Below are 60,195 nucleotides of genomic sequence, written 5' to 3'. Positions count from 1 at the left end.
GCTGCTTAGGCCAATGAATGGAAATCTGTACCAAAACTGTTTGCAATGCCGCTTGTGCTTCTGGAGTTAGTCTCCTAGGAGAGGTTAAATCTGAGTCTCCTGTAAGTATTTGGAATGGTGGAGAAAGCAATTCAGTAGAGAGGCCTAGAACTGGGTGTACCCAGTTGACAGCTCCCAGCAATTTCTGCACATCGTTTAAGGTAAACACTGTTTGAGGGATTTTTAACTTCTGCGGCGCAATTGTTCTTTCCGTAATTTGCCAGCCGAGATACTCCTAGGGACATACCTTTTGAATTTTTTCTTGAGCAATAACCAATTTAAATCAGGATAATGCACCGGTGATATCATTAAGAGCTCTGTCCACCGGAGAATCATTGGGTGCCGCAATTAAGATATCATTCATATAATGATAAATGAGGCGATTCTTATGCAAGCGCCTTACTGGTGCTATGGCCTGTGCGATGTACCATTGGCAGATGGTTGGACTATTTTTCATACCTTGCGGAAGTACCGTCCAGTGATATCGCTGAATGGATTCTCCCATATTGATTGAAGGCACAGAAAATGCGACTCGTGGAGCATCCTCAGGATGTAAAGGTATAGTGAAAAAACAGTCTTTTAAATCAATAACGATAATATTCCAGTCTCGAGGTATAATGGAAGGAGATGGTAACCGCTGTTGCAAAGGTCCCATGTCCTCAATTACCGAATTTACTGCCCTTAAATCCTGTAAGAGTCGCCATTCACCTGATTTTTTCTGTATTACAAACCCAGGTGTATTCCAGGAACTGTCTGTTGGCTGTATGTGTCCAAGTTGTAATTGCTCGTCAACTAACTCATTCAAATGTTGCAGCCTTTCTCTTGCTAAAGGCCACTGGTCGACTCAGATGGGAGTATCTGTTAACCATGTCCGTTTTTGGGTAAGCTGCCCCCACCCCACCGGATGAGCGGGGCCCCTGGCAGCGGCCGTGGCCCCGGGCACATAAGAAGAAGGAAAAAAAAGGCCTGAGGTGTGAGACAAGAACAGGGAGAGATCCTTACAGCTACCGTTACAGGCAAAACAAACTCGACCTGGGGAAACTTATTCATTTATTACTAAAACCAAAGCAGGATAATGAGAAAGAGAACAAGATAACCTCTCCCCACCCCTCCCTCTTCCCAGGCTTCACACTATCTCCACCTCCTTCCCCCGCCTCGCGCGGGACAGGGCGGGGGGGGCACGAAGAGGGAATGGGGGTTACGGTCAGTTCATCACATGTCGCTAGGACACCTACAATAATAACGAAATATAAGAATATATAGAAAATGAACAATGTACAATTTCTCACCGCTCGGTGTCCAAATGACCAATACTCTGTCTGTCTTTGGCCCAGCTTCCTGCACCTGCACGTGAACGAGACTTGGAAAGCCAGACAGTGTCCTTGGTCTCATTAACAACAACTCTGATCATCAGAGCGTTTTTATCAACGTTCTTCACATACAAAACCCAAAGCTACTGAGAGGAAAATTAACTCCATCCCTGCTAAAACCAAGACAGTACTCACCCCTTATTTCCTACCATTTACTGCATGCTTATATGCACACACACACAGACTGCTTATACCTGTCTAGGAAAGTTTTTACTTTCCTCCAGACTGTAATCTGTTTATTTCTCTGTTTGCACTGCCTGTCCGTTTCCACTTAAAGATCTTACAACTTAACGCTGCGCCTTGCACGCAACAATATCAACCTGGATGTATCACTTGTTCTAACGGGGTCGGCCTGCGACACCGCACACACCAGGACACTCAGCTATAGCACACATACCGATCAGCTGGAATAAGCTTACGTCCAGACCAGCACTGAGCAGTAACAAAAATATGACACCGTTGACACAAAGGACACACAAACACACACAACAAAGCACGACACCGTCGGCACAAAGGACACACACACAAACACGCCACCTCTACAACGACGAAGCTCCAAAGACTGAAGGCTCCTTTTCGGGATCTATGGGACCTGGATCAAAGGGATTTTCCAGCTCGCTGTTAGTCTTTGTTTCCACAGGCGGAGGAGCGGACGGGGTAACGGGTGCTGTTGGATCCCCTTTCTGCACGTGATTCTTTAAGGCTTCAAACATTACACGCCACGCCGGTAATAACCTTTGAGCAGCAGGGTCACCCCACGTTGCACAGTCCCATAGTTCAAGACTTATGGTGTCCCAGGTGCCCACCGTCTATCTGTTAGAGGTGTTAGCGTCTGATACGTGAGCGGACACCCAAACCAACAAACTCTTCAGGTCAGTGTTACTAACAGCACAGTTCTGTTCCTCTAACACTTTTGTTAGAATCATTAAAATTGATTTGTGTTCCTTTGAAGCAGTGCTTCTCGTCATTCCTAGCCGCATTACCTCCCTTAGTCGAGGTAACGGATACTGCGCAGACTTCCCCGGTTCGGCTAGGTCTCTTTTTGCAGCAGCGCTCCCCCTCATTCCCGGCTGCTTACCTCCCTTCCACGAGGTAACGAATTCGCTGCGCAGCCTTCCTACCAATCGGCCGGGCGTTCCCACTGGAATCACAGTCTTCTAATCTTCACTGCTTCTAACAAGTCCCTGTTTGGGCTCCATTTGTGTGGGAACGTAGTCACGGACTCCCGCTGCATGCTAAGCGAAAATCATTTATTGTTACAGCTTATGTGCTTCTATACCCTGCGATCGTCCAACCACCACCAGGTGTCCTTTATCTTGTTTTCCTGCTCTCGGAAAGTCCCTTGTTTCTCATTCCCGTGGCTTCTTGTTTCTCATTCTCATGGCTTCTGATACTCAAGAAGATATGAGAAAAATTATATTACACCCCCTACACACAGACAGAAATTATATCCATCTTCCAAACTTGGAACAAACAATAAATTCAAAAGATTCCTTCGTAGAGGGGAGGATAAAAGCATTCCTGTTCCCTCTTACAATCTTCAAGGAAACCAGAGTTCAGTGAGTCATGCACTAGAAATGAGCTCAGTGAAATTCATGGAGGGAAAAATCTCAGGCAAATACTTGGTGATGACAGAATTAAAACCAGAGTCATTAATGATATATGCCTTTCAATGGAGCCAGAGCAATGAGATAAAAGGGATCTTTTTTGGTGAAGCTTTTCCTACATGGGGAATCATAAATACATACATGCAGTGTGGGTCGGTAGCTACTTTGTTCACTGTCCAGTCATCTAGGAAGATGAATTGAAAATTGTTTTTTTTCCCTTCAGTCAAATGTTAAAAACTTCAGTCTCTCTAAATTCACCAGGACAATACAGAAATGGTTGTTGCAGGCAAATGTTCAGCCCAGTATTAACTCATGCAGGCTAATGGCATTACAAGTTCTCCCCACGCTCCATAATTGTAATTGTCCAGGTGCGTGTAGGATCAGTCAGGCAGCTTTAGGAATCTGAATAGCCAGGGTAGGACCTGTGTGTCACCTGGGAGAGCAGGCAAACACCCAAGGAGAGGCTTTACTGGGAGGCAGCGCATTCACTCTGCAGCACAGGGACTAACGCACTTCTGCAGCTATGGTTTAGCAGCCATCATGGGGAGGATGGGACTCACCAGAGTCAGGAAAGTCCCCACTCTAATTCAGGCACAGCTGAAACAGCAATCTGAGCTTAGCTTAGAGTGCCAGGAAAGGAAGGAGCAAAACTTGCTTTTTGGGCAGCAGAAACAGGGGAATGCAGAAAGCATCAGGAGGCAAGTACAGATTGTGTGCTGGAGCTGGGGTCCAAGGCAGCTCCTGGGGTGGGGAGTCCTTCCAGTCTGCTGAGCTCTGTTCCTCCTGCGTTTGAAATTACATGTCCTGTCTTAAGTAGTTGTGATCTCTCCAGCAAAGATGAGATTCAAAACCAAGAAGTGGCCGTGGTTCGTCTCCTTTCCTCCAGCAAAGCCTTCATATTGAATGTCTTTAGGGCATGGCAAGAACCTCGGGGCAAAGTGTAATGCACGATTAGCTGTTGAAGGGAGAGAGAAAAAAAGCCAAAACCAAAAAAAAACCAAGAACAACGCTCCTATGACTTCAAATTTGAGGCACTTGCAACCAGGAGGCTGAGCATTCACCTGGGTAGCAAACACCGGAATGTGGAGATCCACCTGCCCAAAGAAGGGTCCAGACGAAGCCGGAGGCCAGCCCAGGGGAGGTCAGGAAGTGACAGAACAACGAATCTGGCTGCCAAGGCTGGAAATCTGATTTTTTTCCCAGGAGACGGCACTAAAGGACAGTTGCCTTTCCACCGGCATCGTGCCATGCAGCGGACGCTTCGCCGGGGGCCGGGCTGCTCCTCAGGCAGCCTGCGCTGCCATCTCCGCACGTCGCTCCCGGTTACCAGAAGCAAAGCGTTACTCTCAGCAAGGGTGAGGGTATCTGTCTTTTACCTCGCCACGCCGTGGGTAAATACAAGCTTTCTGCTCAGGATGGCAGAATCCCACTCACAGCCTCAGAGAGTCGCCCATGAAGTCCTTGCTCCGGCCTCCTGCGCACAGCAGGGTCAAGGCTGAATTCCCAGCAGGTTGCTCTGCGCTTTGCGCAGTCATGCCCTGAAAGCCTCCAGGGACAGACACTCCCCAGCCTCCTGAGGCAACCTCTTCTCATGCTTAATTATCATACCAGTGATTTTTTTCCCCTGGCTGGAAACTCCCGAGTTTCAGTTTATGACCATTGCCCCTGGCTGTCTGGCTGTGGATCTCAGTAGCCTGACTCCATCTTGTTGCCAACTCCTTCTTAGGTATTGAAAAGCTGCTACTGAGTCCCTCCAAAGTCTTCCCTCCTCCAGCTGAACCAGCCCACAACTGTGAGCCTCTCCTCGTTGGTCACGCAGGATTCAGGAAGGAGCACCACCCTCTCCGAGCTCAGCCTAGTCTTTACCCCAGAAACGGCCTCACAGACTGATACTACCTCCTACAAGGAGAAGGAAGGGGAGAATTTGATTCCTTTGCTTTCTTTTAATTCAATTATCTCCATTCATCTACAAGCTCTTTAGGCTCTCTACTGCTCCTTGAAGAAAAAGGATTTCCAAAGCACACTCTGTACAGGTAACTGCAGCAACTTGGTTCACATTTTGGGACCAATTTTGTTCTGAGAAGAAGCTCTACTAGAGCTTTATACTTTTGTGGGTCTGATGTGCCAGGCCATTTAATCCATACAGTCCAATAAACTCTGTTGTCCCTCTCCTCCGCCTGGCTGGAGGCAGGGCCCCTCTAGTCCTGTTTATAATATTTTCTATTCACTTTCTGTGAATATGAATCAGAAGTTCCTTCCATAGGATCAGAGGTGAGATCAGCCCTTCTGCGCTGTCTGGGGAGCTGCCCACTGGAGACTGGAGCAGCAAATTGCCTGGAAGAACCTCCCTTTGTGATTGTTTTACCTTGCAACTCACGTACCCGTGCCTCTAGGGCCGAGGTAGGCTTTCCATCCCACTTCCTCATATCCTCTCCTTGGTCACGCAAGGTAAACCATAGGTCATCTCGTCGGGTGGACCGTCTCCCTTGAGCAGGAGGAGGATGAGGTCTTCTTCTAATAGCTGAGATATTGGTCCGTGCAGGTGGGGAGCAAGAATCTTCGAGTTTCTGACACACCTCAGACAGTTTTTTCTAACAGTTTTTCAAACTGGCTTTCAGATTTCCCAGTCAGTCTTTCTATAGCCCGCATCGGGGAAGAGAGATTGTCTTCATATTGTCGGAGCTGGTTAGCCACTGCACGTACTGGTGGCATCTCACCATCTTTCCAACTCATGGCTGCCAATGAGTTGGCATACGATGATGGTGCACTCTGTACAAATTTCCACCACGTGGGTCAGGTGCATTCAGTTTCATCTGGATCTACGGATGTTCGTGGGTCATCCAGGTTATGATAAATCAGCTCCCGAACAGCTAATTCCCTCAGAAACTGTATACCTCCCTCCATTTGCTTGGGTGCATACAATATCTTCCTTAAAGAAATACCTGTCCCTCACACCTGACAGGAGTTGCCTCCAGAGGCTGCAGGCTGCTGACTCTCTTCCAATCGCCCTGTCAATGGCTGCTTCCCTAGACAAGGATCCCAGCTGCCTGGCTTCCCTGCCTTCTAATTCCAGGCTACTGGCCCACTGTCCCAGCATCAGAGCAAGCAGGTGACAAGTTACTCACCTTGATTAAGGCTGAAATCTTTTCGCATATCTCGCAGCTCACTCAGGGATAGGGATCAGGTGACTACCTCTCCTTCTGCCTCTCCCTGTTCATGTGACGGCCCTGGTTCATCATCCTCTTTCACCTTGCAAACTGATTTTTTGGTGTATTTCTTATGTACAGGGACAACTGATACTGGTGTGGATTGGTTTTTTGGTTTCTCTTTGGTACTGCTTGCCGAGGTTTGAGTAGCCACAGTGTCTGGCATGGGGGCCGAAGCAATCACAGTGCCCGTAGCAGGGGCTGGGGTAGCTGCGGTGCCTGCCGTAGCAGCTGAAGTAGCTGCAGCATTTGTAGCAGGAGTTTGAGTAGCCACAGTGTCTGTTGCAGGGGTTGGAGGAGCCATAATACTTTTTAAAAATTGTTTAAACTTAATCAATATCAAGATCTGAGATAGCTGCAAGAGACTTGTCACCATGAACACGGTGGTAGGGGTATCAAAAGGGTATTCAGCATTCTCAAAAGCTGTTGAAATTAGCTTGGCAAGGTGGGGAAAGCTGTAAACAGATGTTCCCCTACGGCCTGGCTTCCTGGAACAAAACAGCAGGTATAGTTCCAAACAACACCCACAAGATGGCTCCCGAAATACCCGGGTGGAGCTGCTTCTGCCTCCTCACTCTGCACACTGCCCGCTGCCATTCAGTACAGATAGGAAAATGGTCCTGTTACCAGCAATCTCACTAAACAAATCAGTGCCGCATAGCACAGCAGAACAATGCCTTTGATCCAACACACATCATTGATAAAGCGTGCACAAACACCGACAAACAGAAAATACGGCAAGTAGGGTGCTATCCAATACAGCTCTAAAAACAACTGCGAGAACAAATAAAACAACATTGTGACCAACGATGACCAAACCAGCTTAATGAACACTCGTAACAAATCTGTTTTCAACACACTGTGTACAAACCTGTCCTTATCTCAACCCTTTGGGACTGACCGGGGCTTGAACCTTGGATCCTCAGACTAAGGTCTGATGATCTCACGACTGATCTAGTGAGGCCCCTTCGAGCCCCACGCTGAGCGCCAAAAAGACTGTCGTAGTTCAGCCCCGATCGGGACCAGACTACGCAGTCTCTCTCTCGCTCCCCCCACGCTCTGGGAGAACAGAGGGAGATAATATAAGAAAAATGGGTCAAGGTTTGAGATAAGGACAGGGAGAAATCCTTAAAGTTACCGTCACGGGCAAAACAGACTCGACTTGGGGAAAAATACTCATTTATTTCTAAAACTAGCAGGAGAATGAGACAGGGAACAAGATAACCTCCCCCCACCCCTCCCTCTTCCCGGGCTTAACATTATCTCTACTACCTTCCCCCCCGCGAGCCGACACAGAGGGGAGAGGGAATGGGGGTTGCGGTCAGTTCATCACACGTTGTTTTACGCCGCTGCGTCATCGTCGGGGGAAGAACTCCTCGCATTCCTCCCCTGCTCCAGCTTGGGGTCCTTCCCATGGGCCACAGTCCTTCATGAAACTGCTCCGGCGTGGGTCATCTCTTCCATGGGGTGCAGTCCCTCCAGAACAGCTGCTCCAGTGGGCCCTCCACAGGTCACAGCCTCCTTCAGGCCTCCACCTGCTCCAACGTGGAGTCCTCCACAGTCTGCAGGTGGATCTCTGCCTCTCCGTGGACCTCCATGGGCTGCAGGGGGACAACCTGCTCCACCATGGTCTTCACCACAGGTTGCAGGGGAATCTCGGCCAGGAGCCGCATTTCTCCTCCCCCTCCTTCTTCACTAACCTTGGCATCTGCAGCTGTTCCTCACAACAGGCTGGCAGATGCCTCTCAGGATCCTTTTTACGTCTTATTCACTTCTCATCTCCTCTCCACTTCTTGCGGCCAGGCCGGGCCGAGTTGGGCCCAGTCGGCTGCCCGGCAGGAGGCCAGAGGGTGAGGCCTGCAAGGCCCATGAGGCCTGCACCTCCCCTCTCTACCCCTGCTCAGCTGCTTCACATCTTCTCTCCTTCCCTCTTTTTTTTTTTCTGTTTTCCCCTTCTTCAATACGTTATCGCAGAGGCGTTATCACAGGACATTCTGCTACCGATTGGCTCGGCCTTGGCCAGCAGCAGGTCCGCCCTAGGCCCAGTCGAGTCCACTGAACAAAGGAGAGCGACTTCTAGCAGGTTCCTACAGAAGCTGCCACCTTAGGACCCCCTCACCCAACAAAACCAGAACATAGATAAGAAAGTTACTGGAGTTGTTATGTCTGTAATAGTAGAAGAATGAGGTAGTAGAAAATTACTAGAAGGTAGTGAAACTTAGTTTTGCTTAGCAATCATGAATATGTGTAATGTGTGATCAGTAATTTTATTGGCTAAGCATGTGTGTGGCATAACTGGGTGGTTGCTATCCTTGGTCAAAATCGGAATTGTGATTATACTAGGCATTATACTAGGTATAACCATTATCATTCCACACTTGGTCACCTGCCTACAAAAAAAATGATACAGCGAATGCTACATCAGGTATTGATAGCAGAAAACCAAAAAGGGGGAAATGTGGAGGCAGAAAGTGCAACGCAGCTGTTTGACATTGACAAATTTAGGCTATGTCCTTGAACTCCGCCTGCTCAATAACAAAAAGCAGCAACTAGAACAAGACGAGGAAATACCTAAGGCAAAAATAGTAAAGACAACCCAAAAACTATAACCAATCCAAATGAAGCATAAGGCGCGCGAACAGTATATTGCTACCAATCAAATTAGATAATTACGTGTGTGCGCTTCGCGTGTAACTTGGAGTATAAAAGACTATTGCTGACTAACAATAAAGGTCTCTGGAACACCATCCACGGAGTCTGTGTTTTTACTGCCACAAATATACTTTTTCCCTCACTGTGTGTGCATGTTTGTTTCTTGAGTTTTTCTGAGCTGAGTCTTGCATATTATCCTGTTTCAGTGGAGTAGGTTGCTTTGGTTTGGGTTTTTTGTTCTTTTTTAATAACAAGATTTCTGTTGTGCATTCCAAATCTAGTATGCATTTCAGTGCTAATAAGAAATTATGAAAAGAAACATGTGTGCCTAGATTCAGTCTCTTTAATTCCCTCTCCAAAGCACTTTTTCATGTTTCTAAGAGATATTAGAAATAAGAGTAGATAGTGCTGTACTAATGTTTTGATTGACACCAGAGGTGCTTTAGTAATTGTAGTACAATGCAACGCGTATATGTGGCAAGAGTAAGCTGTGGTTTTTTGGAGATGCGAGTTTTACCTGGAAGAGGAGTGAATCCCCTTCTTCTAGCAGTAGCTGATGGATCAGACGCTATCATTTTGTGTGGTTCAGAGTTGCACCATGCTTCATACCTGCAAAGCTGGTCCTCTGGGTGCTCTTGATATGTGATGCAGAACAAGCTGATCTGAACATTTCTGTTGGTTTCTACATTGAGGTTTACCAAGATATTTCAAGAAGTTGGACTCTTCTAGTTTAGTTTGATTGTTGCTTCGGCAAAAGAAAAAGGCTTGTTTGAAGGGGTTTGCTAGAAGCTCCTAAGTCCTACAGGAATAGTTATGGACAGCAAGCAGTCAAAACATGAAAACAGCTGGACATCCAGGAAAACACTGCTCATCTCTCTTCCCTTTCCTTCCCCGGTATTGTGAATCAAAGCTGTTGCCGATCAGATCCCTTTTATGAGACGGTCTTCTAAACCCTTCAGACTCCCTCTGTCTGTGCTAGCTATTTTGAGTGCCTTGCAAAATATTGCAGCTGTTACAAATGCTCATGTGTATGGCACACGCTTGAAAATGCTTGGAGTTATGAATCTAAAAATTGGCTGCAAGAAACTGAAGTTCAGAACAGGAGATAGTGAGGAAGTGTGGTGTGCCTTTTCTACCAGCACATGTGTGCACTTTGCTTCCATGGGTGCAGGGTGCATGCGTACCAGGGAATTTGTCTTGCGGTGATTCAAGGAGGGGAAAATTCAGGACTAAGACATTTGTTTAATCAAGTGAGGTGTATGCGTAGGCAGATCAATGTGTGGAAGCTACCTCGTTACTCAGAAGGAGTATAGAGGCCTTCAGGGTTGTTTGATTGAGGAAGACTGTGTGGTTTGGTGGCCAGCATGGTTTGGGGGACTTCTTAAGACTTAGCTGTAAAAGCAGTTAATATATGTGATGATGTAAGTTTAGTTACAGTGTATAATCAGTAAAAATACTACTCCAGTGGCTAGCTAAATGGCTAAAGGATGCTGAGTAAGTAAAGTAGTGGAGCACGCACTTTGTATCTACTTGGTGGGGTTAGTTCTTCTGCACTTTCTCCAAGGTAACGTGTCTGAGCATCGGATCATCTTGCTTTTGCAAAGCTGCCTTGGGTAAACAAGGAAAATGATAGCTTTGAGTCTTGGGGAAGCAATGGGTCAGGTTAACTTTCGTGTGATTTTAGTGCCATTGACTTTCTGTAATAACTCAAATGTGTCGGAAACAAGCCAAGTTAGGAGTAATTAGTGTTATTTGAGCTCTCTTCAGTCACAATCTAAAATTGAACGCTAGAATTGCTTTATTGAGATTTCTGAAAAAGGTGGAGGATTTTGTTTGGTATGGGTTTTTTTTCTTGAGTTTTTAAAAAATGCTTGACTAATGTGTGAAATACCTAAATGGCTTCTCTAATACGTTGTTTCAGCTCTGAACTCTTAATACTGCACCTTTTTTCTTTAAAATTGTGTGTTATTTTAAGAAACATCTAACTTTATGAGTTGATTTCTAGATATTTTATTTAGTACTGACATAAACTGAACATACAGGGAGTCATGTTTATGATGTACTAGCAAGGTAGTGTTTCCCTCTACATTATATATATATATACTAAGATATATTATCAAGGTATCTAGAGAAATATCAGAATCCCTAATTAAAATCTTGTCTAGGAAATGCAGGTTGTTAGCTGGAATTGTTTTTAGATAGCAGTGAACTTCAAGGAGAGTGTTGGTTTTTACAGCCTGATTGTTTTCAGCACCCTGGAAAATTTCTCATAGTTTAGAGATTGTTCTTCCGAAAAGGCATTTTAAAATAGCCACGTAGTAGCTGATGCATAATGAACGAATGTACTGTAATGGACCAGAAGGATCTTAAAACTACATAGTCTGATTTTCTAGACAGTGTGGATATTGCATGCTTCTGTGGAATTTAGCTTTAGCATTGTTTGCAAATGCTCTCTGAGATACCATTATTTAACCTAACTTGACTTTATTTTTCCCCCAACATCTTAATCTTGCTATGTTTCGATTTCATTGAATGCTGCTTTCTAGAAGTTGATGAGTTTCTAGTTTAAATTCCTCTGTGTTTTCGAACAATAGCACAGTGTTTATGTGCAAAAGAGAGGCCTATTACAAGACTTAAGAAAAATAATTTGAATTTCATTCAGTGCTGTTCAAATTTAGAAATTATATATGTGTATATGTGGCTCACAAACTAAGACACTTGACCTTCTTTATGCATGCTTTCTGTCATCCTTGGGCATAGCTAGGGAGAATGGTTGACTCTGAAGAAAATCTAAATGAGAATAATTAAGAAACTCTCTGGAGGGGCTTAGTTTTTCTGTCACAAAAAGACCAACATGCAGAATCGTCATGATTGTGAACCTTGTTACTTTTTTTTTCTTCTTCTTCAGATTTGCTTCTGTGTTACATTGTCATGATGATGAAATGACTGCTTTCCCCGACAAATCTGCATTGAAATGATCTATCCTGTGAAGCCATCTTTGGCTCTGTCTATGGCACTGGTTTTGCTTGCCTGTCCAGTCGCCGAGGCGACAGCTTCGGAGTCGCACGATCCGCAGCGGCGCAGCGCAGCGAGGGGATTCCCGAACCGGGGAAGCTCGGTGGGCAGCCGAGCGAGGCGCCAGGAGCCCGCAGGTCGCGCGAGAGCGGCTGAGGAGCCCTGGGCGGAGCCAGGGGGCACGGGCGTTCCGGCCTCTGTGCAGGCATAAAGCAAACAGGGCGTGGCGCGTCGGCAAGGGTGTGGCGCGGCAGCTCGCGAGGCAGTTCGCGAGGCAGCTCGCGAGGACAGGGCGCGTCAGAGAGGGTGCCAACCCAGGGCATTTGCCGTTCCCTGTTGCTGACTCTCAGGGCAACATGGGAAACATCTGCCTGAGAGCAGAGCCTGTAGCTCCGTCCGGGAGGCCGGCACCGGCTACCCCGGCGCTGGTCGATGCCTCCGTGCAGACGGAGGAGCCCAAGGGAGAGGCTGCGGTGCAGACCTCGGGCTACAGCCAGTGCCTGGCCCCTACTCCTGGGGCAGGGGCAGGCGGCAGCCCTGGCTGCAGGTGTGCCCAGCTGGAGGAGCTCCTGCAGCAGGTGGCTGAGCTGCAGGAGGAGGTCAAGCGGCTGAAGGTGATCAGGGAGGCTGAGAGAGAGCTGGCTACTTGGTTCCAGGCGGAGTCTGCACTGGAACCACAGCAGGCAGTCACCCAGCCAGAAACCCCCCCAGTGACACGCGAGGTAAGTAAGTAGGCAGAAGATGCCAATGAATGGAAAGTTGCAAGGGCAAAGGCGCAGCAGGAGGAAGAAGCAGCTTCCCCCGAACCCCGAGGTGCCCCTGCAGAACCGCTTTGCCGCTCTGCAGGCTGAAGAAGTAAGACCTAGCACCTCGGGGGAGGCACTGGAGCCATGCAAGGTAGCACGACCGGCTCGCGTGATAACTAGTGCTACCAAGAAAAAGAGACGCGTGGTAGTAGTGGGTGACTCCCTCCTGAGAGGTACGGAGGCACCCATCTGCCGACCTGATGTGCTCTCTCGGGAGGTAAGCTGTCTCCCGGGGGCTCAGATCAGGGATGTCACCAGAGAATAACAAGCCTCATATGGCCCACGACTACTATCCCTTCCTGGGTGCCAGCGACACAGCTGGCAGCAGCCTGAGGAACATCAGAAGGGATTCCAGGGCCCTGGGTACAGCAGTCAGAGACTCTGGGGCGCGGGTGGTATTCTCGTCAGTCCTCCCGGTCGAAGGGAAAGGGCCTGAAAGGTCCAGGCGTATCTGGCAGGTCAACTCGTGGCTCAAGGAGTGGTGCTTAGAGCCAGGGCTTTGTGTATCTAGACCATGGGGCGTGCTTTGAGAAGCCTGGTCTACTAGGGGCAGATGGCGTGCACGTAACTGAGAAGGGGAAGAGTGTGCTTGGACAAAGGCTTGCCAGGCTCGTCCGGAGGGCTTTAAACTAGTGTTGCTGGGGGAGGGGGAGCACAGTCCAGCCCACTGCTGTCAGCACGGCGCCAGTGCCAGCACCGAGTGTCCAGAAGCCGAGGAAGGATCGCAGATAAGTGCGAGTGAACTTAAACTGCGGTCCAAAAGAACTCCTGTTGCTCCAGCCAGCAAGTCGGCTTTGTCAGGGGCCCAGCTGAAGTGTCTCTATACCAATGCACGCAGCATGGGGAATAAACAGGAAGAGCTGGAGATGCGCGCACACGAGCAGGGCTACGACCTTGTTGGCATCACGGAGACGTGGTGGGACGTCTCGTATGACTGGAGCATCAGCATGGAGGGGTATAGGCTTTTTAGGAAGGACAGGAAAGGGAGACGAGGAGGGGGTGTCGCTCTCTATGTCAGCCACCAGCTGGAGTGCGTGAGCTCTGCCTGGGGATGCAGGAGGAGCTGACAGAGAGCTTATGGGTCAGGATTAGAGGAAGGGGAGGGACAGGAGACGTTATGCTGGGTGTCTGTTACAGGCTGCCTCGCCAGCAGGACAGAGCAGATGAGGCCCTCTATAGGCAGATAGGAGCAGCCTTGCGGTCGCAAGCCCTGGTCCTCATGGGGGACTTCAACCACCCTGACATCTGTTGGAGAGACAACACGGCAGGGCACAGGCAGTCCAGGAGGTTCCTGGAACGCGTGGATGACAACTTCCTCCTGCAGGCGATAGAGGAGCTGACAAGGAAGGGTGCCATGCTCGACCTCGTGCTCACCAACAGGAAGGGACTGGTGGGGGACGTGGAACTGAAGGACAGCCGTGGCTACAGCGACCACGACACGGTGGAGTTCAAGATCCACGGGGCAGCGAGGAAACTACACAGCAAGCTCTCTACCCTGCACTTCAGGAGGGCAGACTTTGGCCTCTTCAGGGACCTGATGAGCAAAGTGCCATGGGAGGCAGCCCTGGAGGGAAGAGGGGCCCAGGAAAGTTGGTCCATATTGAAGGAGCACCTTCTCCAAGCTCAGCAGAGGTGCATCCCAATGAAGAGCAAGTCAGGCAAAAAGGCCAGGAGGTCTGCGTGGATGAGCTCCTGGACCAACTGAAAGTAAAGAAGGAAGCCTATAGAGGGTGGAAGCGGAGACAGGTAGCCTGGGAGGACTACAAAGAGGCTGTGCTAGTGGCCAGGGATCAGGTGAGGAAGGCTAAAGCCCTGGCGGAATTGAATCTGGCCAGGGATGTCAAAAACAACAAGAAAGGTTTCTATAGGTATGTAGGGGACCAAAGAAAGTCCAAGGAGAATGCAGGCCCCCTCCGGAAGGAAACCAGTGTCCTGGTTACCCAGAAGATGGAGAAGGCTGAGGTACTCAATGACTTTTTTGTCTCAGTCTTCACCGATAAGGGCTCTTGTCTCGCCACCCAAGCTGTGGAAGGCACAAGCATGGACTGGGAGGATGAAGAACCGCCCACTGTACTGGAAGAGCAGGTTCGGGAACACCTGAGGAACCTGAAGGTGCACAAGTCCATGGGACCTGATGAGATCCATCCGCGGGTCCTCAGGGAACTGGCGGATGAAGTTGCCGAGCAGCTGGCCATCGTATTTGAGAAGTCGTGGCAGTCTGGTGAGGTCCCCAATGACTGGAAGAGAGGGAACATAACCCCCATTATTAAAAAGGGGAACAAGGAAGACCCAGGCAACTACAGGCCGGTCAGCCTCACCTGTGTGCCTGGCAAGGTCATGGAGCAGATTGTCCTGGAAACCATGCTAAGGCACATGGAGAGCAAGGAGGTGGTTGGTGACAGCCAACATGGCTTCACCAAGGGCAGATCGTGCCTGACCAATTTGGTGGCCTTCTACGACGTGGTGACAGCATCGGTGGACAAGGGACAAGCAAAAGATATCATCTACCTGGACTTGTGCAAGTACCTTGACACTGTCCCACACGACATCCTTCCCTCTAAACTAGAGAGACATGGGTTTGATGGACAGACCACTCGGTGGATAAGGAGTTGTCTGGATGGCCGCACTCAGAGAGTGGTGGTCAACGGCTCGATGTCCAAGTGGAGACCGGTCACGAGCGGTGTTCCTCAGGGGTCCGTGTTGGGCCCAGCCCTGTTCAACATCTTTGTTGGCGACATGGACAGTGGGATAGAGTGTACCCTCAGCAAGGTCGCAGATGACACCAGGCTGTGTGGTGTCTATGACACTTTGGAAGGGGGGGATGCCATCCAGAGGGACCTTGACAGGCTGGAGAGGTGGGCCCGTGCCAACCTCATGAAGTTCAACCAGGCCAAGTGCAAGGTCCTGCACCTGGGTCGTGGCAATCCCAGGCACAAATACAGGCTGGGTGGAGAATGGATCGAGACCAGCCCTGAGGAGAAGGACTTGGGAGTGCTGGTGGACGAGAAGCTCAACATGAGCAGGCAATGCGCCCTTGCGGCCCAGAAGGCCAACCGCATCCTGGGCTGCATCAAGAGGAGCATAACCAGCAGGTCAAGGGAGGTGATTCTCCCCCTCTACTCTGCCCTGGTGAGACCCCACCTGGAGTACTGTGTCCAGTTCTGGAGCCCCCAACATAAGAAGGACATGGACCAGTTGGAGAGGGTCCAGAGGAGGGCCACAAAGATGATCAGGGGGCTGGAGCACCTTTCCTATGAAGACAGACTGAGAGAGTTGGGGCTGTTCAGCCTAGAGAAGAGGAGGCTCCAGGGAGACCTGATAGCGGTCTTCCAGTACCTCAAGGGGGCCTACAGGAAAGATGGGGAGAGACTGTTCAGCAGGGCCTGTTGTGATAGGACGAGGGGTAATGGTTTTAAAATAAAGGGAGGTAGATTTAGATTAGATATTAGGAAAAAATATTTTACAATGAGGGTTGTAGAACACTGGAACAGGTTGCCCAGAGAGGTGGTGGATGCCCTATCCCTTGAAATGTTCAAGGCCAGGCTGGATGAGGCTCTGAGCAACCTGATCTAGTCGGGGCTGTCCCTGCTCCTTGCAGGGGTTTTGTACTAGATGACCTTTGAAGGTCCCTTCCAACCCTAACCATTCCATGATTCTATGATTCTATGACCGTTCTCCTGCCCATAGTGAATAATTCATAATGCTGGAGGTGATGTAGGCAGAGCTGTGCTACATTTGGGAAGAACCTTCTGGTTGTGATATACTCCTTGTTTTTTCCGGTTGCGTTGCAGCTGTTTGCTAGTTTCCCCAATTCTACTAGTGCTTATGTCGTGAAATAACTCCGCTCGGCTCAGTGGGTCTATTTGTAAGCCTGAGTTTTTACAGGAGGGGACTGAGTTCGGTCTATAGTAACTGCACACTGAAGTTGAAAGTGCTGCCTTAAATTCCATTTTGTATAAGAAAATAATTGCTTACATAAGGAATTACGAGTGAGATGAGCATGGAGCGTTGGGTTGCGTGTTGGGAGAAACAGCGAAATCTCCCACTGCCTTCTGTCTCTGCTTTCAGCTTAAGGTCAAAGATCTAGGAACCACTGTGCTGTAAGGAAACAGGCTCAGTTCGTGCTCTGGACAAAGAGAACGAGATACTCACTTTTTGATGGAAGCAGTCAATAATGGGAAAATATTAACGTATCTTTTGAGTTTTGTTGGTGCTTTATGCTTAGCAGGAACGGAGTGAGCTGGGAGTAAGCATGCCTTCCTGTTACAAAATCTAAAAACTAGTCTGAGAAGACACTGTTTCTACCTACAGTGTTTGGCTGCCTTAAAATCTGTAACTTAAAAGGTTAGAGGCTAAAGTTTACCTGTTGAACGTTTGCACATACCTGCCACTAATGTTAGAAAGCATTTTAATGACTGAAACTCTTAGCACCCCTTTGACATCTTCTGTTACTTTGGTTTCTCTTTGGAGCATTTCCAAGCCCCATCTGTATCTTGCCCCTTATATACTTGGAAGTTAAAGAGTACAGCAGCACTGCACATTTCGGTGACTAACACTTCATGTGGGATGATCTGTTGGCATGCATTAAAAATAACATCCTTTTAGTTCTTCAGGCTTTTTGAGATCTAAAACATATTTATGAGATATCATCGAGTTTTCTTTTAAAGACTAGGTTATTCTTTTTAAATAAAGATGTAGATTGAATGAGAACTTCTGTAACTTACAAAAAGATGCAAACAGATTTAGTTAAGAAAAAGTTAAGAAAGTAAAGAAAAAACCAGAGTGAAACCTTGTTTCCAAATATGCTAAAGTACAATTTTTTTGTAGTGTGTACTTTTAAAAGACTAAATTTGGTCATGATTAGGCAAGTTTACTTGCAGCATAGCGGTGTAGTGTATAGTTTGGTATAGTTTCATATTTTAAAAAGTCTCTCATGGTTTGTTGATTACTGCCAAGGTGTCTCTAGTTTTGCTTTTGGAGCTGGTAAGTAAAGAGTCTGCAGAAAGAGTTTGAGATGGGCATCGAAGCCTGCCCAAAGACAGCATGTTCTGCTTAGGCTACCATTGAAAGTTATCCATTATATTGTCAAAGTAAATGAATGACTCCCTTCTACACCTTTGTATGCTTTTAGTCTGTTCTCCTACAACTATCCAAAATCCAAGTAGTGAAATTCCCAACCATTTTGTCTGCCTTCCAGCATACCTCTGTGGATGGATGCACTGAACAACACGTCCAGCCTATCAAGTCAAGTAGCAGACAAAACATCCCCCGATGCAGAAACTCCATTACATCTACCAATGAAGAGCATGCTCACATTGGAAATTATCGCTTACTGAAAACAATAGGAAAAGGAAATTTTGGCAAAGTGAATCTGGCAAGGCATGTGCTTACTGGAAGAGAGGTAAGTGTGTTTTATGTTCTTTTTGGCTGTCTTTATAATAAGTATTTCTACTATTCTTTTACCTTTCTCTTATGAATAAAAAAATATACTTTTTTTTTTTTGTCAACGTAAAGGAAGATGCAAAGAGGCTGTTTCAGGATATAGGAAAAGTTTTGAGGTGCCCAAGTTTTCTCCCTCTGACCACTTGCCCTTTTTAAAAAATAGAACTTCTTGGTGAAGAGATCAAAAAGTCTGTTGCACATGGAGGGTTGTTTTGGGGCTGGGAGGGCGTCTGTTCGTCCTCAAGCATTTCCAAAACTGAAGAGAAATCTATTGATAGATACATTTCATTGACATTGATAATCTGTTGGCAGATAGATAGATCCTTGATATTGAAATCTATTGATAGATAGGTCTTGTGTTTGGAGGGCCTGATTTTGCAGTGGGCAGGATAACCTTGTTCTGTCAAAGCAATGACAGAAGTATAAAACTGATTCCTTAGTGGAACCATTTGGTGGCAAAGTTTTGAGCTCCTGCTGGTAGATCCTAATTGGTAAGGAAATTTTGCTTGATGAAATGCATAAAAGCAGACATCTCTGCTTTTGCTTACAGAGGTGTGGTATATTTTTGTTCAAATATTTTTCTGAGTTTAATAATCTCTGGTTGTTTATTTTCTCCCAAGGTTGCTGTGAAAATAATAGAAAAAACCCAGCTAGATCCTACTAGTCTGCAAAAGGTAAGAATATACCATAACATCTGAAAGTATATAAACAGTTGAACTGTGATCTTTTATTTACTTGACAAAAATATTTGGCCCCTTTATCTTGCTGAACAAACATTTTTGTGTACGTATGACCCTGGGCCACAGTGGTATCCTACTGTCTTTGCTGGAATGTGCATGTGCTATTTGTCTGAGGGCAGTTGCTCTATGTGGTTCCTATCTAAGCATTGCTTCTCTGCTCTTCCTTCCTTCTCCAGCTTTCCTCTTTGCTGACAGTAACATTTCTATCTAATTAAATACACAAGTAGTTTGTCTGGGTACTGAATCAAGATGTAATGCTCTAAAGGATAGCATTTTTCTTGGATTTTTCTGTAATGTAGTAATCGTTTTCTGCGGACTTATGAGAGTGCCAGTTTTTATGGGTATAATAGTTGTTTGGGTTTTTTTTACCTTTTTTAAATATTCTTTCAGCTTTAATTTGTTAACATTTTTATTTGTTAAACTCAAGGGACCTTTGGCAATTACGTTCTGTGTATAGAATTGACAAAATAACTGGGCGTAATCAGGACATTCTTGTTTGTTTGTGCCTGTAGATAGAAATGCAGAAGTCCTTCGTAAACATTGTGATAAGTGTTTTAAGAAAACCCTGGAGTTTTGTGTTTGGTTTGGGGTTTTTTTGCTCCTTGACTATACATATGTTTGGTTTTGGCTGAAGCACGGAATTGTTCTATTGTTCTACTGGAGGCTGCCCATTAGAAAAATTTGGGACATTTTTTGTTTACAAATACTAGACTGCTGCTGTCTGTAGCTGTAGAATGAGAGAAGGAGGCTAGAGCTTATTGCTGGTCTTTCTTCTTTGGCTGCCATTACATGGATTTTATTGGGTAACTTTGGTTATGGGGAGTTATAAACAACTTGGCTTTAATTTCTTTTTTTCTTTTATTTCTTTTAATTCTTTGATTTATTTGCTTTAATTTCTCTTCTGTACTATTTTTGTTTGGGAGAAAGCGTTTAGTTTGTTCTTAGCCACTCTCCAATGTTATTTATGCCATGTAGGATGGACAGGGTACTTTGCAGGCATCCTTGTTTTAACTTAGACCATCAGATGTTGGAAGATGACACAAGTAAGCTGATCTTGTGAATTTTTAATTTTGCATCCTTATGCATGCAATGTGATAGGCTTAAGATATATTACACTTCTTACTTCAGAACCTCTACCTCTTCAAATAGATAAACAATGTTGAATTAAGGGCTCAGCCTTTTATTTTGTTTACAATCTGTTCAGTATGTAGTTCTCATCTTACTTAGTGAGCACCTGTTTAGAAGACAGAGCTGTCTTTTTTTTGTGAACTTGCTGTCTTGATAGTAACACACTAGTACAGCTTAGCTTTTTCCACTGTCGGGATCGTAATTTGCTCCCAAATGTAAGTATTTGGATTTCGTCGTAACTAGAGTTTATATCAAAATAGCAGTTCTATTTTCTGCATATCTGCTACATCGAAAGTGTCGTCTTGTACTGGCTTCACTAAGGATGTTTCTGCAATAGCATTCTGTTGCTCTTCTGGGAACTGCTAGTGGAGCAAAAGGTGTTGGTTTTTTTTTTCTTAATAGATTTGATCAGCAAGTGGCATTTTGGATATTCCCTTTTTAGGGGTCAGCTGGCTTCTTTTCAATCTTTAAATATGTGTAAAGCTTCAGACCTAGGTTCTTTCTGTTGTTGAGAAGAGCAGAACAGAAGTAAAGAAGTAGTGGAAGGTTTGGAAGAATTTCAGTTGATTGAAAACGATGCTTTTTTTGCAACATCCCTTCTCAGTAATGATGTACAAACTAGAGAAGCATTCAAGCACATCTTTCAAAGCAAGAGCGAGCCTTGGTTAACTGAAGATTTTCAGTTTGGTTGTAGTGACTTAAAATAGTAAATCTTCAATGTAGATGTCAGCCTGGCAGCAAGTAGAAGTGTTAGCAATGGTGTGGCAGAGGATCTTTGTACTTTCTGCAGTCTGTGCCCTGCAAAACGAAACTGGGAAAGCAGAAGTCAAATTTTCAAGCCTTGTGCTTCTGCCATAGGTACAGGTTTTTCAGATTGGTGCTGGCTAAAGTGAAGCTAGTGAGGCTACAACCAGTATGCAATAAGGAGATTCTTGTTTGTGAGCTTTTTTGAACAATAGCACTTTGTTAAGAATGAAGAGTTGGAGAAGGTCCAGAGGAGGGCCACGAAGATGATAAAAGGGCTGGAGCACCTCTCTTATGAGGACAGGCTGAGAGAGTTGGGGCTGTTGAGCCTGGAGAAGAGGAGGCTCTGGGGAGACCTGATAGCGGTGTTCCAGTACCTCAAGGGGGCCTACAAGAAAGATGGGGAAAGGCTGTTTAGTAGGGCCTGTTGCAATAGGACGAGAAGTAATGGTTTTAAAATAGAGGGACGTAGATTTAGATTGGATGTTCCCAAAAAAATTTTTTACGATGCGAGTTAAAGAACACTGGAACAGGTTGCCCAGAGAGGTGGTGGATGCCCCATCCCTGGAAACGTTCAAGGCCAGGCTGGATGAGGCTCTGAGCAACCTGACCTAGTCAGGGATGTCCCTGCTCCTTGCAGGGGGGTTGGACTAGATGACCTTTGAAGGTGCCTTCCAACCATAACCATTCTATGATTCTATGATTCTAAGAGCGGTCCTATAAATATGTGGTGGGGTAGGGGAAGAGAAGTCGAGGAGCACTTACACCTTATAAGAGAGCAGCACGCTGCTGGTCAAGAAAATAGAGGTGTCTGTGAATTCTGAAGGCGCTATTTTTTATCAGTAAAGTAGATCATTATATAATCCTACAGCTCACCTTGTCATGAAAGGAGAACTAATTTCACTGTCTGTCTAGATTTCTATAAAATTAACAAACTTGGCTTTGTAGGAAATAACTATGGTCTGTTGCTTTAATACGTTTCTTCCTTTGTGCATAGTGGTATCCTGGGTGTTACTGAGTGGGGTACAGGCTATTCTTTGAAGATATCTCTGTTTCTAAATACATAGTTATTGACATAACTAGTGTTAATGACCAGCATGCTTCTGCAAGGGGAAAGTCAGGGTGGGGAGAAGATTGATGCCAAAGTAGTGCTCCATGGAATGAGGAGTTGCAATGTAATGTAATACTTGGATACTGTTAACGCTTGGATTCAAGTGTTATCAAGTGTTCAATGTGCATTTCTACTGGACCAAATACAATCCTGAATATACACCAGGATTCCAGAGAACAGTTTGTTTGCCTAATTTCCATCCTGCTCCCGCTCTGCCATTTTGACCATCTGTATTGAAATAAGGTTCCCTGCTCTTTCTCTCCACTCCACATTTGAGACACCCTTACACATGCCTTTGGGCTGTATGGGCCAGGAATCACAAGGTGTCGTGTGGCTGTGTTTGCGGTCTCTACACAGTGCTGTTCCATTATTTCAGTTCTTTCAGCCTTTCAAATAATTTTTCTCTCCTTGCGTTGGAAGCTGTCACTCCAAGCAGCTTTAGCAAAGCTGCTTGACTTGGTTACGTAGCAGTATTATGGAATACGTAAGTGACATCTGCCTAATTTGCAAGATGCCTATACCTGAGTTACTTCAGAAAAAGATCTGAAAATGTTGGTTTCCAGGTAAACAACTGCTGGAAACTTGTCAGAAGCCGATTACAAGTGCAAAACACTAACTCTGAGGAATGTGTGTCTCCCCATGAAGAAGACAACCTTGTGTGCTGTAGTTTCAGTAGCGGGCAGGCAGTTGGGAGGGAGTTTTGCATGGAATACAATCACTTAGGGATTCTTAATATTTTTCTGAGCAAGCAATTTAGTCAGCAAGTATCTGCAGGTAGATTCCAAGATTTCAACGATTCTTTCAATTCTTACTCTGCAGATTTCTCTCTTTCTCTGTTTTCATGTGTTAGTAAGAAGGCTGACACCATCGCTTCTGTAAAATAAAATAGCCAGCTTCCAGTCAGCTTAACATGATTTGTGTGGATGAGCATCACCGAAGCTGCTTCCGTCATGTCCAGTTCTTGCTCTAAGCATGCAATCACATTTCAACCAACATTAAAAGTGCCTTTGATTAAAAATCCCCAAACAAGCAAGAAGGGCATCTCAGAGCCACTAGCCAGTAAGAAAATAGCCAGATTCATCTTGTGACTTTCGGTTCATTTAGAATTTGCCTTAGAATAGCTGCTTGCTTTCAAAAGATTGAAACTAACTACTTCCTCTTGATACACTCACGGTGACTACCAGGACTGTGTACCTGCTTGTAGATGAGAACATATGCTTCAGTTTTCTGAAAAATATCTATTTATCAGGATATAGAATACAAGATGATTTAAAACTCTTTATTGGCATCCGTATGGAATAAACCTAAGCCCATACTTTGTGTCTTCCTGGTATCTTCTCTTCAGAACCCCATCAAGTAAATGTTTATTTCATGTAACAAAGTATCTGCATCAGGCTGGAGGTCAGTAATGTTCTGTCTGGAGGAAAATAGACTTTTCTGTTTCCTAATCGGCTTTTTCCTTTATAGAAGAAAAAATGACATGTGGAACAAAATGTCATGTCACTGTGAAATCAATTTGACTCTTAAACCAATTAGTAAACTCCTAAATCCTGTGAGAATATTGAATAGAATAATGCAAATTTTTTTTAACAATATCTATGTGCTTCACATTACATGTAAAATTGTGTTTCGTAATGATTTTTTTTTCTATAAAGGAAATAATTTGAAATCTAGAAGTCTAGTGTTTTAATCCTGCTTATGAAGACATGCGTTCATTGCTGTAACTTTTGCACCAGCATTAATACTGTTAAGTTATGAAATATCTTTCCAATCTTCTGGCAGGAATTGCAAATTTCCACATAGCTGCTTAGAAGTTCTTCTGAAGCTGTACCATCTATTGGTTTAGCTTTGTTAGCTTCTGACTAACTGATACTGATCTAGCTGAGAAACTTTCTTGTGCAACAAATTCGAATACTTCAAAAAACAAACAAACCAACCAAACCAAAAAAAAGGCAAAAATAACAGCCTGGTATGATTTTTTTTCATAGGAGTAACTGACTTTAGCAAATGTTCTTGTTTCCTTATGAAGCTAATTCTAGTGCATAGTATTTCATACCCATGTGTTACATCTTGAACACAAGCAAACTGCATCACACTGGTCATGATTTCTCAGAGAAATGCTTTTATAGTCTTTGCTTCCTTCTGAAATTGTTTGAATGGCAATTTTAAGGCAAGTGGATAGTAACTAGCTTGAAATACTTAAATAACGTAAATACAGAACTGCAGTAATGTGACTTGATCAAAAGCTGAATTTCAAAAAGATGTTGCTCTGTAATTTTAACTTGCAGAATAAATGCAGAATTTTAGAAATGTTATGACTAAATTGCACAAACGGAGTAAAAAAAAAATCAGTGTTGTCTAAGCAAAATAATTTTAATTTCTGTTCTCTTGTAGCCTCAGCCATCATAAAAGAAAAAGTAAAGTGCTACTCTTTCAGGAGGTGTTTGGTCTCTGGCTTGCATAGTTGTGCCCTCTTGCAAAGGCAGTACCTGAACAAACGGGACTAATTTTGAAAATGGAGGGAGAGATGTCCTCTGAGACATCGGACAAGCGTAACAGCAACAATGCACTTCTGCATTGAGCCAAGATTCTCTATAAGGAGGATGGTAGCGCTAAGATGTTTCCGAAGTGTCTAAGCATTACGTTGAAGCCAGTGAGCTTTTCTTCCTTCACTTCAGCATCCTAATTCAGCCCAATACGGGACTAAAGTAAATAGATTTGACAAGGGGGAGATGCTGTTCACTTGAAGTGAAACAGGGCAAGCTTATTAGTCTTGACAGCCTGAAGCAGACTAACAGAACTATGTAGTCATTTTGGATTCCTTTCCTTTGCCTTCTTCCCTTTGAGCCCCTACGTTCGTCTTGCTTTGCCTCGTACACTTAATCAATAAACCCATGAACGCTAGACATTTCAGAGTGGAGATCTCTTGTTTCTGATTTAAAAAAAAACCGGTAAACGCACCATTGTCTTAAGGATGTGCACTTAGTGCTATAAGTTTGTCCAGTTGTTTTTAATCGTGTGACTCAGGATCGTAGAGTAGACTTTAATCAATCATAAACCTTCAGACCTTGCTGCGGGGAGAGCAGACATCACTTTTCTCACAGCTCCCAAATTTTACACTGGGTCACAAACAGCAAACTGACCTGCTTCCCCTCTGTGGAGCGGCAGGACTGGGGGATGTCAGGACTCCTTGTGTCTAATTCCATTTTAACATCTGTGTGTTCCACTTTCTGTGGTACTACACCTTGTATTTGCACCCACAGTTCTGTTTGTTTTCAGGGTAGTTAGATGAGCTTGCCAGCACCAAAGAAACCAGAGCAAAGCGATAACAAAAACTTGTGTGAACAATCTGCTGGTTTTGGTCAATATGAAACTCCAGAAAGGGCTGTAAAACGTCTCTGTGTCTGTTTGTATAAAGCTTAAAAATTAGTCTGGTTTTGATATGTAGTCGGTAGTGGTTATTTTTATACAATCTGTGAGGCGTATATTTTCTGGAATTTACTGTACTCTATTTATCTATAGTTTATGCTAATGCTATTTTCTGTGGCTTATGCTGCCGCTTTTTGCCATCTAAAATTGGATATCTTGCCTAATAAACGCACTCTAAGAAAATTGTCTTGCTTCCTTGACAGTTGGTTCGAGAAGTAAGAATAATGAAGACACTGAATCATCCCAATATTGGTAGGAGCCCTGCATTTCTGCAAACTTCTTTTTTTTTTTTTTATTATACTGTTTACATTTTGCTGTCTTTAGCTTTATTTGAGTGTACTTTACTGCTATGCTTTTGTTCATTAAACTTTTTTGAGATAATAGGAGAGAGAACATTCAGTAAATGCTTCATTGTCTCACCTCCTTTATTGACTCTACTTGAAATGAGAGTTTTCCTCTGAGGAGATAAACTGCTCGGTCCAAGAAAGCCTTAACACAAAGTAGGAGATGCTGAGCGCTCCGATCTGTTGGGGGTCCCAACTTGCCTCTTCCATTGAAATTGCTCTTGAGGCCAAAAAGCATGAGTTTCCTAGGTGAAAGTCTAGCAAGCCCATTAGTTCAGTCTAGGAAAGACTCCTGCTGACTGATATTTCCAGAAAATTAGAATTACAAAGGATGTCATTTTCCCTTTCTGCTTTAGTTCTTTCACCTCCCCCACAGCTTCAGGGCCCTACTTTGTGATGACAATTCTTCTGGCTGAGGAGGGCTGGACAGTCTTGTTCCAGAGACAGTTTATGGTCCTGAATCGGCCAGAGGGCTTGTTGCACACGAGGTATGGATGAGGTGTACAAGTTATTAGATGCTAGGCACTCCCTTCTCATCCCTTGACCTGTTTGTTGCCTTTCCAGCATTCTTAGCTTCTGCTGGTTTTTGTTTTCTTGGGGGTGGTGGTGGGGGTGTGTTTGTTTTAAATGAGTGGTTACTATTACAATCTGAGGAAAGTCTTTCAGAGACAATGTTTCTGGTATCCACTCGGTTTTTAGTGGGTTGGAATCTCAAATTTCCGACCGGGAGCAGTTTAGTAGTGAAACAGGGAAGGTTTGTATGATCTTAAAGATGTCTGTGTCAAATTAAACACTAATTTCAGCATGAACTTGTTTGTACAGTGTGCATCAACTTCTGAGGAAATTGTGAATTAATGTGCTTTATTATCGACTGTGATTTAGAAATTATTTTTGCTTTTTTTTCCCTTCAAAAGAATGCTAACCTGCTGCAATCTCTCTCTCATTCATTTTTCTTGCAGTAAAATTATTTGAAGTTATTGAAACTGAAAAGACATTGTATTTGGTAATGGAATATGCCAGTGGGGGTAAGTGGATTCTCAATTCTGCTTTAAGGATAAACTGAAATACGGAAAGCCATGCAGGTTCCATGCCTAGGAACGATTCAAGGATTTTATGGTTCACGGATTATTCCAATCTGGCCTTCACAACAGTCCTAACGGACCTCCCAGGGCAGACTTTCTTGCTTGCATCACATTCTGTAGAGAAACCGCTTAGGTTTGTGCTTAAGGGTAGTTACTGATTTGAGGTTTCTGCTGGAATATCAGGAGATAATCTGGTGCTGATTCTGTAACAGCTTGACTCAGTATTTATCTGCTCTATTTAGGCAAGCACTGGTGCCTCATTTTATCTTGAGGATGTGGGCCAAAGCACTTAGGGAGGCAGGTCCAGGGGATGGGAATAAGGAACACGGGAAAAGGGACCAGCAGGATCCTAAGAGTGAGAAGGAGAGTGGGTGCCTGCTTGAGAAACTGCTTAGCATCTGAATAGGAAATGTTTGTGGGAAGAGATTCCAGCACAGGGCTAGTGACAGCTAGGAAAGGCTGCTTGTCAGACAGTGCAAAGGCGAGGATCTGAAAGGCAGCTTTATTAGAAAGAGAACAAGAAGGGAAAAACAGAACTAATACAGATACTGTTAAGTGAAGCCACTAGAGATGCGCGAAACAAACCTGGTACATAAGTAGTTACGTGTTTCCCGGTGTGTCTTCTATGCAATATGAATGTTTTTTTACGACTGAAGTAATTTTTTTTGTTTATTTCACAACATTTTAAGTAAATTTATTTTTGAAAATGAAGAAGCCTTTGTATGAAGGGTACAAGTTTTGTATTTCTTGACTATTACATGTCTAAAAATGAACTCCAATGCAAACAGTAAAAGGGAATTTTTCCTTTCCCTTCCAGGTGGGGGGTGGGGGGTGTTGTTCTCAAACATTATGTAATTGTGCATGACAGTCAAAAATAAAACCTGGGCAATAAGAGTGATGTTTTGTCCTTGTCGTGGCCAGGACCATTATTTGACTACCTCGTTGCACATGGAAGAGTGAAAGAGAAAGAGGCTCGTGCAAAATTCAGGCAGGTATGAAATGAACATTCACTCTTTCTTTTGTTTCTATTTATGGTGTTTTCAGATAGACATGAGTGTGAAGATACTTCCTTTACTTTAAAAAAAAATATTCGTTGTTGTGATAATGTTTATTAGGGATACAGTGGAAAAAATCCCTGAAGAGAAAACTATCTGCTTCCTACATCCTATCTAAAAATAGTAAGACTGTTTTACATTCTTTTTTAGTGGATGTTCCTAAGAGCTACATTTTTTATTGTGACTCACTTGAGATTTTAATCCTTTTCTGAATATTTTAGAATTTAACAGATGTTCTGTCTAGAGATGTTGGTATGATGGCATGCATTGCAGTGTCATGTCACACTGTTTTGTCTGAAGGGTATTCTGGGACAGGTTTTTATATTCTTATTGCAAACCTTCTCATCTTAATCTTTTTCTTAATCTATTTTTAGTGATTATTTTGTGAAAAGCTTTAATTAGATAAATAAACCAAATTTGGTATTTTTCAGAATGAATGTATGTAAGTAACATGTAAAGAAACTGCTTTTAACTTGCTGTTTCGGACTTGGTTTTTGTTCTACATATGTGAAAGATGTATATGAAAATGTTGAATGAACTATTATGTGAGGGATGAATTGCAGAGGTATGCTGCAAGTATTTCAGAAGATAAAATCTGGGATGGTACACCCGGCTCTTGGCTTGGGGGGTGGAATCATTTCCTTTTACAGTTGTTGCTATAACTGTAGCAATAGTTCTATTACGTAGCGATCTGCCTTTAAAAGAGATGTTTTGCCTGTTACCTTGAGAAATATTTTTTAAAACTGTTTTAGTAAGAAAATGAGCTGCTTTTAGAGACTTTTTAGTTTTAGTATTTGAGCTTGAATGAAACCTAGATTAATATTTTCTAGAATGAAAGCTTTATTTATTAATTTATTATGTTCTACTGAATCATATCAGGAGTCCAAATTACTAAATTATATACAAAAACTTATACTGAGATTTGAAATGAAATATTTATCTGGTCACCTTGCTGTTTCAGATTGTATCTGCTGTGCAGTACTGTCATCAGAAATGCATAGTTCATCGGGATCTTAAGGTAGGCTGTTACTTATTTTTAATTTTGCTGTTGACAGTATAGACTTAATTCTATATACTTGTCCTTGTCACTGTCTCTGAATGCCTCAAACACGTGAATGAGGGAACTATCACTTGTATTTTATTCTCAGTTTTCTGAAGCGCAATAATAATGGAGCTTGTCTGTTGGAACAAGGAAGAGACAAGAATAGAACATGTGTTAGTTTCATAAGAAATATGTTGGGTTTTTAATCCATTTGAACTTCTGGTTTATACTGTGATTAATTCAGGCAGAAAAATAAATCGAAGGTGAGCAGAAATTAGTCTGAATTCCTTGTTTTGATGCTTGCTAGTAATCTATCTATCTAAACATACCAAACCCTGTTAAAGAGTTCAGCAATTGCAGGTACAACCTAAGCCTTCGGTCTGAAGTTGTCTTCACGCCACGTTTAGGTATCATAGGACTTGGACACAAGATCTTCACCCGCTTAAAAGTTGGCTTGTGCTCTGGCTGCTGATGTCTTTGTACATTTACAAGGAAAACATTGGTGTAGGTTACTAATCTACCTAAATACTCGTGAAAAGCTGAAGGCTGAATAATTCCTAAGGGCTCTTTTTTAACCAGTATCTTTTGTCTTAACTTTCTTATAATACACTGCAGCATGCTCTCAGCCTCTTTCTTTCAAATCTGTTCCCTAATACCGGTCGATCTGCCAGGTCCTGCATGTGCATGTGGTGCTGGATAATACATGCTTTTCTGCTGAGTCCTCCCTGCCCCGGGACCATTCTCTTCTGATGATGGAGGTGCCTGGCCAGCACTCTGAAGTCAGAATGCAAGGAAGGAAAGGGCTGGATCTCATTGAAATCTTGACTAAAAAAAAATTCCTCCCCGTCTTTTGGGGTGGTTTGGAGCCCATGAATGTTTTGTCAAGCTCCCTGGAGCTTACTGCAGCCACTGTTGTTGAGCTTTCCAGAAGGCTGCACCTAGGGACCTATTGGCTTTGCTGGACAAGCTGTGTTCACAGGTTGTCTTTGCCCTGTACTTGGCTGGGAGTAGGGAGCCACCCACCTTCTTGTGCTTAGCTGGCACTGGCTTGCTCAGCCCAGCTATATTACTGAGTCTCGCTGCACGAACCCCTGCAGTTCTTCAGCAGCCTGCATCTTGCTCTTTGTCCCAGAGCCCATTACAGTCACCACCACTCATTCATTTCCTAGTTCCTTAGCGCACATACAGCTCACTGCATGGCTCAAATGGCTATCCAGAACTGCTTTGCAGTGTTTGCACGGGATGCCTTTTACCATCTGTCACAAGTACTCTGCTGCTGATCTCCGTCCTATTTGCAAGACAGGCAGGCAAGCTCCAAAATAACTTGTTTGCTTTTCTCTCTCCATCTTCTTTTGGAAGGAGTTGTGCTAGACTCATTTGAAAAGTTCAGCGTTAGGTGTGATTGAGAGCCAGTCAGCCTAGTCAGTGAAAAATACATTCCCCAAAGAAAAAAGGGCCAAACATTATGGCTCTGAGGCAATGTTCTCCCTTCTTCTCTTTCCAAACGTTATGTGTCATCTCTGTCTCACTTAAAACTCTTCTCATGGAGCTGCAGAGAAGAAAGAAGCAACTTACTTAAACGGCCTCCTTTTAATTTTCTGTTATTATGAACAGCTTGCGTAGAAAGGGCTATAACCAATTCCAACGTTGCTCATCCTGCGATGCACAAAACTTATCTTACCTTTTCAGGGACTCTTAATACTTTTTGCTCCGAACGTGTAACCAACAAGAGCATAGTCTTTCTGTCTGGCATATTAAAAAGAGGGGTGTGGTGTTTCTGCTTGAAGTTAAGGAACCTAAAAGCATGGGGTGCTTGGGTAGCAGAGTACGGTTGAACTAGTTAGACTATTGTAATCGCAGAGCAGCTGCCCTGACAGTAATGTTTTCACCACAAGGAAAAGGAAGTCTTTGTGCAGTGATGTAGAAGGCTGTCAAATCTGGAAGATATCTCTGTGCGTCTGTCTGCAGGCACATCAGCTGGAACCAGCTGAGATTACAGGTCATGAATTTGGAAAATAAAGTGTTTTCCAGGATAGTTAGTTTGTGAAAATGGCCTGTATTTTACTCCTGATAAAGGCTAAATTCTGTTGCACAGCTATTGGCTTGATCTACTGCTAGTTCATTGTCTCCTGTTCTGTTTACTGAGTGCCAGCGAAATTATTAAAAACAAAACCAACAAACACACACAAACAAAATCATGTTTATCCTTTTAATCAAAGCAGCTAAGAAATTCATTGCTGCCTCTCTGATCCTGAACTAAGGCTGTTTTGGTTTTTTTGGGGGGGCTCAATTCTGAGCACAGCATCCAAGGAGAGATGTCCATGTTTGCTGTAAAAATGATGTTTGGCAATTATGTGAATCATTGCTCTGGCTAATGCCTGTCCTCCTGTGGAAACGGAATGATTCCTGCACTGCTCAGTGCTGCTCCTGTGTTGCTGATATGCAGACCAGGAGCCAGCACCCAGTTAGACGAGTAAACATTGCCAAGTTCTGCTGCACTCCTTGCACAACATCCTTCCATTTTGAGAAATGCACTTTATTTTTTTTTAGTAATTTATTCATATTTCTCTAGCCTCGCTCTTTTAATCTTCTGACCTCCCTGTAATACAAGATAAGATATTGTTTACTGACTCTCCACGTAACTGAATACTTGCATCTGTGCATATGTGATGCATTATATTCACAGGATGATTGCTGCACAGGCATTAATATTCTTAGGTGTATAATACATGCATTTTCTCCATACATAATGCAATACTTGAATGTTAAACACCTTGGTGGTGTTTTTTGCTCAAGCAAACACTAGGGAGATAATCTTTTGTTACAGAATGCTAACATATAGCACATAGCTTGCAGCTTTTCATCTTGTAAGCAGAAGAGATCTTCTTTTAAAGTCGTCAGTCCCTTCTAACGCTAGCCCACCAAAATGGTAGATGATGTCTGGGATTAGATTTATGTTTACATTGGGGTTTTTAAATTTTTTTTATTTTTTACATAAATTTATTGTTTTACATTGTCCTTTTCCTCTTTTATTTTTTTCTTAGCCAGAAAACCTTCTACTTGATGCAGACATGAACATTAAAATTGCAGACTTCGGACTTAGCGAGGAATTTACAGTCGGCAATAAACTGGACATGTTTTGCGGAAGCCCATCTTATGCTGCTCCTGAAATTTTCCAAGGAAAGAAATACAATGGTCCTGAAGTGGATGTGTGGAGCCTTGGGGTGATTTTGTATGAACTAGTAAGCGGATCATTGCCATTTCATAGTCAGAGTCTACAGGTACAGTTAAAATATGAAAGCTTGGCTTTTAATTTCTTTAAATCTTGTACGTCATTAGTGCATTTACCTTTTAAAACTTTCTTTTAAAGGAACTGAGGGAGCAAGTACTGAGGGGCAAGTACCACATTCCATTCTATATGTCCACAGACTGTGAAAATCTACTTAAGAAGCTACTAGTACTAAATCCAACAAAACGAGGCAGCTTGGAGGTAAGCAATTTCATCTTGGAATGAACGAATTTTCAGATTAAGACAGGACAAAATACAATAATTGCTTAAAATGTCTTTATTTTTCACGATAGGTACTTTCTTTCTGGTTTTGGTTAAAATAAAATAATGAGGAAATGTCCAAGAAACAGTGCAGCTTGCAAATAGAAAGTGTTAATAAAGGGAAGTCTAACCTTAATTGCAGCTGACCAAAGACTGTCATTTTAGGAGCATTTCAAAGTGCAAACTGCTCCCACTTGTTTCGGTCAGATGATGGAGCTAGTTCAAAATGTGTAGAAAGCAGGACAAGATTGTAAATAGCTTCTGCTTGGAGTTTTTTTTTTAAAAACAAAACCAGCAGCAGGAAGTCCCACAAGCATTTTTGACTTGACTTCCCACTTCCCACATGACTTCTTAAAAAGGATAGATAAAAGAATCACAACTGTGATAGAAAGCTATGTGGGTTTTTTGTTTGTTTTAATGCCATAATGCAGATAAACACCAAGAACTCTTTGAATGAGAAATTAATAATTACTAGTTATTGCTGTTCAGTCTTTTCTTCCCCCCCTTTCTGTTTCTGAATAGCTGGAAAATTAACCTACGTAATAATACCTCAGCTGAAATCTGTTTTGAGGATTTCTACTGAGTTATGATTTTGTTGTTGGTGTTAGTAAATTAGGGTTTCTTTTCATGGGATGCAAAGAATATCTGTGCATAACTTGTAAGGTGTCTAAAAGGTTCAGTGTTTTTAAGGGGCTGTTTTGTTCAGGATTGCTGTATTGGCACGTACTTGCTGGATAACTCTGGAGCTGATACTCAGCACACTTGGTGTAGAGTTCACTCTAAATGCTGCTCTGTTCTATTTTGTGAGTTCTGTAACAAAGAGAGGCTTTTAAAAATAGCATCTACTTACCATAGAGATGAAAGTAGAGCAGAAGATAAATAGAATGGGTTTCAAATAGTATTTGCATGAGTTAATCACCAGTGACTTTTGTTTCATCTTCCTATGCATACTTGTGCAGCAGTGGATAGTGTTGCAGAGAATACATCCCATTTAAGCAGCTTTTTATTTGTAGGGACATGACTTATGCTTCCTGGCATGGATGCTAGCTGTGTGCGGAAGCATGCATTTACTGAGCTCTGTCTGGATGCAACTTATTTCAGGCTGATGCTGGTTTGTGACTTGTTATCAATAGTTCTAACTTGAATAAGATCTGTGCTGAAGAGAGTAGTGAATGGTGGCTTCTACTTTACATTAATTACTTGATATTCATTATCTTGTATTTATGACTGTCCAGGAGACATAATAAGAGCATAGTCACTCGAAGATGGTGAAAGATTGCTTTTTTTCCTTTATCGTGTTTAGGAAAATCCATTTTCCTTTTATTGAACTTTCCTCTGGGTTTTCAGCAGTTTCTCTTCAGATCCAATTTCACTTTTATTCTAGATATTGTAGTGTTACCTAGTTCTTCCAAAAGTCCTTCCTGTCCCTGGAGAGAAGTGTTGGATAGCAGCCTCATGGGAACGGCATAGTTGTCAGATTCTGTGGAAGAGAGCAAGTAGATGTTATATGTGACGGCAGGTCTTGAGCCAGTACCAAAATACTGATGGTAACAGGCACTGATCACCATGCTAATCTGAGGGAGAGAGACATCACAAACTTTCAGAAATGAATGCTCCTGAAATCACGTTTGTTGAATTAGAAAACTATGGTACATGGTTTGGAAATAAATTAATATTTCCTCAGTCTGAGCACTTCTAAAAATACATATTTGGAATGAACGTATATATTTATTAGAAGTTTCTAAAAGTGGAAGGACAATGTCATCTTAGGTGGGGAGGATTTATTTTTTTTTGTGCTTTGTCTTTTAATTATTTGCTGAGTACCAGCCATACGCCCGCTCAGTTCCCATGCATGTTTTTCCGAGACCATCCAATAGCATGTTGGTCAGCACCGTATGGGTTAGGCTGAGCACTCTTCCTCTGGTAAGGACCAGGCAAATTTTTATTAAAATGGTTTGTCTAGACTTTTTCATGGTTGCAGCAGAGAGAAAACATTTTAGGAGCAAGAGAATGTTTTTGTAAAACAGTGAATCTTTGCAGGAAGAGATGGGAAAAATGCGTTGTCAGAAATTCTGTGGATTTCTCTTAACTATCGCAATTTCAACAAATTCCTCCTCCACCCCCCAGTTTTCAATTCTTTGCAAAGCAACACTGTGTGAAATTGCCACAGAGCAGATTTATGCTTACAAAGAGTAATAAAGCAAATAATTTTGAGACAGATAGGTCTTGAGCCAGGACAGATTTTTATCAGATAGTTTTCATGAAAATTGTGGGAAACCTCATCAATATCTAGTGGGCTGACTTTTAAGAAACACAGTTTGGGTCAGATCGTTAAATATCCTGACCGAGGCTGCTGCTGTTTAATCAGCTGACTGGAAGCGCAGCTGAACTTACACAGATGTAATATTGATCCTGGAACTGGATCATTTGTGTCACTTCAAAATGCTTGACTGTAAGAGCCTGTTTAAGAGTTGTGCAATAACTCAGTACGCCTATGAGATCATGTATTTAAAAACAGAAGCAGCAAAAGTTCAGGTATTGAACGGATGGATACCCAGAGCAGATTACATGGAACTATAGATCCACCTACTGAAGAGGCATGAAAAACCCTAAGTGGGAATTCTTGGGTTTGCATATTAATTCAAGAAGGATCAAGAAAGGGAGAAAAGATTTGAGCAGTGTGATTCCTGTCATCCAAACACCTCATCGTGCTTAAACTTCAGATTTAATGAACAGTATTTTTTTAATTGGAATTGCAGATATTGCATATAGCAATACATGTTCACAATCTCTTCCCCGTTTTCCCCCTCAAATGCCAAAAAATCGGTTCTGTGATAGAATTTTGAACAAATCTTTAAGTCTTATTGTCAGCAAAATGTTAACTGGCCCAAGTACAAAGTTCTGTATTGTTCTTTGAAGGATACAGCTATTTGGATCTGTAATTTGGCAGCAGCACTACCTACAAAGAACTTGGTTATATCAATGGAAAATTGAGTCTTTTGCTCTTTGTGAGAAATAACTGAATTCAGTGTTTGCGAGGCATCTTTGTAGCCTGTGGGAAACTTGACTTGCTGGCACTTGTTTTGCTCTTCTGTCAACCTAGTGAGCAATATTAGCATCTGTCCCTAAAGAGGCATGTGTGCCTGTTACTGTAGGAGGGAAAATTATTTTAGCTGTTTAAAAATAAATAAATAACTAAATAAATATGCCCTTAAGGAGCAATTGTGGTGGTGGTGGTTAGGGATTCCAGCTGATCAGTCTTCCAGGGATATAAAAGATCCAGGCTACAGCAGAAGGAAATTTTCCAAGAAATGCAGGAGAAATTGTTAAAGTAAATATCTGCATGGCACAGAGAGAGTTAAGAAGCATTTCTCCCTCCAGCCAAGCTGTGAACATATTTAGGTCAAGGGCAGTGAGAAGATCCATAGGAAAAAATGACCAGTTGGCATCACGATCTTGTAACAAATGACTGTAAGAAGCATCAGCACGCTCCTGAAATATTCCTTAGTTTCTAAACACTTCCTTTGTTATTATTTGGAGGAGTTATTTATTGTGATAGAGTTGGTGTTGCAGAAATATCTAGAGATCTTAACCAAGATAAGGGCATGAGTGTCAGGCACTCGGCAAGATAAGATTAAGAGGGAATGGAAGTGAAGGGTACAAAATGAAAGATTCTTGTGTTTGGACCTGCAGGCTTTTTCTCTCAGTAGTTCTTCTGATATTTTGGGCAAGGGTGACTACTAGGGGAGGACGAACTGATGTAAAGAAAAGGACGTGAAAGATAAAAGAAGAAACTATAAGATGTGAGGGGGTGAAAAGGTGTGAGGGAAAGAGCAGCATTCAGATTATTATGAATTTTGAAGTTGTTTTTCCTCTGACCTGCTAGCACAGATTTAATTGGGTATGGTAAATGGCATATTGACCTAAAGCTCATTTCTTTTCTTAGCAAATTATGAAGGATCGGTGGATGAATGTTGGCCATGAAGAAGAAGAACTAAAGCCTGAGCCTGAACCAGATTTTATTGACACTAAGACAATAGGTAAGACTTTTACAAGGATGTTGCAGCTGATATATGCAGGCAATTTTATCTTGTAAGTCAAACGAAACTCTTACTGAATTGGAGATACAGTCTCATCGTACAAGTAAAATGTTTTATTTTTATTTAAATGAGAAATTTCATTACAGTGCTGTCCTTATAACTACTGTTGTGACTTGACTGAGCTGACATGAGTCTACAAGCACAGCAAGAGACAAATAAGATTACAGAATTCAACAGGCAGAAGGAAACAGATTTTGTTGTGAGGGCAACAATTTTTATCCACCATGGTCAGAGAAAGATACTCCGTTGGCCCTAGTTTCTGTTTGCCAGTGTTTTACTTGTTTGTTGAATCACGTTGAACTATGTTGAATAACATAGTTGAGAGTTTTCAAGAAGAAAATAGCAATGAAAGAGGGGAGTTGTAGGCTTTTTGATCTGCACAGCAAAGATGATGCTGGTTGAGTTGAATCCTAGTTACCCGTTACATTCTAAGGATTTTTTTCTCTGTTTGCTGTTCTTCAGTTGTCAATAAACCCAAGCACTTATTTTGCTAATGTATCTAGCTCTCTTTACTTCTAGACATTATGGTCAAAATGGGCTTTTCAAGAGAAGAAACCCACGAATCTTTAGTGAACAAAAAGTACGATGAAGTCATGGCTACTTATCTGCTTCTAGGTAGAAAACCGCCTGAAGTAAGTGCTACCTAATTTACATCTTTGATTTTGGCCTTTACCTCTGGCTGGGTTGAATATTCTGGTTGTTGATGTTTTATGAACTGTTTTGTAACATCTTTTTTTTAAAGAAAAATTGTGATTGGTAATTTATAATTATTAATTTCGTCTATTTGGCTTTCTGAAACCACTTCATTTTGGACTTCAGAAATGGGGTGAGGTGTAGAGGAACCAACCTGCTTGTTTCCTTGTGTGTGTGCCTCTTGGTGTTATGAGTTACAACCTCGTTCTTGTATTAAGAAATGATTCATTTACTCGTTCTTCTGTTATATCATTCGTAGTTTTGTAAACCGCTATCTTATTACTGCTTCAGACATCTTTGTTCCAAATAGGAGTCTGTCTCTCCTAATGTGAAAGCATCTACTTTGCCTTGAGGAAGTTCATGTGCAGCAGTGTCCATGTTTAGGATACACAATGAGGAAATATTGGTGTTAGAGAAGGCAGGATTTCTTAAAAACATATTTATCACCTTCACTCGTATCAGTGTGGCTTAAGAGAGTTGATTTCAAAAACAATTACTGCAGTTGTTAATCTTCCTGGCAAAAATGGCTTTGAAACAGTTTATTCAGGAGTCTCTGTGGGGTGATAATAATGCCAAAAAGCTGTAGACGAGGGAGACCTAAACACACAGTAAATCCTGCAGAGTTCATGGTGTCCTACAGTACCCAAGTGTAGTGTATTTGAAATCTTTTGCCAGCATGCATTGCTACGTAATATTAGCACTTTGAAAACCTCTACCACCCCAATTGAGCACTGTATGTCATATACTGAAAGCAAGTCTTCAGCAGCTAATCTGTGCGTGGTAAGGGGAGGAGCAGAATGATTGTAGGTATTCTATGAAGTGTGTGCAAACTGAAATTAGTAACACAAAGTCAGTCATAGAATCACAGAATCATACAATGGTTTGGGTTGGAAGGGATCTTTAAAGGTGTCGTAGTTCAGCCCCGATCGGGACCAGACTACGCAGTCTCTCTCTCACTCCCCCCACCCTCCAAGAGAATAGGGGGAGATAATGTAAGGAAAAACGGCTCGAGGTTTGAAATAAGCACAGGGAGAAAATCATTAAAGTTACCGTTACGGGCAAAACTATTCATTTATAACTACAAACAGCAGGATAATGAGGCAGAGAACAAGATAACCTCCCTCCACCCCTCCCTCTTCCCAAGCTTAACATTATTTCTACTACCTTCCCCCCCCGCCGAGCGGCACAGGGGGGAAGAGGGAATGGGGGTTGTGGTCAGTTCATCACGCGTTGTTTTACGCCGCTGCTTCATGGTCAGGGGAAGAACTCCTCGCATTCCTCCCCTGCTCCGTTATGGGGTGCCACGCATACGCCACAGTCCTTCGTGAAACTGCTCCGGCGTGGGTCATCTCTTCCACGGAGTTCAGTCTCTCCAGAACGGCTGTCCCAGCGGGCCCTCCACAGGTCACAGCCTCCTTCAGGCATCCACCTCCCCCGGTGTGGGGTCCTTCATGGGCTCCAAGTGGATCTCTGCTCCTCCGTGGACCTCCATGGGCTGCAGGGGGACAACCTGCTCCACCACGGTCGTCACCACAGGCTTGCAGGGGAATCTTGGCCAGGAGCCGCATTACTCCTCCCCCTCCAACTCACCTTGGCATCTGCAGCCGTTCCTCTCACAAGAAAAGTTCTCCACAACAGGCTGGCAGACGCCTCTCAGAATCTCTTCACATCATCCAGCTCATCTCCTCTCCACTTCTTGCAGCCGGGCCGGGCAGAGTCGGGCCCAGTCGGCCACCTGGCAAGAGGCCAGAGGGTGAGGCCTGCAAGGCCCATGAGGCCTGCACCTCCCCCTCTGTGCCTCTGCCCCCACTCAGCTTCTTCACATCTTCTCTTCTCTTTTTTTTTTTTTTCTGTTTTCCCCTTCTTAAATACGTTATCGCAAAGGCGTTGTCACGGAACATTCTGCTACCAATCAGCTCGGCCTTGGCCAGCAGCGGGTCCGCCCTAGGCCCGGCCGAGTCCACTGAACAAAGGGGAGCGACTTCTAGCAGTTTGCTACAAAAGCTACCACCTTACGCCCCCCCTCACTAAACAAAACCACAACAAAAGGTCATCTAGTCCACCCCCTCTGCAAGGAGTAGGGACGTCTCCAACCACATCATGTTGCTCAGAGCCACGTCCAGCCTGGCCTTGAATGTTTCCAGGGATGGAGCATCTACCACCTCTCTGGACAACCTTGTTCCAGTGTTCCACCACCCTCAGTGTAAAAAAATTCTTCCTTCTGTCCAGTCTGAATCTGCCTCCTTCTATTTTAAAATCATTACCCCCTGTCCTGTGGCAACCGGCCCTGCTGAAGTTTCTCCCCATCTTTCTTATAAGCCCCCTTGAGGTACTGTAAGGCTGCTCTAAGGTCTCCCTGGCACATTCTCTTCTCCAGGCTGAACAGCCCCAACTCTCTCAGCCTGTCCTCATAGGAGAGGTGTTCCAGCCCTCTAATCATCTTTGTGGCCTCCTCTGGACTCGTTCCAACAGGTCCATGTCCTTCTTATGTTGAGGGCTCCAGAGGTGGATGCAGTACTGCAGGTGGAGTCACACAAGAGCAGAGTAGAGGGGCAGAATTGCCTCCCTCGACCTGCTGGCCACGCTTCTTTTGATGCAGCCCAGGATGCGGCTGGCTTTCTGGGCTGCAAGCACGCATTGCCGGCTCGTGTTGAGCTTCTTGTCCACCTGCACTCCCAAGTCCTTCTCCTTAGGGCTGCTCTCGATCCATACACTACCCAGCCTGTATTTGTGCTTGGGATTGCCCCAACCCATGTGCAGGACCTTGCACTCGGTCTGGTTGAACGTCATGAGATTTGCACAGGCCCACCTCTCCAGCTTGCCAAGGTCCCTCTGGATGGCATCCCTTCCCTCCAGCATGTCGACCACACTACACAGCTTGGTGTTGCCAGTGAACTTGCTGAGGGTGCACCTATGCCACTCTCCGTGTCACCGACAAAGATGTTAAACAGAGTCGATCCCAATACCGACCCCTGAGGAATGCCACTTGTCACTGGTCTCTATTTGGACATCAAGCCGTTGACCACAACTCTTTGAGTGCAGCCAGCCAGCCAATTCCTTATCATCAAGTGGTCCGTCTGTCAAATCCATGTCTCTCCAGTTTAGAGACATGGACATTGTGTGGGACGGTGTCAAATGCATTGCACAAGTCCAGGTAGATGATGTCCATTGCTCGTCCCTTATCCACCAATGCTGTAACCTTGTTACAAAAAAGTCATTGAGTACCTCAGCCTTCTCCATGTCCTGGGTAACCAGGTCTCCCATTTCCTTCCAGAGAGGGCCCCCATTCTGCCTGGTCTTCCTTTTGTCCCCGACATACCTCAAGAAGCTTTTCCTGTTGTCCTTGATGTCCCTGGCCACATTTAGGACTGTCAGGCCTTCCTAACCTGATCCCTGGCCACTTGGACAATCTCTCTGTATTCTTCCCAGGCTACCTGTCCTTGCTTACAGCCTCTGTAGGCCTCCTTTTTGTTTTTCATTTGGTCCAGGTGCTCCTTGTTCATCCATGCAGGCCATCTGGTGGTTTTGCCCGACTTCCTCTTTGTTGGGATGCATCGCTCCTGAGCTTGGAGGAGCTGATCCTCGAATATTAACCAGCTTTCTTGGGCCCCTCTTCCCTCCAGGGCTTTATCCCATGGTACTCTGCCCAGCAGATCCCTGAAGAGGCCAAAGTCTGCTCTCCTGAAGTCCAGGGTAGAAAGCTTGCTGCGTGCCCTCCTTGTTGCCCTAGGGATCTGGAACTCCACCATTTCATGGTCACTGCAGCCAAGGCTGCCCTTGAGCTCCACATTCCCCACCAGCCCCTTCTTGTTGGTGAAAGCAAGGTCCAGCATAGCACCTCTCCTCGTTGGCTCCTCTGTCACTTGCAGGAGGAAGTTGTCATCCACACATTCCAGGAATCTTCCGGATTGCCTGTGCCCTGCTGTGTTGTTCTTCCAACAGATGTCAGGGTGGTTGAAGTCCCCCGTGAGAAATAGGGCTTGTGACTGTGAGGCTGCTCCTGTCTGTCTATAGAGGGCCTCATCCTCTCGGTCCTCCTGGGCACGTGGCCTGTAGCAGAACTCCACTGTAATGTTGCCTGTCCCTGCCCTTCTTCGAATCCTGACCCATAAGCTCTCTGTCAGCTCCTCATCCCTCCCCAGGCGGAGCTCCATACGCTCCAGCTGGTTGTTGACATAGAGGGTGACACCCCCTCCTCATCTCCCCTGCCTGCCCTTCCTAAAGAGTCTATATCCCTCCGTCGCAGTGCTCCAGTCACAGGAGCCATCCCACCACGACTTTGTGATGCCAACAAGGTCGTAGCCCCGCAGGCGTGCACACTCCTTTGTTCCTCATGTTACGTGCATTAGCATAGAGGGACTTGAGCTGGGTCCCCAGTGAAGCCAACTTACTGGCTGGAGCAGCTGGAATTCCCTTCAGCTGCATTTTAGGTGCTCTCCTGCTGACCTGCGATCCTTCTGCAAGTTCTGGGCACGTGTTGCTGGCACTGGTGCCATAGTGACAGTGGTGGGATGGATTGTGGTTCCTCTCCCCAAGCAATGGTAGTTCAAAGCCCTCTTAATGAGTCGGCAAGTCTCTGGCTGAAGATGCTCTGTCAGGTGGACCCCATCAGCCCCCAGTAGACCAAGTTTCTCAAAGGGAGTCCCATGGTCTAAGTAGCTGAAGCCCTGGCTGTGGCACCATTCCTGTAGCCATTTGTTGATTTGCTGGATTTGACTGGCTCTTTCAGGCCCCTTCCTTTTGACCAGGAGGATCAAGGGGTCTAGCCTGCACCCTAGAGTCCTTAACCATTGCTCCCAGGGCTCTGTAATCCTTCTTGACAGTTCTCAGGCTGCTCCTGGCTGTATCACTGGTGCCCACGTGAAACAGCGGCAGCGGATAACAGTCAGTGGGCTGTATGAGGTTTGGTAGTCTCTTGGTAACATCCCTGATACGAGCCCCCAGTAAGCAGCACACCTCTCTAGAGAGCGCGTTGGAGTGGCAAATGGGTGCCTCCGTACCTCTCAGAAAAAAATCACCCACTACTATCCCCCATCGCCTTTTCTTAGTTGCACTGGTCGTTATGTGGGGAGCAGGGTCGGGCTTGCCTTGCTCAGCTCCAGCATCTCTCCTGATGCGCTGGGTCGTTCCTCTTCAGTTTTCAGAGCTGTGAAGCGATTCTGCAGGGGCACCACAGGTTTCAGGGGAAGTCTCTTCCTCCTGCTGGCCCTTGCCTTTGCAAGCTCCCATTCTGCTGTATCATTGGCTCCCCTCCCTTCTGCATGTGTTGGTGGGGGAGTTTTTGGCTGTTTGGCCAGGGGCTGTGGTTCTGGTGCAGACTGCGCTTGGAACCAGCTATCCAACTCCTTCTCAGCCTCCCTGATGCTACATAGCCTTCTCACCGCCTCCTGCAGCTCCTCCACCTGAGCAAACTTTCTGCGGGCAGGGCTGCCGCCTGTCCCTGCCCCAGGAGAAATGTCCAGGTGCTTCCTGCAGCCTGAGGTCTGCACTGCAGCCTCTCCCTTCAGCAGCTCCATCTGTGTGGAGGCAGTCCCATCAGTATTTCTTGCTGCAAGACCTAGTTGCCATTTTATCTGCATCATAGTTTCTGGGTTGAGTGACACAGATCAATAATCTTTTCATTTTTCTCTTGAAAAAATGGCTGGAGCTCTAGTTGGCAACTTCATCTGCACAGGGAAGCCTTTCAGCCAGTCAGATAGATGTATTCCCTGGGATGCCAGTTTGTTCTTTGATCCCAGAGGCAAAGAATTCCGTAACACAGTATGTGGGAATTGGAGAATAATACTTAGTAAAGCAAGTGTCAGAAAAATTAAACTTTCCTACGTTTACTTTTAGCATACTCTCAACGGTACGGTAATGAGATGGTGAATGAGCTCTTGGGAAAAAAATAGCTGATGATATAAATGATTTGTGTCAACAAGATTAACCTAGTACATTTGAAGACATTAAGGATACACATCAATGGCTGAAACTCTACTTGTATTTGCTTCCAATGCTTACATTTTTGTACAACATAATACACAGTAGGATAAAGTATTTCATTTAATTTTAGTCTTCGTTTTCTTCTAGAGTAATGTATTTTCTGGTAGTGGAATGACAAGGAGGAACACTGATGTTTGTGAACGTTCTTCAGATCGCTGTTCTGCAATACAGAATGGGAAGGACAACAGGTATTCTTCAAATTTTCTGGCTTATTAATTTTGGTACAAGAACGGAAGCATAGAAGAAACAGGCTGTGCAATTAGTCAATACCATTATGAAGCATGGTGCGAAATGCATAAAGTCTGACTAGGTTTTCGTCTTCTCTTCCACCACAATTTCTATGTTTGTGATGAAATTAATAACTAAATGTGTAGATCTGCCTTGTACTCTTTTTATGGAATCACATAAAAATGGAATGTGCTTGGGTTGTCGTCCAGCACCGAGTTCAGTAACTGTGCTCACAGCTAAGTAGGCAGTTCTACTGTGGAGACCTTCAGGTGGAGCGCCTTAGCAGTGTAGCCTGATTCTTTTTCATTTCTCCTAGTAATCACTCCAAAAGCTGAAATTGTTCACACTCATCGATCATTTTCGATATCAGGTTTTGGCCTATAATAGTATTTTAGTAGTGCTGGAAACCACTTGGTACCTGTAAATGGGATGAGAATTACACTCAGTTTAGTATGTTTTGTGAAATACTGTTGTATTTAACACTGCCACAATTACGTTTTTGAAAAATACGTTCTTTGTTCATCTTTGGTGTTAGTTAAACCCTTTACCAGACTGAAAAATACAACATTGGCTTTAATGGGCAGTACTGAAAACTGGATTTTTTTTTTTTTTTTACCTAAAGCAGTAAATCTTATTCTGAGAGTCTATTTAATCAGTCTATTTCAGTCTTGTGAATTTCTGTTTCAGTACTTTTTACTGTTTCCACGTACTCTTTGTAATCTTTCTTCACTACTTTGAATAATATGTCTTTATACTTCATTACTTTGAATAGAAGTCTCTAATCTTGGGAGGAATGAAAAGGCCTAATGTAACATATATGCTGATTTGATTTATGGATGAACATAATTTTCTCAGAATTCTATATTCTTTACATTAGCTGACCAAGGCAGCCTGGTCACTCCGTCTTCTGCTTATTTAAACAGCACTTCCCGTGTTCTAAAAGAAAAAAATAGTTGTCATTTTCCCTGTCTACTAGGGGTTTTTACACTAACCCTTCTCTTCCCTTTTCATTTGTCCATCCCTCCTGCCTTGCTGCCACTGTAAAAGCCTAACAGAAACGCCTGCGAGTAGCCCATCTTCTGCAGGCTCTGCAGTAGCTTCTGCTGTACCAACACGGCCTCGGCATCAAAAGTCTACGTCTGCCTCTGGTCGTCCCATAAAAGTTACACTGCCAGCCATCAAAGATGGCACTGAAGGTTACCGACCAAGGTAATAACTTTATTATTGTTCCTTTAATGCTGTGCACTTTTAAAATCTTGTTGTTCCGTTCATTCTATACTTCAATATGTTGGTAGTCTGTTCAAAGCTGTCATGTTGCATTCTGTTTCAGAACAGTAGCTTACTCAAGTAGTGTGAGTATTACAGAGTATTTAGGCCTGATTCTGTTCATCACACATGCCTGCATACAGTTAAAGAAGTTCCTTGACTGCCTCCCTCTGGAAGCTTCTGGAAAACTTAAGTAGTTAAAAATGTTAACAAATTTAGACAGGCCCATACAACATAGACCACCAGAAATTCAAATGAAATACTGAAATGTTAACCTCTTGGTTTTGGAGATTGCTAGGCTCATTTCTGTCCAAAAGCACTATAGTAGAGCTGCTCTTACTATTAACTGCCCAAATAGCTTTATACATTTATTTGTGCCAGATGATTACTATTTAAGAAATATCTGTTAAGTTTTTGGAGTGCTTGTCTGTTAAAGGTTTTATTTCTCCAGAGGAGGGCTGGGAACACTTTCAGATCATACTACAGACTTTCCCACCTTTTTTCCTTTGTCCTATTATCTGTGTATACTTTGCAAACTGCTCTTAATATTGAGATAATTTGATTTTACATAAAAATATCTCTTGATTACTTCCAACTATGAATCATAAAGACAAATCAGTAGCAGATTCAGATTTAAAAAAAAAAAATCAAGAGCAGGGTTTCTTTTGCTATCTTTGAGAAATGGTTGTCATGTAGGAGGGTTTCTAGCATAGTCTTTCTCTGTATTTATGCTTCTGTTTTCCCAGCAGTGCAGCTCAAAGAGCGCCCGCTGCTCCCCCGTCCGCTCACAGTATGAGCACTACCCCTCCAGACCGAACCCGCTTTCCTCGGGGCAGTTCAAGTCGAAGCACTTCCCATGGAGAGCAGCTAAGGGAGTGGCGTGATGCCACTTACAATGGACCGCCCGCCTCACTATCACATGAAACCGGTGCTTTTGCACATGCTAGAAGAGGAATGTCAGCCGGTATAATAAGCAAGATAACTTCCAAGTTTGTTCGCAGGTTAGTACCTCGATTTTTAAGAGAGGAAAACCAACCAACCAACCAAAGCCCAGCCTGTAACTAGGGCCGTAATTGGGAAGTCATTGAGAATTTCTAGTTAAATGTAAATTTAGTTAGAATGGTGCTTCCTGTGTGTGCTCCTTCCAGAACCTGCCTTGTTTTACTTGTCTGTGTATATTGTAACCATTGTGTTTGACCAGCTATTCTGCTTCTTTATCTTAAAGGAGCAAGAGAACGCTACTCAAAAGGGTTTTTTTTGCTCATGCCTTACAGCTAAAATACAAAGGTGCTACAATTAACTACAAATCAAATTAACTTAAATACTGAAAGTGATGACTTTAAAAGTGAGTCATTATTTAAAGTTAGCAATATTTTACTTTTTTAACTGGGTGCAGTTTGTTGCAAGGGCTATATTTACAATGATTTGATTGCTGTGCTTAGAGGGAGTAGGTACTAACAAATGATCTCAGGGAATTCTAAAATCTACGTATAAATGTGTCCATACTGCATTATTGATAGTTTTACAACAGAATTGTATCTTGGAAACCTCTATTTTCTTTGCAGAATCATGCTGTTATGTACTGAATTCTATCAATTGTGTGAGGTTTTGTTTTTTTTTAAAAAAAAAAAGACAACCCAAACAACAAAAACTAGGATAAATTCACAGCTAGATTAAGCTAGTAGTTGCAAATTCCTAAGTAAAGTATCATTAATTGCATAAGGTGGTATTACAAGGGGAAAGAAGAGAGAAAGCTAGAAATGTAGTGATGTTCCTCATAAAATTGATGGAACCTGATGAGCTGCTAGTGTGTCAGTGTGTGTCTAAGTCATACCTCCTATGATGACCTGGAGAAAAAAAAAAAAAAAAGTAGGTGAATGCTTTTCTTTTTTCAGAAACCTGAGGATGCAGGACTATGATCCTCTATTATTGGTATCTCCAGCACTTACATAATTGTAGGGAGATTATTTTTTTTAAAACCAGAGAGCAAATTAACTTACAACAAAGTTAGTCAGTCAACTGTGTTGTCAGTGTAGATTTCCAAAAGAGAAAGCCGTTATTTAAAAAAAAAAAAACAAAGGCAGCACATTCTTAACACGATACATTGTATAACAGACAATGCATTTTATTTACATTGGCCCTTTTCAATTCAAAGTCTGTTAGCTGTCGAATTCTTGACCTGGAAAGGGAAAAGAGATTAATCAAATGTTCAAATACATGAAGTGTGAAGTTGCTTTTAGCTCTTGCTTTCATTCTCTAGCTTCCTTTACTTCTTGTCATCCTACAGTGTCTGTTTTGGGCTAAGAGTCGTTTGAGATCTTATCCCTGCCATGCTCTGTCTCTTAATATCAATGTGGTTCTCTGGGGATCACACTGAAAGTTAAATTAAAGATGCTTGTTTTGACTCCTCTCGGAATAGCAAAAGTTTTATAGACTATCAAAATGAGAACAGCACCTTTCCCCAGTGAGGGATGGGGAGTCATCAGACATCTTAAGTACCTGGGACGAGAACAGAAATAGTTGGCTGTGGAATTACTGTCAAATAATTAGTGCTGTTTCTCAGAATGCTTTCTCCAATGGAATAAATAATCTGTTCAGTAAGGAAGCATCAGAATAAGAACATTCATTGGAAACTAGTCCCTTGAAATTTTGTGCAAGTCATTGCATCAAGACGCACTTTGCATCTCCATGTCCCTCTTACTTCTGCAAAAAAGCTGCTGTCTGTGTACTCCACTGTTTGAGAAACAAGCGATTTACGACCAAAGTACAGCACAACATTTTCCCTCATCAGTTAAACAATGTTATTTTAAGGTCTTTTTACACAGAGAGGGGTCAAAAATGCATCATAAATGCAAAAGGAGGGAAGGTGGAAAAGAGGGGAGGATATTAACTGAAGACTTGTGAATCGCAGGGTGGGGTTTCTTCCTCTGCTGCTTTTACAGTAGGATTTCTGCTTCAGGACTGTGTCCCTCAACTTCAGTTTTGTTGGTGTATGGCACGCTCCAGATCGTGAACTCAGCAGAGCTTCCGTCATGCTTTTTCATAGATTCCACTTTCTTTGGAGCAGGATGGAGTACCGTGTGTCTGCTGCAGTTACCATTGCACATGTCATCAGAACGTTTTAGAGCAGGGGTTTCCAAACTTGCCTTGCTTGCGTGCCACCACTGGGCGCTGCACCGAAGCGCACATCAGTGTAGGAGAAGGTGCACAACTGTTCCAACAGGATCCGTCTAACGCTTGGAATTAGCTTGCGCGTAACTAGTGGTGTGTCAGTCACAGCTTAGAAACCCCTGTTCTAGAACTGTATTTCTCTTCTGTCTCTTGGCTGTACAGCTTTTACGTTTGACTGTTCTGTATGTCGCTTCTTCCAGGAGCGTTTCTGGGGACACAAAAGACAGAGAGAAGGAGGATAGCAAAGATTCGAAGCCACACTCCTTGCGGTTCACGTGGAGTATGAAGACCTGACCACTAGTTCTATGGACCCAGATGATATGATGAGAGAGATTCGCAAAGTGTTAGATGCCAATAACTGTGATTATGAACAAAAAGAGAGGTTTTTGCTCTTCTGTGTTCATGGTGATGCACGACAAGACAGCCTTGTTCAGTGGGAGATGGAAGTCTGCAACCTGCCACGACTGTCACTCAATGGAGTTCGTTTCAAGAGAATATCTGGGACTTCTATCGCATTTAAGAACATTGCATCCAAGATAGCAAACGAGCTTAAGCTGTAAAGAGAACCTAAATGTTTTGGGATCAGGGAAGAGTCATACATGATCTACACTTTGAATGTACTGGTTACGCCTAATGTGATTGGCCTGTGAAACTCCCCATGCACCTGAAGGTGCACAAGTCCATGGGTCCTGATGAGATCCATCCGCGGGTCCTGAGGGAACTGGCGGATGAAGTTGCCAAGCCACCGGCTATCGTATTTGAGAAGTCGTGGCGGTCTGGTGAGGTCCCCAATGACTGGAAGAGAGGGAACATAACCCCAGTTTTTAAAAAGGGGAATAAGGAAGACCCGGGTAACTACAGGCCGGTCAGCCTCACCTCTGTGCCTGGCAAGGTCATGGAGCAGATTGTCCTGGAAACCATGCTAAGGCACATGGAGAGCAAGGAGGTGGTTGGTGACAGCCAACATGGCTTCACCAAGGGCAGATCGTGCCTGACCAATTTGGTGGCCTTCTATGACGGGGTGACGGCATCGGTGGACAAGGGACGAGCAACTGACATCATCCACCTGGACTTGTGCAAAGCTTTTGACACTGTCCCGCACGACATCCTTCTCTCTAAACTAGAGAGACATGGGTTTGATGGACGGACCACTCGGTGGATAAGGAGTTGGCTGGATGGCCGCACTCAGAGAGTGGTGGTCAACGGCACAATGTCCATGTAGAGACCGGTCACGAGTGGCGTCCCGCAGGCGTCCGTGCTGGGCCCGGCCCTGTTCAACATCTTTGTCGGCGACATGGACAGTGGGATAGAGTGCACCCTCAGCAAGTTCGCCGACGACACCAAGTTGTGTGGTGCCGTTGACACGCTGGAAGGGAGGGATGCCATCCAGAGGGACCTTGACAGGCTGGAGAGGTGGGCCCATGCCAACCTCATGAAGTTCAACCAGGCCAAGTGCAAGGTCCTGCACCTGGGTCATGGCAATCCCAGGCACAAATACAGGCTGGGCAGGGAATGGATTGAGAGCAGCCCTGAGGAGAAGGACTTGGGAGTGCTGGTGGATGAGAAGCTTAACATGAACAGGCAATGCGCCCTTGCGGCCCAGAAGGCCAACTGCACATCAACAGCCTTTCATGAGCAGTTTCTCTCTCGCTCCCCCCACCCTCCGAGAGAATAGGGGGAGGAAAAACGGCTCAAGGTTTGAGATAAGGACAGGGAGAAATCCTTAAAGTTACCGTCATGGGCAAAACAGACTCGACTTGGGGAAAACTATTCATTTATTACTAAAACTAGCAGGAGAATGAGACAGGGAACAAGATAACTTCCCCCCACCCCTCCCTCTACCCGGGTTTAACGTTATCTGTACTACCTTCCCCTCCCGAGAAGCACAGGGGGGAAAAGAGAATGGGGGTCGCCGTTTCATGCCGCTGCTTCATCGTTGGCGGAAGAACTCCTCGCATTCCTCCCCTGCTCCTTCGTGGGGTCTATCCCATGGGCCACAATCCTTCGTGAAACTGCTCCGGCGTGGGTCATCTCTTCCATGGGGTGCAGTCCCTCTAGAACAGCTGCCCCAGCGGGCCCTCCACAGGTCACAGTCTCCTTCAGGCCTCCACCTGCTCCGGCGTGGGGTCCTCCACAGGCTGCAGGTGAATCTCTGCCCCTCCGTGGACTTCTATGGGCTGCAGGGGGACAACCTGCTCCACCATGGTCTTCACCACAGGTTGCAGGGGAATCTCGGCCAGGAGCCGCATTTCTCCTCCCCCTCCTTCTTCACTGACCTTGGCGTCTGCAGCCATTCCTCACAACAGGCTGGCAGATGCCTCTCAGCATCCTTTTTACATCTTATTCACTTCTCATCTCCTCTCCACTTCTTGCAGCCGGGCCGGGCAGAGTCGGGCCCAGTCGGCCACCTGGCAAGAGGCCAGAGGGTGAGGCCTGCAAGGTCCATAAGGCTCACGCCTCCCCCTCTCTGCCCCCGCTCAGCTGCTTCACATCTTCTCTCCCTACTTTTTTTTTCCCGTTTTTCCCCTTCTTAAATACATTATCGCAGAGGCGTTATCACGGGACATTCTGCTACCAATCGGCTCGACCTTGGCCAGCAGTGGGTCCGCCCTAGGCCTGGCCGAGTCCACTGAACAAAGGAGAGCGACTTCTAGCAGGTTCCTACAGAAGCTGCCACCTTAGGCCCCCCCCTCACTAAACAAAACCAGAACACTTCTTTAGGCTCCCACCTCAACCTTCTGGAGATTTAAATTAAAAATTAAATTAAATTTAAAACCTGACAATGGTAGCAGGCGCAGTGACACCTTTAATATAAAACAGGGGAAGAGATAGAGCACTTTCCTGGTAGCGACAGACCTGAGACTTGGCTCATGTCTTCCACCCTTCTGAGGACTGGCCAAGCTCTCCGTTGCACAGCTTTCTGGCCAGAACCGTGACAACGGTGAAACAAGGTCCCTGGGGCAGATAACTACGCTTAGCTGCAGGATTTACTTGCCAAAAGCTAAGGGCACATCCTGGGGAGAGACAGGTTCAAGGCTCTGTTCCTCAGTAAGATAAAAACCTGCAGTGAAGGATTAATTTGTCCCCTTATTACATCTGCTTACGTGAAATATTTGTATCTGCCATGAAGACGACCAGAGGGCTGGAGCACCTCTCCTACAAGGACAGGCTGAGAGAGCTGGGGCTGTTCAGCCTGGAGAAGAGAAGGCTCCGGGGAGACCTTACAGTGGCCTTCCAGTACCTCAAGGGGGCTTCTAGGAAAAATGGGGAAAAACTCTTCAGCAGGGCCTGTTGTGATAAGACATGGGCTACTGATTTTAAAATAGAGGGAGGTAGATTTACACTACAGAGAAGGAAAAAAATTCTACAATGGTGATGATGGAACACTGGAACGGGTTGCCCAGAGAGGTGGTGGATGCCCCAGCCCTGGAAACATTCGAGGACAGGTTGGACAGGGCTCTGAGCAACCTGATCTGGTTGCAGGGGAGTTGCACCAGATGACTTTAAAGGTCTCTTCCAACCCAAACCATTCTAGGATTCTCAGTGTTGATAAAAACACCAACTAGTTTAATAGACGATACCAATCCTCCCTCTACAATTTGGCTTTTCTTGATCTGCCCCAGCTGCACGGGCACTGCTTAGGAGGTGCGAGCCCTCAACTGCAGCCCACCCAGCTGCAGAGCCACACGGCTGTCAGCCGCCCCCTGCCTCTGGGCGAAAAACTTGGCCTTTCCATGAAGGCTGTGCAGTACTTTCCCCTTGGAAAGTTTTCGGAGCCGAGGCCGGGACGCGACGCCGCTGGCCCGCCAGCCCTCGCCCGCCTGTCCCGGGCCGGTTTCCCTCAGGGCGGCGGGGGCCGGGTCGCCTCTTCCCGCCGCCGTCCCGGCCCGGGGAGGGGGCAGCGGCCGCCTCCGGCCTCCGGCCCCACCTGTGGCGCAGCGGCGGCGGAGGAATTGCCCGGCGGCACCATGACGGTGGGAGCGCGGCAGAAGTACGGGAAGGTGAGGGCAGGGCCTCCCCCGCAGCCCAGGACCGGCCGCCGCCCCCCGGGGCAGCGGGGAGGGCGGGCGGCGGGGTCTCGGCAGCGGCTTCCTCGAGGGGCTCCTGGGGCACCTGAGGCGCCGGTGCTTGGGTCCGAGGAGGGGGCCGAGCCGGCTGGCGTGCTGGAGCCCTTGCCCGGGAGGAGGCGGTCCGGCTGGGGAAGGCGCGGCAGCGTTGTGTAACTGCTGTTTTGGCTCAAAATTGTTCTTTTGGTCTTCCTGTGTGGAAATTCCCGACTCCTGCAGTCCGGCGATTATTCCCACCCCACACCCCCCCGCCCCCGGAGGGCAGATGCCTTTAATTACAAAAGTGCTATTTGGAAGGATTTGATTCTTTTTCTGTTGTTCACGTCGCTTAAATACAGCTTAGATATGTCTTGTATATTTGTAGCAAAACATAGTTTTCTGTTAGCAGGAAAAATCTGTCTGGAATCTCTTTCCTACCGGAGAGGTAACAGATGTCAGTATGAGACCGGACTTTCTACTGCATTCTTTAAAAAAAAAAAAAGAAAGAAAAAGATTTTGTTAAGGATATGCTTGCTATGTCTGACATCCAGAAAATGCCAGTTAGCTTGGCAAAGTTACTTAATTTTGACATTCACAGAATTTACTGATGAGAGCATAGTCATGAGCTGCCTCACAAATACTACTGTTTCATGAAGAGATTAATAGAATATTTCATTCTTTCCTGATGGATTTGCTACTTCAGGTTTCCAGCAGAGTGATTTCCAAATCACAGTAAACATGCGTAACGTGAAGCAGTCTCAAGGCCGAAGAGCTTCCAACGTAGGCTTGATTTATACAGAGCAGCTTTGCGAGCGTGGTGATGCCGCAGCAGTTCACTGGTATAAGGGCGCTTCCAATAGCATTTAGGGCACAGGGTACTTCTTGAACACTGCATATTCCCTTTTCTGTTGGTCAGACAGAAGGTTTGCCAGTTTAGCTTTGGCAGTAAAGACCAACTCGTGAAGGCGTCGGTGAGGTGCGGGTAGGTAAGTTGTATATGGTGCAGGAAGGAGGAAAGAAGTCGCCAGTGCGAGATAGTGGGACAGGGGCAGATGTGGGAAGGGAGGGCTCTGCATCTCCTCCTCCGTCGCCAGGCTCTACCCCTGGGTTTGAGCTGCCTTTTTATTTTACCATCTGAACTCCCTTTGCGTAAGTTTTCATAGGAGCAAATACAGCAAAATTCAGCTGTGCAGTGGCATCGTGACAGCTGAAGGTCTTCATCTGCTAGTACCACTGTAATCCAGCTTTAAGAAATCCTAGGAATAAAATAGATACTGACTGGATTTCACCAGTTTCATTAGATTTAAAAATGTATGCTCTGTTTCAGTGTTTTCCATATTACAAGACATGATTTTGATCTAGTCCCACACAACCATAAAGTGTTACTACAAGGGAATTCTGATATTCCTGCCAGACTGACTGCAGTGTGTTAATTCCCCAGCCGTGACCAGCCATATGAGCAAAAACTATCAAGAGTGAAATTAAAATTCGATCAAGTTTTTAGTTTCAATAACCTGTAGCAAGTTATCTCTAACGCAGTACACAGATGAGTTCTTAAATTTGTACAGACATGAAAGTGGGTCAAAACATTCTTATTTTGACCCAAAAAAAAATTTGTTTTGACAAAAAGCAATGAAACTTCCGTAAAAGTATTCTCGGTGATTTACTGCCTTCTTGTTCAGCACCAGTTTTAACAGCTCACGTGCTTTTAAGAGTTACTTAGAACACTTGGTTACTCAGAATACTTAGAACCTGTGTGTGTGGGAAACACGTGCCTCTGCAAACTAGCTGTGAATTTAAACTAATTTTGTTCTTGACTATAAGCCCACATAAAAGCATTGCTTCCTGTGGAGTCTGCATCCATTCAGTTTAACTATACTCTGTGGGTGTGTATTTCTGTATAAAAATAGATAGCTAAATGTTGCTCCGTGCTCCAGCCCTTATCAGCTGTGGGAGAAGTTCACTCTCTGGGTCAGTGACGTTGGCTGTCAAAATGATTTTACATGAAGGTATTTTCTATCACCTCTCCTTTTTTTATCCCCTTCTCCCGTCTCTCTCCGCAGAATGTCTGCAAAGCTCTGCAGAAGGGAAGCCGCTACTTGGTGGTCGGCCCGCAAGGATTAGCGACAGCCTATTCTGCTCCCTTTGGGGTGGCAGCTCAGGTGGCATCCTTTGTCCGCTAAGCGCAGCTCCACGCGCCCCACTGGGGAGGATGTGAGGCCATTGCTGCTTTCTTAAGATTAAATCCGAGACTTGCATCTCAGAAACCCTCTGGGACAAACAGTCCCAGCCCCGAGCACCTCTGCCAGCCCCTTCCCCCGCACTGAGTGCTCTTCTCTGCAAAAACTTCCAGCGCTTTATAAAATCAGATGGAGTTGAAGAAATGCAAGGATGAGGAAATGATCTTGGATTAATTGAGCAGAAATTTGTTCTCCAACATGAGTTGGTTTTCTGAAGCTTTGGGCTATGTGTGGAGCGGAACCAAGGACAGATGGAAAAGCAAGTAGGTGAGGGAGAGAGAAAGGAAGAATGAAGGGAAGTAGAGGATGAGGGGGCAGCTGGGGAGGTGATATCTGAGTCTGGCTACTGAGAGGAATTGTCAAAGCAGTGGGGGAAACAGATCAGGAAAAGGTAGTCTTTGGTTTTCTGGTGTCCTTTCTCTGCCCTGGGCCCCCAACAGGATTAAGAGTATGAGAATACTTAAAAATATACTCAGATATAAAAGGACTGTGGTCTGAGACATGGTGAGCTTTGCTGCATCACTATGGTTCATCTCAAACACTGGAAATCATGGGCCTTTAAATCTTGAGACTGATGTAAAAATCCAGAAAGAAAATGAAGTGTTTTTGTCTTCTGATTTTGGGGCATTAAATGTTCACTGTGATTAATATTTTCAGCTTTTCCTGTGCTCCTGTGCAAGCTGCATATACTTCTCTTACTGAGAACAGCGTTTATATCTCACATACTTGATTCTGAAAGCTGGGGCTGTAAGAACACCCAGTTCTGTGGTGTCCACCAGAAAAGAAAATGGATTACCAGCTGCATCTGAAAAAAACTACATACAGCATTTGGTATAAGACTGTACAACCATTTTGTATCAGAAGGGGCCAGATAACCTGCCAGCTCCGTCTTGATTTCCACATGTGGAAGTTGTAGCTAGAGAATGCGAACATCAGATGGCTCAGCTCAGTGGTGTGGATGGAACGGCTTCCACGTCACGCCTCCAGGGATAGAAGTCTTGTATTGATGACACAGGAACATGGGCCTTCAAAATTCTGTGGGTTTTGGCTTTGTTTGTTTTTTCTGTCAGTCTTTTGTGGTAGCAGTAAGGATTTCCCTGCTAGCACTCTTTCTGTATTCTAGATCTTTCTACTTTTTGATAGTGTTTTTGTAATCGAGGAGTTGACTTACGTTCTGGAAAAAAATGCTGTTCATTTGCCTTCTTTGCCTTTTTTTTGAATGAAGGCGTTTGCATGTCTTAGCTCGCCTGGTGCAACTTTAAGGGAATAACCTGATTGCCATCCATACGGAACAAGAATGATCTGTAAATGCTGTTTCTGTGTGAGCCTGAGAAAAGAAAAGCCTGATGCATGTTGGTGAGTCACCTTCTGCTGAGCAGTGTTGCTATAAAACAGCTGGTGATTCATGCCAGGCTGTTTTCCTTCCTCAGAATAAACTGATAGTTTTCTAGTAGAATAAGCATCCTACAGCTATTTGTAATAAGCTTTTATCAATCCACCAAAAAGATTTCTGAATATGTCAAAATCATCACTTTGTGGCAGTTTTTGTACTCCTTTTTGCAAGTTTTGAATGCTTTTGTGAATAGATTCTGAATGATCAGATACATGCAGCAAAGCCCATCAAAATCCTGACAACCAGGATTTTGTGCTAATAATAAAAAAATCCATTGCTGATCTATTCTGTTACCAACCCGACTACGCCGAGCAAGAGGATGATGATCAGCCGGGTCAGAGCAGAGAAAGGAGGCAGGCGCAGCACCTTCAGGGCGTCCCCTGTTGTTCGTAGAGTGCGCTCTGGGTCCCCCCTTCTCCCTGCTCCGAGCCACCTCTATCTACACCCTCAGCAGATTCAGTAGCAAAGTACTGACCAGACGTTGCTGTGTGCACGGCCAGCGCACGCAACAAGGCCCGTCAAATGTGCTCTGCAGGCTAAGAGCGGTTCTGTTTTGTAACGTAGCGTAGCGTACAGACTCTGCATCCATTAGCAGCGTTAATAGTGCCGATGCAGTTGTATTTATTTGCTTTGCAAGCCAATAGCCCAATTTATTTAGCGTAGCTAACGCCTGGGCACTTGCCACACCAGGTGCAAAGATTGCAGCAGCAATAATTTCACTTGGTTTCCAAAACTCTATATTATTTTGGCAATCAGATTCAAAGCTATGTATGCTTCGTTTAGGTCTTTTATGCTGTCTGGATTTTGATATGTTAGTGCTCGCGTGATTACACCATGCGATGTATAGGTCGGAAAGCATTTACAATCATTACCCCTCTAATAACATTAGCTCCTGAATAGTTAAAAAAAAATAAATAAATAGACAGAAGTCCATCTTCACTGATCCCAAAAGTTCCATCTCTTGTAGTTCAGCTGTCCGCACTCGCGGCTGCTGTTGTTTTACACAGAGTTGCCGTCCTACCGTTATCTGGCAGATTGCCCAAGCGTGTTCTGAAAGGCTTATTTGCAGATGATACAGACAGACAAGTGGTGTCCTGTCCTGTGGCATTAGCCATAGTTACCCACACGTTTGTACTTTCCGTGACTGATGTCCACGGAGCTGCCACACAGCTTGTGAACAATCCAACGAACGCAAGGCAGCTTGGAGCGCTGGTCGTAGCCATCATGCAGGGATCCACTTGTTCACTGCTCCTGTAGAGACACAAGCATATCCTTTTCCCCACATCATAAGAGGGAATGGTCCTTCCCAATTACCTCTTTCCAGATTCTTAACCATCACCGGAGCTTGCCCTCTGATGGCGTCATGTACAGTAGATGATCCAAAATGTTTCTGTATTGGGGAAGAATTGTCACTCCAAGGATTTAGAAAATTGAGTACATACATTGCCTTTGCTAACTTTTCGTTTGCAGGTTTCCCTTCCATTCCCCCTTCTTGTTTTAACAGCATATTTTTAAGTGTACCATGGGCATGTTCACTGATGGTCTGTCCAGTGGCGTTTTGCGGGATACCGGTAACATGCTTGATGCCCCAGAGAGCAAGGATGGTTTGGACTGCGCGAGAAGCATACGCTGGCCCGTTATCTGTTTTAATAACATGCATGGGAACCCCCATGAAAGCAAACGCTGACGTCCAATGTTGGCAAACATCTCGAGCACGTTCTCCTGTATGAGCAGAGGCAAACAATAAGCTGGAATGGGTATCAATAGTTACATGTACATATTTGTGTCGGCCAAATGACGGGACATGAGTTATATTGGATTGCCATAATTCTTGAGAGCAGAAACCGCGCGGATTAACCCCACATAGAAGTGGCATAATTGTGTTCTGGCAACTGCTACAGGAACGCACAATTGCCCGAGCTTGTTCCCATGTCAGCTTAAGTTGTCGATGAAGGGCTGTAGAGTTTTGGTAATAAAATTCGTGGGACAGCTTAGCCTGCATGAGTGCGTTTGAAACGAGGGCTGCATTAGTGAGAGCATCTGCTCTTCTGTTACCTTCTGTGACGGGTCCTGGAAGCGAAGTGTGAGCTCTCAGCTGTACAGTAAGGTAAGGATGCTCCCGCACATGTAATACCGACAATAGCTGTTGAAACCGATCATACAACAAAGGATTAATTTCCTTTAACATTGCCCATTCAGCACGTTGTATTACATTGACCACATAGGCAGAATCGGAGACAATACTGAGGAATTAATCTTTCCACTTATACAAAGCTCGTACCACCGCCGCAATTTCTACAATTTGGGTTGAACCTCCTACCAATTGTACGCCGTGATGCCACTCATCATTTTTCTTCCACACAATCACGGATTTGTGCGTTTTTCCTGATCCATCTGTAAATATTGTCAAGGCATTTTTTATGGGAGTGTAACTTAGATGAGTTGCTGGATACAACAGTAATTCTCCTAAAAACTGCAACATGGGCTGCTTAGGCCAATGAATGGAAATCTGTACCAAAACTGTTTGCAATGCCGCTTGTGCTTCTGGAGTTAGTCTCCTAGGAGAGGTTAAATCTGAGTCTCCTGTAAGTATTTGGAATGGTGGAGAAAGCAATTCAGTAGAGAGGCCTAGAACTGGGTGTACCCAGTTGACAGCTCCCAGCAATTTCTGCACATCGTTTAAGGTAAACACTGTTTGAGGGATTTTTAACTTCTGCGGCGCAATTGTTCTTTCCGTAATTTGCCAGCCGAGATACTCCTAGGGACATACCTTTTGAATTTTTTCTTGAGCAATAACCAATTTAAATCAGGATAATGCACCGGTGATATCATTAAGAGCTCTGTCCACCGGAGAATCATTGGGTGCCGCAATTAAGATATCATTCATATAATGATAAATGAGGCGATTCTTATGCAAGCGCCTTACTGGTGCTATGGCCTGTGCGATGTACCATTGGCAGATGGTTGGACTATTTTTCATACCTTGCGGAAGTACCGTCCAGTGATATCGCTGAATGGATTCTCCCATATTGATTGAAGGCACAGAAAATGCGACTCGTGGAGCATCCTCAGGATGTAAAGGTATAGTGAAAAAACAATCTTTTAAATCAATAACGATAATATTCCAGTCTCGAGGTATAATGGAAGGAGATGGTAACCCCTGTTGCAAAGGTCCCATGTCCTCAATTACCGAATTTACTGCCCTTAAATCCTGTAAGAGTCGCCATTCACCTGATTTTTTCTGTATTACAAACCCAGGTGTATTCCAGGAACTGTCTGTTGGCTGTATGTGTCCAAGTTGTAATTGCTCGTCAACTAACTCATTCAAATGTTGCAGCCTTTCTCTTGCTAAAGGCCACTGGTCGACTCAGATGGGAGTATCTGTTAACCATGTCCGTTTTTGGGTAAGCTGCCCCCACCCCACCGGATGAGCGGGGCCCCTGGCAGCGGCCGTGGCCCCGGGCACATAAGAAGAAGGAAAAAAAAGGCCTGAGGTGTGAGACAAGAACAGGGAGAGATCCTTACAGCTACCGTTACAGGCAAAACAAACTCGACCTGGGGAAACTTATTCATTTATTACTAAAACCAAAGCAGGATAATGAGAAAGAGAACAAGATAACCTCTCCCCACCCCTCCCTCTTCCCAGGCTTCACACTATCTCCACCTCCTTCCCCCGCCTCGCGCGGGACAGGGCGGGGGGGGCACGAAGAGGGAATGGGGGTTACGGTCAGTTCATCACATGTCGCTAGGACACCTACAATAATAACGAAATATAAGAATATATAGAAAATGAACAATGTACAATTTCTCACCGCTCGGTGTCCAAATGACCAATACTCTGTCTGTCTTTGGCCCAGCTTCCTGCACCTGCACGTGAACGAGACTTGGAAAGCCAGACAGTGTCCTTGGTCTCATTAACAACAACTCTGATCATCAGAGCGTTTTTATCAACGTTCTTCACATACAAAACCCAAAGCTACTGAGAGGAAAATTAACTCCATCCCTGCTAAAACCAAGACAGTACTCACCCCTTATTTCCTACCATTTACTGCATGCTTATATGCACACACACACAGACTGCTTATACCTGTCTAGGAAAGTTTTTACTTTCCTCCAGACTGTAATCTGTTTATTTCTCTGTTTGCACTGCCTGTCCGTTTCCACTTAAAGATCTTACAACTTAACGCTGCGCCTTGCACGCAACAATATCAACCTGGATGTATCACTTGTTCTAACGGGGTCGGCCTGCGACACCGCACACACCAGGACACTCAGCTATAGCACACATACCGATCAGCTGGAATAAGCTTACGTCCAGACCAGCACTGAGCAGTAACAAAAATATGACACCGTTGACACAAAGGACACACAAACACACACAACAAAGCACGACACCGTCGGCACAAAGGACACACACACAAACACGCCACCTCTACAACGACGAAGCTCCAAAGACTGAAGGCTCCTTTTCGGGATCTATGGGACCTGGATCAAAGGGATTTTCCAGCTCGCTGTTAGTCTTTGTTTCCACAGGCGGAGGAGCGGACGGGGTAACGGGTGCTGTTGGATCCCCTTTCTGCACGTGATTCTTTAAGGCTTCAAACATTACACGCCACGCCGGTAATAACCTTTGAGCAGCAGGGTCACCCCACGTTGCACAGTCCCATAGTTCAAGACTTATGGTGTCCCAGGTGCCCACCGTCTATCTGTTAGA

The 60,195-nt window shown here is 44.6% G+C and overlaps 1 protein-coding gene across 1 annotated transcript; it reads left to right on the top strand.

Moving 5' to 3' along the window:
- Positions 1–12,245: 12,245 nt before the first annotated feature.
- On the top strand, positions 12,246–48,362 carry LOC147601454 (serine/threonine-protein kinase MARK1-like). Its single transcript, XM_086744673.1, is given in 16 exon segments — positions 12,246–12,611; positions 17,893–18,096; positions 18,758–18,811; positions 25,493–25,541; positions 26,593–26,658; positions 27,637–27,707; positions 28,732–28,788; positions 31,857–32,093; positions 32,183–32,302; positions 36,309–36,402; positions 36,982–37,100; positions 43,225–43,325; positions 44,413–44,574; positions 45,381–45,632; positions 48,003–48,093; positions 48,096–48,362. Coding segments are annotated over 16 exon segments (2,310 nt in total).
- The last annotated feature ends 11,833 nt before the right edge of the window (positions 48,363–60,195 follow it).

This window comes from Chlamydotis macqueenii, chromosome 3 (genome assembly GCF_036417535.1).
Source record: "Chlamydotis macqueenii isolate bChlMac1 chromosome 3, bChlMac1.mat, whole genome shotgun sequence".
Classification (NCBI taxonomy): Eukaryota; Metazoa; Chordata; class Aves; order Otidiformes; family Otididae; genus Chlamydotis; species Chlamydotis macqueenii.
The sequence above is the reverse complement of the archived record's forward strand: the minus strand, read 5'-3'. Positions and strand labels throughout refer to the sequence as shown.